This window comes from Rhinoderma darwinii (genome assembly GCF_050947455.1).
Source record: "Rhinoderma darwinii isolate aRhiDar2 chromosome 5 unlocalized genomic scaffold, aRhiDar2.hap1 SUPER_5_unloc_48, whole genome shotgun sequence".
Taxonomy (NCBI): domain Eukaryota; kingdom Metazoa; phylum Chordata; class Amphibia; order Anura; family Rhinodermatidae; genus Rhinoderma; species Rhinoderma darwinii.
In genome coordinates this window covers 357,397-427,647 of record NW_027461807.1, presented here as the reverse complement: position 1 = coordinate 427,647, position 70,251 = coordinate 357,397, and the positions used below count along the sequence as shown (strand labels likewise).

Genomic DNA, 70,251 nt, shown 5'->3' with positions numbered 1-70,251 from the left:
AGTGTTTATCTGCATGGCAGGAGGGCATTTGGGCGTTGCCAGGAAGGCGTTTTTATGTAGATTCCTCCTCTTTCAGCACTGCATTGTGGTGCAAGCAAAAGAAGCAAATCCTGTCTGGCTTCCTCTCCGGCCTTTATTCACCTCCCGCTTAGTAGCTGTAAATGTGTGTGAGCCTGCAGGGCCCCATGGAATTGCCTAGGAGTAGGCTGAATCAATCGCTGCAAGGGGTGAACAGCAGTATTAGGCAGGCTCGGTCAACGGCCGGCCCATTCGGGTTATCGCTTCTCGGCCTTTTGGCTCAGATCAGGTTTATTGCCTGGTCTGGGCCGGGGGTTCGGTCTTTCGTGGAGTCCTATCCGACGTTTTTGGGAGCGATCATCGTGCCGTTGGGCATTCCATTTCAAGATGGCAGCTGTGCGTAACACTATCCGTTTCGTGGTGAATGAGCAGAGGAGAGACGAAGTTGATACTGGACATATCATTGAGAACATCCTTCTGGACCTGGCTGGAGTTAAGTTGGTAGAGGTATTCTGTATCCAAGCTTTCAGCAATATTGCTACATATGATGTATCCTTTTTTGAGGCCGCCTACTGTTTAAACGTTTTTCAGTTGCTAAAGGAAAAACACATGCATGAGGCATTAACATCCATTGAAGTGCAACCTCTTTTTTCTACAGTGGAGAAATGTATAACAATTCATATGTATAACCCATTTTTGGATAGAAGGCTGGTCAGGGCTTTTTTAGCTCATTACTGTACCCATGTTAGAGGTAGTGTGGAGCAGAAGAACCTATGGGGAGTCTTTAATGGTGATATCAAGTACTGGGTCAGGCTGAAACCTGACTCCAGCTGTATTGGAGGAGTGATGAATCCTCCTGCTAATTTTTCCATTGGTGGGAATAAGGGATATCTGTACTACCAAGATATGCCATGCTTTTGTAGATCATGTTTTTCCTACGGGCATACCAAAGATGCATGCAAAGGCAAAGTTTGCAGAAATTGCAAGGAAACAGGACATGAGGCTAGTGCATGTATTTCCCCATCCAGGTGTGATATTTGTGGTTTGCCTGGTCATACCTGTAGGAAATGTCCAAAGGTGTTTCCTTTCTTAGGACAAGAGAGAAGAACATGGGGCAGACAGGTGAGAACAACAAGTTCCCTTGCTGCCTCTTCTGAGGTAATTTCAGAGCCAGCTGGCAATGTTTCTGTGGCTGCTTCTCAGGACCCTGGGAAAGCTGGATTAGGAGAGGTTCTAACCTCACATACTGACAGCATGGAGTTGGGTGTGGTCCCTCCTGCAGAGCCAACTGTTGATGAGACACCTGGGGTTATACCTATGGAAGGTAAAGACACAGCGCCACCTAGTGGGTGTGCATACCCTGATAACGGTGCAAGTATGCAAATTTTGTCCTTTTCTAGCCCAGAGTCAAAAATGGACGATTCAGCAAAAGTGGAGTGGTCAATATCGGAGGAGGACGAGAAGGAGGCCAGGATGCCTAGTGCCACTAGTGCGGAAATCTTCCATAAAGTTGTCTCAAAAAGGGGGAAGTCTGGAAAGGCGGTGAAGAGACTTAAGATAGGCTTATTGGAAGATTCTGCTCATGCAAATCCTTTTTCTTTGCTGGATAGTGACTCCAGTTCTAGCCCTAAGTCATCTGAGGTGGCCTCAGAAGTACCCAGCTCTCCTGGGGAAGGTTTCCTCAGTGAAGTCAATGTGGCAAATTTGGAAAGAGCGATGTATTTCCCTGGGACGTGATATGTTCTGGTTTTTTCCATGGCTTTCCATTGCACTAACAATACTATGCCCGCATGTCTTTGAGATTAAAAATTGTCTCACAAAATGTACGGGTGTTCTCCTCTGCTCACAAGCGTGCTGCAGTCCTGGACTTTTTGGCCTCTAAGGGCAGTGACATTGTTTGCGTACAAGAATGTGGTTTGTCAAAAATGCCTAGGAAAGAAGAATGGAAGTTTGGGGAAGCAATTTGGTCTTTTTCTTCCACAAATAGGAATGATGGAATTGGTATTCTTTTTAAAAATAATGAGTTTGTCATCAAACAGACTCAAATTATACAGGAAGGAAGATGTGTCTGTGTGTTACTATCCTATAAGGGGTGGCAGTTTAGGCTTATCAATATCTATGGCCATGCTGTGAAAACTGATAGGTTGGCACTTTTTGATTCTTTAAAATTTTTTCTTCATGGTAAAGTTCCTGTAATTATTGTTGGTGACATTAACTGTATCCTGGAGAAGCAGGCCCGAGCTGGGTCCACAGAGTCTAATGTGGATGTCACTGGAGTTTTGTGGAATAAAATTTTGCAGGACTTTGCTTTGCAGGACGCTGTCACCAGGAAACCAGGTCCATTTACTTACCATGCCGATGACGGAAGAACAGATTCTCGTCTGGACTTTTTCTTTTTTTCTATTTCAGCAATGAAATGTGTAGATTATGCGCAGGAGAGAGTGTGGTTTTCAGATCACGAGTGTTTGTTGGGGGTTTTTGTTATAAATAATTTCTTTTATGGTAGAGGGGTATGGAAGATGAATGTTAGTTTTCTGAGTGATGAAAGGGTGAAAACTAGGTTTGGGAAAAAATATGGGTTTTGGGTTAGGAAGAAAAGTTCTTTCTCTAATGTGTGTGAATGGTGGGTATGGGTGAAAAAAAAGATTGGTGGTTTCTTTAGACAGATAGGGTATAGAAGAGCGAGAAGGAAAAGATTAGAATATTCACGCTTTAATATGCGGATGACGTTCCTTCAACAATGTAAAAATTTGGGTATGGATGTAAGACACGATTTGGAAAAAACAAAAAAAGATATTAAGGAGTGGTTCCGAGAGAAAGGGAAAGAAATAATATTTAGATCTAAGGTGGAGGTTAGAGATAATCACGAGAAGTGCACTAGATTTTTCTTTAAAAAAATGTGTGGTGGGAAAAGTGGAATGAATGTGTTATTGGATAAGGATGATAAAGAGGTGTTTGGTAAGGATGTGATTGATGTGGTGTCTGATTTTTATAAACAACTGTATGATTTGAAGAAGTGTGATCTGGGTGATGATGAGGAGTTTTTGGATATTGTGGGTAATTTTGTTCCTGAAAGTGAATATGAGTCTTTGCTTGGTGAGATTATGGATGGTGAAGTAAAGGATGTGGTGGGAAGTATGGCTAAAAATAAGTCTCCAGGGATCGATGGAATACCAGCTGAGTTCTATGGGAAATATTGGGATATAATTGGGAAGGATGTTATAGATGTTATGAGAGTGTTGTTTTCTGGGATGAATATGTGTGATGTGATGAAGAAGGGTATGGTAGTTTTGTTGCATAAAAAAGGAGATAAGAGACGGTTAGAAAACTGGCGACCAATTACTTTGCTTAATACGGATTATAAAATTTTTGCCAAGCTGATTGCGAATCGTATGAGGAATGTTATTGGGTGTGTGATTGATGAGGATCAGGTATGTGCGGTACCGAAAAGGAAATTGCATGAGAATGTGGCGTTGGTGCGGGACATGCTTGAGGATTGTAAGGGTCGGAATAAGAAGGTGATTGTGTGTGCGTTAGATTTTGAGAAAGCGTTTGATCGTGTGGCGCATGTGTTTTTGTTCAAAGTGTTAGAGAGAATGGGTTTTCCGGTTCAGTTTGTGAGTTTGTTGAAGAAATTATACGCGAATGCAAAGAGTTGTGTGCAGGTGAATGGGTTTTTTTCAGAATCATTTAGTATTATGTCTGGTGTGCGACAGGGTTGTCCGTTGTCTCCCATCCTTTTTATTTGTGCGATTGAACCATTGTTGCAAATGATTAGAAATGATAAGGTTGTGAAAGGTTTGGTGGTGCCCGGGTGTGATGGAAAGCGTGTGAAAGCTTTGGGATATATGGATGATATTTGTGTATTGTGTGATTCAGTGTATGATATGTCCAGAGTGAAGTTGATTGTAAATATGTTTTGTATTGCGTCTGCTTTTAAAATAAATTGGGGTAAGAGCAAATTTAAATTTTTCTTCAGTAATGAACGGGTGAGTGATCCTGATATGGAACAGGTGAATGGTGTGAAAATTTTGGGTATTGTGTTTGATGATGAGTTGAAAGGGAGAGAAAGTTGGGATGAGTTAGGTGGTAGGATTGTGAGAAAGTTGGAAATGTGGAGAATGAGGGATCTTTCTTTTTCGGGGAAGGTTTTAATTGTCAAAAGCATTATTCTACCTATGATTTTATATGTTGCTTTGGTTTTTCCTCCTGCTGTTGCTATGTTAAAAAAAGTGAATAGAGTTTTGTTCCTTTTTTTATGGGGGAGCGGGATTGAGAAGGCAAGGAGAGAAATTCTAATGAAAAGCAGACGTAATGGAGGCTTGGATTTCCCAAATTTGGAGATTTTCATTGGAATTAATTGTGTACGTTTTTTTGTTGAGCTTTTATTTAAAGAATCCAAGGCTTCTAGAATGTCGAAGTATTTAGCTGGAACGGTGATTCAGCGTTTAAGGTGGGAAAAACGGAATTTATGTAAACCAATTGCTTTTCAGTGCACAGGGTGGTATTTGTATGTAGAAAAATTTATCAAAAAATTCCAGCTAGAGGATGTAAGAATGGAGAGATTTCTGAGTGAAAAGAATGTTGTGAGAAGTATGTGTATGAATAATGTGATGTGTTCTGTAAATGGTTTGAATTCGAAGGAGTCTAAGTCTGTGTGGAAGAAGATTGTTACGTATGATGTGTCAAATAAGCAGAAAGATTTGTTATGGATGTCGGTACATGGAGTGTTGCCTGTAAGGAGTGTTCAGAAAAGAAGAGGTTTGGTTGCATCTGAAAGGTGTCCGAGAGAAGGTTGTGGGGATGATGAGGATGTGAGTCATGTGTTTTGGTCGTGTAAGCATGCAAAGGATGTTTGGAAAAAGTTGAGTGGGTTGTGTGAAGAATTGACTGGTTTGAAGGTTTTGACGTATGAAATTGTCTTGTTTGGTTTGTGTAGTTTGGGTAGTGAAAAGGATAGAGTGTTGTGGATTTTTCTGACTTGTGTGAAAGAAGTATTGTGGAATACGAGGAATTTGAATGTGTATAAAAGAGAAGTATTTGAGATGGAGGATGTGGTTAGTATGGTATTGGCTAAATTGTATTTTTATTATAAATGGGATCTAGAAAGAGGTATGGATGCGGAAGGGATATGGCGAATGTTGAAATGGAGGTATTTAGTTTGAGGAATTTGTTTGATTTATCTTGTATTTGATGGAAAAATAAAATAATGAACCAGAGTGATGAGATTTTTTGAAAAATAGAGAGGTGGTTTGAACAACTACAGTTCTCGGTTTTATTCAAAAAAACCTGAATGGTTTAATAAAAAAAAAAAAAAAAAAAAAAAAAAAAAAAAATCTGTTCTTATCAGTTTAATATCTGATACGTCCCCTATCTGGGGACCATATATTAAATGGATTTTTAGAACAGGGAGATGGAAATAGAGCTTGCTCTGTCCACTCCACGCATTGACCTGGTATTGCAGTATTTCCAGGACTGGTGCACCCTTCCCTTATGTGTTGACTAAAATCAGATTCCAAAAGTGCTATTTGTGTTTGCTATTGTTTTTGTCTTTCTGATGGGATCTCCCCTTTTAATCCCATTATTTCAACACCTGTTGGACAATGCATTTGTACAGTCATGTGTGATAATGAGCTAATTTATTAAATGCAATTAATTAATACATTGCCACCTCTTGTTGTGTGTGTGTCTTCTGTGTTTCTGTGTTTCCGGCATTTCACATTGGAACAGCTCATTCACCTTCCTTGTCTTCTCTCCGCCCTCCCTCCTAGGTAAGTTAAAGAGCTGCACCTGAGCCAGCCACTGATTGATGCAGCACCACAGTCAAATAGTGGAGTGGAGTGGAGTAGGGGAACAGCAAACAGCCATTAAAGCAGCCAGCCGCCTACCCGCCACAATGGACCTACCTGTGTACACTAGATGGATGTGATGGAATGTACTGTCGTCCCTACATTTCAAGAAGAAGTAAGAATTGCAGTTGCAACAAACCCTTGCTTGCCTACAAAGAGAGCAGCAATTTGGATTTGTTACTTTGTTACCTGGAAGAATAACAAACTGTGCAAGGATGGAGGTTGTAGGAGCAAGGAGAACAAGTTGTCTGTAAAGTTGGTGGATGCCTATTTTCCATTTTGCAGTCCCTTGTCTCCCTCTTGTGGCCTCCTGGAGGCAACTAGCTGTGCAAAAAAAAGACAGCCTGGCGGCCGGCTGTTGCAGTGTTGCCCTCTCAGGCAACACTGAGTGACTGACTGAGCCGCACCGTCTTATATAAAGTTCAGACGGAACTTTGCACGTGTCATAGTGGAGCCCTCAGGATTCCAGAGCCAGCTTTCTGACATCATAATGGGGCCTCAGAGATAAAAGCCTGGGCCCAGGCAGTGTTGGTCAGTGCTGCTCAGCAGGCAGCACTGGACTGGACTGGATTACAGCTGATACAAGGTGTGAAGGAACAAGGGGTGGCTGTGGGCATGCACTTGCTGCCGCTGCCAGTGTTTATCTGCATGGCAGGAGGGCATTTGGGCGTTGCCAGGAAGGCGTTTTTATGTAGATTCCTCCTCTTTCAGCACTGCATTGTGGTGCAAGCAAAAGAAGCAAATCCTGTCTGGCTTCCTCTCCGGCCTTTATTCACCTCCCGCTTAGTAGCTGTAAATGTGTGTGAGCCTGCAGGGCCCCATGGAATTGCCTAGGAGTAGGCTGAATCAATCGCTGCAAGGGGTGAACAGCAGTATTAGGCAGGCTCGGTCAACGGCCGGCCCATTCGGGTTATCGCTTCTCGGCCTTTTGGCTAAGACCAAGTGTATTTATACAGGAGGTTTTTAGTCAGAAGGTGCTCAGGTACCCTCTCTCTCGGCCTCGGGGGATCGTCCAGGTTCGCCTGGACTTCACCCCCGTGCTGCTATTTGGGAGAGAGGCTTAGTCCTGAGCAACGAGTTGCGATCCCCCCCCAGCCCTTTGGTACGTCTCAGGACCCCATAGGGCGCAGCTTTTTGCTGTGCGGTTCGGCCTGGCCACGGAAATGGCAGGCGAGCCTGATGCGGTGCCGGTGTATGCCCGGCTAAGGAACTCTGCCCGATTTATCGTGGCAGAGGGTGGAGGCGGTCCACGTGGCGTAAAGTTCTTGGTCCACAAGATCTTGGAAGAACTACTGGCGGTCCACAAGAATGAGATTTTGGCTATCCAGGACTACCCGAAACGAGGAATTTTCGATGTCACCTTTATGGGAGAAGGAATCCTCCGTGATGCCATGGACCGAGCTGAGAGGAGAAAAGGTGAACTCGTGGTAGCGGGAGTCCAGGTAGTAGAACATGCCTTCGAAATTACGAAACTCGTGGTGATTAAAATGTACTCCCCATATGTGAAGGATATGGAAGTGGCAGCATTCTTAGCTGCCTACTTCAAGAATGTCAAACTGTTGGGGAGAGTTATGAACGAGTGTGGAGTGTGGACCGTCAAGTGGAAGTTCTTAGTAACATTGATAAAGGACCCCTCCACCCAAGAAACGAGATTACCACCGGCTCGTTTTAAAATTGGAAATGTGAATGGCGACCTCTATTTTTCAGGGATGCCAAACTTCTGCAGGGCCTGCGGTACCTATGGACATACCAGTTTTAACTGCGATGTCACCTGTAGAAACTGTGGAAGCAAAGAGCACAATATGAGAGAGTGCACACAAGAGAAAAAATGTAATTTTTGCCAAAAAACTGGTCATCTGTACTATTCTTGTCCCCATAGGTACCGAGGCGAAGAAAATGAGCAACCCGAGGCGCCCCCACGTGCTCCACCAGCAGACCAGTCCCACCCCCTGGGAGAGGAGCATGCCGGGGCAGCGAAGGAGCAGCGAGGCACCTGGGCTTCAGTGGTGCGAAGTAATGGAGCCAAAGCGGGTGCCTCGCGGCCAGCAACCTCTGAGGAAAGGATGGAGCCCAATGCCAAAGAAAAAAGGCAATCTAAGAGGAAGGCGGAAAAGGAGCAGGCCACCGATGATACTGGGGCATCCCAGAGGGCTGGTTGTCCAGTGGGTGCCGGGCCTGCTCCTGTACCTGGGTCTCAGGAGTCTGACTCCGAGCAGGAGAACTGGGTAGCGGTGGGTCCCCGAAAAAAGGGAAAACAGGAGCGTGCTGGTAGGAGGGAATCAGGGGAGGAGCAGATGGACACAACCGTGAAAAAAAGTGAGGCTCCTCCTAGGACCACCTCCTCGCCTGACCTGGTGAGGAGGGTGGGCACTGTTCCCTCCCAGATACCGGACACCCCGCCATGTGCGCAACCTCCCCCTCTAAGACGGCGTCATCAGAGCCTGGGGGGAGAGGCGGGGCCCTTGGGGGACCCACCCGAAATGGACCTACGTGGTCACCCAGTTGAGACCCAGGTGACGCTAGGCGAGATTGGGCTCCCCTTGTATGAGATAAGAGTTGCTGGCACGGCCCTCAGTGAAGGTAGTTCCTCTCCCTTTTCGTCCCTCTTTGCAGGCGATTCGGACGAGGGTGGGGATATGAGCGCAAACGAGAGTTCTGGTAATGCTGGTGGAGGAAATGTCTGATTTTAAGTTCCACGAATATTTATTATTTTAAAATCAAGACGTTATTTTAATCTCCACAATGTCAGAAGTAAAGGGAATCTCCCTCAACGTGAGGGGCGCCAAGTCCAAAGTTAGAAGGGTTGCTCTCTTCAGCTTTTTAGCTGGCCTGGCAGCCTCTGTTTTTTTCCTGCAGGAGTGCGGCATTCCCCATACGATGAAGTACCATAAATACCAAGAGGATTGGAAGTATGGTCCATCAGTCTGGTCTGGATCTAACGAGTCCAGATCAGCAGGGGTCGCCATTCTTTTTAAGGGAAATGTTTTAATCGATTTTATCCAAGAGATTCTTCCAGGACGTATTTTATTGGTTAAGGCTTTTATTGACGGTGTGAAATGGCAGTTTTTAAATTTTTACGGCTCACCAGATAAAAATGAAAGAGCAGAAATGTTAGCGATTTTACCTCTTTTTATTAACACGACTGAGCCTTTTATCCTCGCAGGTGATTTTAATTGTATCCTGAGGGGGGAACGCCGGCTTACCAGCGCTACAAGCAGAAACTATGACAAGACCTCTGGACTGCTCAAAGATATGGTGGGTGATTTTAAATTAAAAGACGTTTATAAAGAGTGTAACAGGAGCAGTCCAGAGGAAGCCGGCGTTACCTGGAGCAACGCCACCTGTAGCTCCAGGATAGATTTTATATTTTGTAATGAGAATCTACTGCCTTTTAAATGTGAAGTTTTAACCAATATTTTTTCCGATCACAAGCTTTTATCATTTTATGTAAAGCGTGATTTTAATAACATTATTAGTAAAAAGTCCTGGAAGTTAAATGTTTCCCTTTTAGATGATCCACAGGTTTTTACAGATTTTATTGAATTTTACAAAGAGAGTAGGCGGGTGAGAGACACACGGGCTCCCATCACCGCATGGTGGGAGAAAATGAAAAGGAAAATAAAAGAATTTTTTATTAAAAAAAGCGTGGCGAAAGCTAGAGAGAAGCAAGCTTTTTTTAAAATTCTCAACACCCGCCTACAGACCCTGTACAAGATGAGAGAACACGAGATAGAGGTACAAGACGACATCGCCAACTTAAAAAAAGAGATAGCTCAGTGCCTGGAGCAGAAAGGTAAAGAAATTATATTTCGTTCTAAAGTACAGCACGTGGAAGAGAACGAGACCTGCTCCAGGTACTTTTTTAAGAAAATGAACAATAAAAAAGCTATTCTTAAAAATATTGATGGGGTGTCGGATGTACAGGGTCTTTTAAGTAAAGTTCATGAGTTTTATACTGACCTTTTTAATGTGAAAACTGTGGATCGTGATTTTATGCGTGACTCGCTGAAGGAGATTACCACTGTTTTAGACCCTGTCTCCCAGAATTTTTTATTGCAGGAACTGTCGGAGCAGGAGATTTTAGAGACAGTGAAGAGTTTTAAAGCAGGTAAAGTTCCTGGCCCGGACGGTATACCCAGCGAGTTTTATGTCAAATTTTATGATATTTTAAAAGATGATCTCCTAAACCTTTTTACCGAAGTCTTTCATTCCAAGATGCTGCCTAAGTCCTGGCGGAAGGGTGAGGTCTCCTTGCTATACAAAAAAGGTGACATCGCAGTTTTAGAGAATTGGAGACCAATAACCCTTCTGAATAGTGACTACAAAATAATGGCAAAACTATGTGCAAACCGTTTAAAAGCCATAGTACCCCACATCATACACTCTAACCAGGTGTGTGGGGTGCCAGGCCGCAGCATCTGGGATAATATTAATTTAATAAAAGATGCGATTGAAGACACAAAATCTAGAAACGGAAAATTAGCCATTTTATCCATAGATTTTCAAAAAGCTTTCGACCGAGTATCGCACTTTTATCTTTTTAAGGTTTTAGAGCGGATGGGTATACCTGAAGGTTTTTTACTATCTATTAAAGCCTTTTATAAAGATTGCACAAGCAAAATTTTAGTAAATGGTTTTAAGACACAGGACGTTCTTTTAAACTCTGGGGTGAAGCAGGGGTGTCCCTTGTCCCCACTGCTTTTCATATGTGCACTAGAGCCTCTGCTATGCGCAATACGCCGTGATAAACAAATACGTGGAGTCCCCCTGCCAGGGGGAGGCGGCATAGAGGCTAAAGCAGTGGGGTACATGGATGATGTGGCGATACTTTGTAGGGACACCCTGTCGCTTCAGAAAGCCCTAAAACAAATTGAGTTTTATTGCTGTGCTTCCGGTTTTAGAATAAATTTCAGCAAAAGTAATATTTTAAGAATAGGAAGCATGGTTTTTAGAGACGTACCCGTTCCTGTGTCAGATACTATTAAAGTTTTAGGTATCTCCTTCAGTGAGCACGACAATGGTTTTATAAGTTGGGACATGGTGGCGCAGAAGGTAAACAATAAAATTTGTATGTGGAATATGAGGAAACTCACCATGGAGGGAAAAATTTTAATCATAAAAATGGTCATTTTACCCCTTCTTTTATATACAAGCATGGTGTTCCCTCCCCCAACAGTTTTATTACAAAAAATAACAAAAGCATGTTTTACCTTCTTTTGGAGTTCCAGGATGGAGAAATTGAAACGAGAAACGGTAATAAAGTCCAAACTAAAGGGTGGCAAAGATTTTCCTGATTTTAATAGGTTTCTTTTAATTAAGTTCTTTAGTTTCTGTTTTAATTCCCTTTTTAAAGAGCACTATTGGTCTTACTTTTTACGTTTTAATACTGGGTTTTTTATGCGGAGGTTTGGTTGGTTTAACATAATTTTATCCTCACCATACGCTTTTAAATTACCAGCAAACTACGTAATTTTAGAAAAAATAGTGGCTCTCTTCAATTTAAAAGGGAAGACCGTGAATGAACTTAAGAATAGCAAAAAACTAATAAAAGACCTGAGAGAGAGCGAGACGGTCAGCAATGTGGAGAATTTTAATACACAACGATGTGCTTTTATTTTCAAAATGATTAATGTGTTTTATCTTTTTAATACACAGATGGACCTGGCCTGGAGCTGCGTTCATCAATGTCTTCCATGCCGGGCATTCCAGTACAGAAGAGGATTCGCGAGGTCTGCCGTCTGCCCGAGGGAAGGCTGCCAGGCCGAGGAGACGATAAGACATATTTTTTGGACATGTGACTTTGCAAAAGAATTTTGGAAAAAAATATTCCCTCTTTTGGTGAAGATGGCAGACCTAAAGGACTTAAACTATGAGGATATTTTATATGGACTTTTTGGATGCCCAACCGCGAATCAGAAAATAATTGCATGGAAGACGATGAATTGCGCCAAAGAAGCTCTGTGGAAGGCCAGGAACATCCTTCTTTTTAAGCACGACGTTTTATCGATTGATGATGTTTTAGGTCTTTGTTTTAGTGAAATGTATATTTATTTTTTATTAGACAAAAAAAGGAATGCCACCCTTCTAAATAAATGGTTTGTGACTGACTGGAACTCCAAATAAATAAAGATTTGCCCCATGTCCCCCTACATACATTTTATGAAAATTTGATTTTACTATTGTTACAATGTAAAAATTCTTTGTATATATTTATGTAACTAAAATGTGTTTTATTGTAAAATTGAAATTTTTATAAATAAATCATTGACACCCCCGCGAGGGGGTAGCCAACTGAAAAAAATCTGTTCTTATCAGTCCTTGTAAGGATAGATAGCTCGGAGAACCACTGGGGGCTATAAACACTAGCTTAGCGATCCAAGAGCGTTCCAGACGAAGCCGGCGACGAACTGCGGAGAAGAACCAGCGAAGACGAAGATCCAGGAGGGAGAAGCCGCCATCGGGGAAGAAGCTCCGGGAGATCGCTGCCGGGAAGAAGAAGGAGAACTGCGACAGAGACCTTCGGAGAAGAGCCGCTGCTGAAGGGGATCTTTGAAGAAGCTCGGCCGCAGAAGAAGCTCGACGAGGAACCGCTGCGGAAGAAATTTCGTGGAAGAACCTCGGCCAGCAAGGAGAAGATTTGCATAGCTCCGCCCCCTTCGGGAAAGAGCTATCGAAGATCCTCCCCAAGCGACAGGAACAGCTGGAAGAAGCCATGGCCTCAACCAGCAACCCTGCCACCCAGAAGAAGAAGGCTGATGGACCAGGTGAGCCAACCCAGGCCAGGACATCTCCTCCTGAAGCCTCCTCAAGCCTCCTCAAGCCAACAGGCCACCAGGAAGCCGAACCAGGCTGCTCCAACCCTGGAGCCCTGGATGAAGCAGACTGTGGCCCTGAAGCTGAAGGAGGTGGACGGGAGAGTGCCGGACATGACGGAAGAAGTGTTCTGCCAGAAGATGCTCCTGGACCAGGGCTTCGCTAAGCCGGAGACCATCAGCATCCAGGCCTTCATGACCGGGATGTTCTTCGTGACCTTCGCTTCGATCAACATCTGCAGAAGGTACTGGGAGATGGTGAAAGCGGCGAGGCCTGAATCCCCTTTCTCTCGCTTTGTGGGCAACTGCCCTGTCCAAAGAGAGGAAAGGCGGGTGACGGTCTCAATGCGGAACCCACACACCCCCGGCAAAGACATCACCACGCTCCTGAAGCGGTTCTGCACAGTGGTGAGGGAACCCACCCACATCCTGAACGGACTCGGCTTCTGGACTGGCAAGTGGTCGGTAATCGTCCGACTGAACAAGGATTCGAGCGCGGAAGACGGCCTCCAGCACCTGCCCCAGTCATTCTCGCTGGGCAACTCCTACGGCCTCATCTACTACCCGGACATGCCGCAGATCTGCAGGAGATGCAGCAAGAAGGGTCATTCGGTGAAGGACTGCAAGGAGGACGCCTGCAAGAACTGCCGGGTAACAGGACACGAGACCAAAGACTGCCCGAAACGGACAATGTGCAACCTCTGCGGACAAGCAGCCCACTCCTACAAGGACTGCCCGAAGAGGGATCGATCCTGGGCAACTGTAGCGGCGAAAGCTCCGGCCAGAGGGAACCCCGCCCCAGCCAGAGCTCCAGCGGCGCAGAAGACCGGGAATAAGAAGGATGGTAAGAAGACGACAGTCCCTCCCCCCCGTCTCCCGGCCCTCCCTCGCCCTACCCTTCCCACCCTCCCTCGCCCGGCCCTCCCCACCCCCCCGTCCCCAACCCCTGTCACCCCCACTGAGGCTCTCACCTTCTCCTACCCACCCATCTCAGTGGTCCTGTCACCTGCACCTCTCCCAACCCAGCCTCCCTTCTCCCCAGCTCCAGCAGCACTAACATCTTCCCCTCCAGCTGCTGGAGTCCTCTCCCTGGAGGATTTTCCCCCTCTTGTCTCCTCAGGTGCCATCCAGAGGAAGAGAAAGGTGAGGGACAGCCCAGCTGCTGAGTCCTCAAAGCGACAAGTCGTAGAAATCTGCGAAGATTCCCTTGCGCAGCAGGAGGAAATGGAGCAGATGGTGGAGGAACTCGTGTCTGAACCTGAGGTCATCGACTTCACAACAGACATCCAGGTGGCTACAATCCTGGAACAATTTTTGTCAGAGGGCCTGCTGGATCTTTCGGACCCGCCAGGAGAGGAGGATCCGCCCGACCGGACTGGTAACTAAGGTGTATCGTTTGCACTAACCTTCTTTATTCTCCCCCATGGCTGCTAAACTTAACATCTTTAGCCTCAATGTGAGGAGTGTTAGAGATAGGACTAGATGTCAGATGGTGCTAACTTTTCTTTCCAAGCAGTCGAGTGATGTATTTATGCTGCAGGAATGTACTCTCCCCTCTTCCAGGTCATACCATCATCTGGCCAGGCAGTGGACCCATGGCCCGTCCTACTGGTCTGGTGGGGGCGACTGTAAGTCTGCAGGGGTTGCCATCCTGATTAGGGGAAGCGTATTTACTGTTGACTCTGTCCAGGAGCTCGCCTGCGGCCGCTTGTTGGTCGTAGACGGTTCCTGGGCAGGAGAGCCGATTAGGCTCATCAACGTGTACGCTCCCCCTATGAAGGCTGAGCGCCTGGAACTATTCCAGACCCTGCGGACCCAGCTCGCCACCACTAGGGCAGTGGTGATGGCCGGGGACTTCAACTGCCCCATCGAAGAGGATGGACGAAGTTCCGGCACTTCAAACAAACTGGATGTCAGTTCCAAACTGCTTATCGAGATGGTAGCCGAAGCATCCTTGCAGGACGTTGTGGGCTCCATGGGGATCGGCTCTGTGAACTATTCATGGAGCCGACCCGATGGCTCACTTCGTTCTCGGATTGACTTTGTGTTCACCTCCCGGGCAGTCAAGCAGCATGGGCACTCCATGGTCCCCTGCTTCTTCTCTGACCACAGGGCCATTCTCTTCCAGGGTGCCATCGGCCACGGTTTTCCTCCCGGCCCTGGCTCCTGGAAGCTGAATTGTGCCCTGCTGGAAAGAGAGGAGGTACTGGCGGAACTTAGAGACGCCTATATTGTTTGGAGGAATGATAAAGTTTTCTTTGACAAAACCTGTGACTGGTGGGAATATGTTAAAGTTGAATTTCGTTGTTTCTTTCAGGCAAAAAGTCGCCAACAGGCGTGTGAGAGGAAGAGAGACTTCAGAGAGATGCAGCGTCAGCTGCGATCCCTGCAAGACCTCCTTCAATGCGGCTGGGACGTCAGGAAGGAGCTGGAGGAAGCCAAAAAGGGCCTGAAAAGGCACTTTGAGGAGGAATCCAAGCGAATTGTCTTTCGTTCCAAGGTGGAGAACCTGGAGAAGGGTGAGAAATGTAACTCGTTCTTTTTCAGGAAACTCCATGCCGGCCACACGCCCCTGAAGGAACTCCGAGATGAGACCGGAAACATGCATTCTGGGAAGAAGGAGGTGATGGGAGTCGTCACAGACTACTACCGAAGCCTCTACTCCCGGAAAACCACTGACCCCGAAGCCGCCGATAAATTCCTGTCAGGTATCACTAATCATCTTGATCCTGCAGGTACGGAGGCTATGGATGTACCCCTGACGGTGGAGGAACTGCTCTCTGCCGCTAAATCCTTCAGACCCGGCAGGACCCCGGGCAGTGATGGTCTCCCAGCAGAGCTCTATGTAGCGCTGGGGGACTTGATCTGTCCGGACCTGCTGGAGCTCTATGAGGAGATGGTGGTGGAGGGTAGAATGCCACCGTCCTTGAGAGAAGGCATGATCACGATCTTGTATAAGCGGAAGGGGGAGAGATGTGACCTGAAAAACTGGCGTCCCATCTCTCTCCTGAACGTGGACTACAAGATCCTCGCCAAAGTATTGACCAACAGACTGAAGGTTGTCATCGGACAGATCATCGGATCGGACCAAACCTGCGGCATTCCTGGCCGTAGGGTGGCCGACAGTCTTGCCCTGGTGAGGGACACGGTGCATTACATGCAAAGCCGCCGTACACACGCGGCCCTGGTCAGTCTGGATCAGGAGAAGGCTTTTGACCGGGTCTCTCACGAATTCATGGGTAAGGCTCTGCGTAGGCTGCGGCTTGGCAGGTTGTTCTGTTTGTATGTTAACCTGATGTATTGCGACATTTACAGCTCGGTGCTGGTGAACGGCTGGAAGACTGACCCCTTTCCTGTATCGTCGGGGGTTAGACAAGGCTGTCCTCTTTCACCTCTCCTTTTTGTTTGTGTTATAGAGCTCTTCGCAGAGGCTATCCGGCAGAATGGAGAGATCAGAGGGATCACCGCACCAGGTCCAGGACACTTCGAGGTCAAATGCTCGCTGTACATGGACGACGTGACCGTCTTCTGCGCTGACCAGAGTTCGGTGACTGCACTCGTCCAGACCTGTGAGGAGTTCGGACGCGCTTCAGGGGCAAAAGTCAACTGCGGGAAGTCGGAAGCCATGCTCTTCGGAAAGTGGTACCTGCCTTCTCCTGCCTCCTTCCCGTTTACTATCAAGCCGGACTTCATCAAAATTCTGGGAGTCTGGTTCGGTAAGGAAGGTGCAGCCCTAAAGTCGTGGGAAGAACGCTTGGCCAAAGTCAACCAAAGGATCGGACTGTGGAGCCTCAGACAACTCACTATTGAGGGCAAAGCAATGGTCCTGCGTAACGAAGTCTTGCCTGTGCTACAATACACTGCACAGGCATGGCCCCCTCTTGCCACCGTCTCGAGGGCCATTACCAGGACTGTGTTTCGCTTCATCTGGGGCTCGAAAATGGACAGAGTAAAGCGGACTGTTATGTACAAGGAGCCCCGCAAAGGTGGGAAGGGTATACCCGACATTCCCACTCTGCTGCGGATCGCTTTTGTATGTGACTGTGTTCGTAGGACTCTGAGGACAGCAAACGGCTCTGCGGGCAAGGCCATGTCCCGCTACTTCCTCCTTCCCCTCTGGCGAGGTTTTGGCTGGGACAAGTGGGACAGCTCCTTCCCTTACAACTGGCACGCTCCCTGGTTCTACGGAGATGTCGTCCGGTTTGTGAGGGAGCATCAACTGGAGGGTCTCAAGCCCGACTTGTGGAAACCTAAGACGATCCACAAGCACATCAGAGCAAAGGACTCACTGGAGTCTGTTCCAGGGCTTCATGCCGACACGTTGGAGACTGTTTGGACTAACGTGTCATCTGGCAGGTTGACCAACGGGCACAAGGACATTTCATGGATGGCCATCCAGGGAGGACTGCCTCTTAGGTCATTCATGCACGCCCGCAACCTGTGCAAGACCCGGTACTGCCCCAGGTGCCCCTTCACGGAGGAAACATCTTTGCACATTTTCTGGCAGTGCCCCTTTGCACAGGGTCTGTTGAAAGCCTTGGAACATGAACTCAAGGACTCAGTACCCAGGAACAGACTGTCGTACCGCTCGGTACTTTATGGACTATTTCCTGGGAATACCACGGATGGAGCAATCCAGGAAGCCTGGCGCCTTATGAACTGCTTTAAGGACGCTATATGGTTTGCCAGGAACCGTCTGATTTTGCGGAGAGAGAGTGTGTCCGTCCAGGACTGCCGCAGGCTGATCCACAGCCTGCTCAGAGACTATTCCACCTGGGACAGCCCGGACGTCGATGAGGAAGAGGACTGATACTCCCCTTCCCCCCACTCTCCCTTCTTGTGTGTTGTCTTTCAATAAAGCTTCGGGCCTGTGATTTCCCCCTTCCCTATCCCCTCCTACCCACTCCCCTATCCCATCACTTGTCTGTAATGCTTTGTTGTTTGGCGTTAGTGAATGCAAGAATGTTAGTGTAGCATGTGGTGTAATGTATAGCATAGGCTAGCCTGTACTGTGTATTATACTGTCATGTTATGTTTGACGACTGTTATTATTTATTATTTGCTGCTTCATGGCTTGCGCTGCGTCGCAGTAATGTTTGTATGATGACGATTGATTGTCAATAAAGCAATTTTCAATCAAAAAATCTGTTCTTATCAGTTTAATATCTGATACGTCCCCTATCTGGGGACCATATATTAAATGGATTTTTAGAACAGGGAGATGGAAATAGAGCTTGCTCTGTCCACTCCACGCATTGACCTGGTATTGCAGTATTTCCAGGACTGGTGCACCCTTCCCTTATGTGTTGACTAAAATCAGATTCCAAAAGTGCTATTTGTGTTTGCTATTGTTTTTGTCTTTCTGATGGGATCTCCCCTTTTAATCCCATTATTTCAACACCTGTTGGACAATGCATTTGTACAGTCATGTGTGATAATGAGCTAATTTATTAAATGCAATTAATTAATACATTGCCACCTCTTGTTGTGTGTGTGTCTTCTGTGTTTCTGTGTTTCCGGCATTTCACATTGGAACAGCTCATTCACCTTCCTTGTCTTCTCTCCGCCCTCCCTCCTAGGTAAGTTAAAGAGCTGCACCTGAGCCAGCCACTGATTGATGCAGCACCACAGTCAAATAGTGGAGTGGAGTGGAGTAGGGGAACAGCAAACAGCCATTAAAGCAGCCAGCCGCCTACCCGCCACAATGGACCTACCTGTGTACACTAGATGGATGTGATGGAATGTACTGTCGTCCCTACATTTCAAGAAGAAGTAAGAATTGCAGTTGCAACAAACCCTTGCTTGCCTACAAAGAGAGCAGCAATTTGGATTTGTTACTTTGTTACCTGGAAGAATAACAAACTGTGCAAGGATGGAGGTTGTAGGAGCAAGGAGAACAAGTTGTCTGTAAAGTTGGTGGATGCCTATTTTCCATTTTGCAGTCCCTTGTCTCCCTCTTGTGGCCTCCTGGAGGCAACTAGCTGTGCAAAAAAAAGACAGCCTGGCGGCCGGCTGTTGCAGTGTTGCCCTCTCAGGCAACACTGAGTGACTGACTGAGCCGCACCGTCTTATATAAAGTTCAGACGGAACTTTGCACGTGTCATAGTGGAGCCCTCAGGATTCCAGAGCCAGCTTTCTGACATCATAATGGGGCCTCAGAGATAAAAGCCTGGGCCCAGGCAGTGTTGGTCAGTGCTGCTCAGCAGGCAGCACTGGACTGGACTGGATTACAGCTGATACAAGGTGTGAAGGAACAAGGGGTGGCTGTGGGCATGCACTTGCTGCCGCTGCCAGTGTTTATCTGCATGGCAGGAGGGCATTTGGGCGTTGCCAGGAAGGCGTTTTTATGTAGATTCCTCCTCTTTCAGCACTGCATTGTGGTGCAAGCAAAAGAAGCAAATCCTGTCTGGCTTCCTCTCCGGCCTTTATTCACCTCCCGCTTAGTAGCTGTAAATGTGTGTGAGCCTGCAGGGCCCCATGGAATTGCCTAGGAGTAGGCTGAATCAATCGCTGCAAGGGGTGAACAGCAGTATTAGGCAGGCTCGGTCAACGGCCGGCCCATTCGGGTTATCGCTTCTCGGCCTTTTGGCTAAGCTCAAGTGGCTAACCAGAGGCGTCCAGTGCTGAACTCTCGGCCCTGCAGCATCGCCCTTTGGGGCTTAAGCTGCTTGTTGCTATAGGGAGACAGCCAGTGGCAGGAAGGCGATCGACATGGGCGTTATTGTACGTCACGCTAAGGCCGGGGAAACCCGGGTCAAGTACGGCATTCGGATCGAAGTTGATGTTGGATCAGAGAAGACCCTGGACCTACGACACCTGGTGAACAACATCTTGTTTGGAATTTTGAAAGTGGAGCGGAAGAAAATCCTTTGTCTTCAGGAGCATAAGGTTGGTCATTTTACCTTGATATTGACGGATTTACCTGCCTGCCATACTTTCCATTACAATTTGATGCAAAATGTGAACAATCCTGAGCTTGGAGGACTTACTTTTATCCTGCTGTATGATGAAGGAGAAGTCTTCCTGGTTGTTTTTCTCTACAATGCACATGTACCTTTGCAAGATATCACGGCATTCCTGTCTAGACATTGTGCATATGTTAAGTTTGAGAATAAAATCTTGAACACTGAAATGATCTGGAATGGGAAATACAAATTTCGGGTCCGGTTTCGGCAAGATATTGAGGAACCAGGAGGCTTCCATTTCCCTCCATCGAACTTCTCCATTGGAAGAGACAGGGGATATCTGTTTTTTCCCAGGTGTCCTCCCTTCTGCAGGAATTGTAAAGTTTTTGGCCACACAAGGGAAGGATGTCAAAATTCAGGGAAGTGTTCCAGATGTAACCAGGAGGGTCACAAAGCAAAAGAATGTGTCAACCGCATTGTTTGTAATCTCTGCGAGGTGGAAGGGCATACATTCAAAGACTGCCCTCTGCGGAAGAAGTCATATGCAGAGGCAGCCAGGAGCCAAGTGGCTGAGATGATAGCGAGAACTGGACGGTTGGGCGAGGAGGTACCCGCTGACTATCTGGCTTCTTTAAGCACATCTCCAGTAGAAGTACGTGTGGAGGAAGGGGCAGGCATGGAGGTAGCCCCGGTCGAGGAGGATCTTCCTCACCCATCCGATGCCCAGACTGGGCTACAGGGTGAGGGAGAAATTGAGGGCGACGTCCCCGTGACTCCTCCTGTTTCTTGGAGTCTGGATGAAGTGTTTCTGGAAGGAGTTGGAGGTCAAGGGGATTTTACCACTGTAGGCACCCGACCTGCAGACGAAATTCTGGATATGGGGGCTAAGAGAGCCAGGCTGGCCGCGTCACCCCCTGTAACCCCTGGAAGGGAGGAGGAATACCCCTCATCAGTGATTTCGTTTGATGAGCCTTTTCTAGAAGATCAAGGGACCAGTTTCTTCACATTAGGTTGCCAGCCTCCAGAAGGCAAAGGCTGAAGTGCAAATGGACAACCTGCGGTTATCTGGCTATGAAAATTAAAATATGGCATCCAAACCTACATTTGATGTCGTATCCTTAAATGTACGACTGATTCAATCTAAGCCCAGGAGGGCTGCAGTTCTGGATTTTTTAAAAAATTTAGGAGCTGATGTATATTGTTTGCAAGAATGCGGTATTAGGGAACCTGTGCCAGAACAGGAATGGCCATATGGCCAATGTATATGGTCTGGTTCTTCTATAAATAAAAATGATGGGGTAGGAATATTGCTAGGGAATAGGAATTTAAAATTAGAAAGTTATATTGTGGTGGAAGTGGGGAGGTGTATTTTGGCAGAGATAAATGTCAGAGGGTGGAGGGTAAGGGTAATTAATATATATGGAGCAACAAAAAAAGAAGAGAGGTTAGAGCTCCTAGAGAAGTTGTCCTTTTTTTTGCCAGGGAGAATTCCTACGATTTGGGTTGGGGACTTTAACTGTGTGACGGAAGGGGAAAAAATGGATGTATCTGGTAAAAAGTTGTACCAATTAATCAAAGATTTTTCTTTTATAGATGCTGCTGAGGTTCATTTGGGAAAGCCACCACCCGACACTTATAGGTCTGATAGAGGAGGGGTAACATCAAGGATAGATCGGGTGCTTTTCTCAAAAAATGTGGGGTGCATGAGTTTGCGGCAGCGCGATGTGACCTTTTCTGACCATGTGTGTATGTGTGCAACTTTTGAAGGGGATGTTCGTTTAGTGCGTGGTGCAGGGGTATGGAAGTTAAATGTAAGTTTATTAGAGGATGAAAGAATTGTGAAGGCTTTTATATATGCGTATAAAGGATGGAAATCGCGGCAGGAATCTTTTGGGAATGTGTTGGAGTGGTGGGATTGGATGAAGAATGAATGTAAAAGATTCTTTAAAAAATGGGGCTATAAAAAAGCAGCTATGCTAAGAAACCAATATAATGAGTTGAATGTTAGAATAGAATGGTTGAGAAAACTTGGCGAGCTTGGTGTGGATGTCAGTGATTTGATGAGGGACGCAAGGAATGAAAGTAGGCTTTTATTAGAGGAAAAAGGGAAAAAAATTATATATAGATCAAAAGTTGAGAACTTAGACAAAGATGAAAAATGTACAAGATTTTTTTTCAAAAAAATATGTGGTAAAAAGGATGATATGGATGAATTATTGAATGATAGGGGTGAGTGTGTTTCTGGAAAGGATGTGATGAGTGAAGTTGAAGGTTTTTATACCCAGTTGTATGGAGAGAAGTGGTATGATAAGGATTTGATGAATGAGGTTTTGAATGGGTTGGAAAATAAACTTGGAGAGGAAGATCGTGAGTCTCTGTGTGGTGATATTACCATGGATGAAGTGAGAAATGTGGTGATGAGTGCAAGTAAAAATAAAACACCTGGGAAGGATGGGATCCCAATTGAATTATATGTGAGGATGTGGGATATAATTGGTGGGGATTTGCTTGAGGTATGCCAGTATATGTGGAAGCATGGTGTGTTGAGCAAATCTATGAAAGAAGGTGTGGTTGTGCTGATATATAAAAAAGGTGAGAAGAAAAATTTGGCAAATTGGAGGCCAATTACTTTGTTGGATTCTGACTATAAGTGTTTTAGTAAAGTATTGGCCAATAGGATGCGTGAGGTTGTTGCTGAAGTGGTGAATGAAGATCAAGTGTGTGCAGTGCCTGGTAGAAGTATGACTGATAATTTGTTGTTACTAAGGGATATGATTGGGGACTGTATGGATAGAAAGCAGAAATGTATGGTCCTATCTGTGGATTTTGAAAAGGCATTTGATAGGGTGTCGCATGAGTTTATGTTTAGTGTGCTGTGTAAAATGGGTTTTCCGAGAAAGTTTGTGTATGCAGTGAAAGGTTTGTATGGGAACGTAACAAGTGAGTTTCTCGTAAATGGGTTTCTGAGTGGAAAAGTGGGGATAAGGTCAGGTGTCAGGCAGGGTTGTCCTATGTCCCCTGTCCTGTTCATTAGTGTGATTGAAGTGTTGTTGTGTATGGTTAGAAGGGAAAAATTTATGAGGGGGTTATTAATTCCTGGGAGTAATGGTAAGTTTCTGAAAGTATTGGGTTATATGGACGATGTGGTGATTGTTAGTGAAAGAGAGGCGGAGATAAATAGAGCGAGATTGTTGTTGAGTTTGTTTTGTAGTGCGTCTGCGTTTAAAGTGAATTGGGGTAAATGTAGCTTTAAGTGTTTTGGTGATAGGAGTGTGAGAATGGATGGGGTTAATTGTGAGATGGGTGCTATTAAATAATTGGGTGTGCAATTTAATGAGGATTTGAGAGGGAATGAAAGTTGGGATGAATGTGGTATGAGAATAGAACGAAAACTGAACTTTTGGAGACTGAGAAGTTTGACACTGACGGGAAAAATTTTGATAGTTAAATCTGTTGTGTTACCAATTTTACTTTTTTGTGCAGTTGTTTTCCCTTTTGCTACTCACAAAATTAAGAAGACGGAAAAGATGATTTTTACATTTTTTTGGGGGAGTAGAATGGAAAAATTGAAGAGAGAGTATGTGTATAAGATGTGTGTGAATGGTGGTTTGGATTTTCCAAATGTTGAGGTATTTTTGGCTTTGAATTATATCAAAGTGGTGTCTGTGTTAGTGCAGAGGAATAATAAGACTGGTTTCATGATTAGATACTTGGCTGGTTGGATGTTGTATGGTCTGAATTGGGTAAAGAGAGATGCAAGTGTGCCTGTGGCTTTCAAGTGTCCAGTGTGGTATATGAGGATTGAGGTTTTTGTGAGGAAAAATGACTTGCTTGCTGTGCCAATGAGTGAGTTTAAAAATAAGAATGCGGTGATGAAGAGAATACGTGCGAATGAAATTCCATGTGAAATTGCAGGTTTGAGGTCTAATGAAGTGCAGAGTGTATGGAGTAAATTGAAGGTGAGTGGTATGTCAAACAGACAGCGTGATATTGTATGGATGTCGCTGCATAATATCCTACCTGTTAGGCAAGTGCAGAGAAGAAGGGATCTTATTAGGTCTGAGGTTTGCCCGAGGAATGGATGTGGAGCAAGTGAGAGTGTGAGACATATGTTGTGGGATTGTGACTATTCGTATGAAGTATGGAAAGGGGTGGGTGGTTTGTGTAAAGAACTAGCGGGGGTAAAATTTGTTAATTGGAAAGTAGCAATGTTTGGAATGGGTGCAAGTAGTCGTATGAAAGATAGAATTATGTGGTTAATTATGGCATGTGTGATGGAAAGTTTGTGGGATGTGAGAAACTTGTTAGTGTTTAAAAGGAAATTAGTGCCTGTAAATGAGTGTATTAGGATGATTTTGTCTAGACTTTACGTCATGTATTTGTGGGATAGACAGCGTGGTGGTGGCCTAGATTCAGAGGGGATATGGAAGTTCAAAAAATGGAAATTCCTGATACGATGTAGGTAATATTGTTCTGTTTTTTTTGTGATTGTTTATGTAAATTGAAGAAAAAATAAAGAACAAACCAGAATGATGATAAGTTTGAAGCAACGTGGATTTGATTTTCAAGTTTTGAGAAACATTATAAGTTGCTTATAACTAACTGAAATGGTTTTAAAAAAAAAAAAAAAAAAAATCTGTTCTTATCAGTTTAATATCTGATACGTCCCCTATCTGGGGACCATATATTAAATGGATTTTTAGAACAGGGAGATGGAAATAGAGCTTGCTCTGTCCACTCCACGCATTGACCTGGTATTGCAGTATTTCCAGGACTGGTGCACCCTTCCCTTATGTGTTGACTAAAATCAGATTCCAAAAGTGCTATTTGTGTTTGCTATTGTTTTTGTCTTTCTGATGGGATCTCCCCTTTTAATCCCATTATTTCAACACCTGTTGGACAATGCATTTGTACAGTCATGTGTGATAATGAGCTAATTTATTAAATGCAATTAATTAATACATTGCCACCTCTTGTTGTGTGTGTGTCTTCTGTGTTTCTGTGTTTCCGGCATTTCACATTGGAACAGCTCATTCACCTTCCTTGTCTTCTCTCCGCCCTCCCTCCTAGGTAAGTTAAAGAGCTGCACCTGAGCCAGCCACTGATTGATGCAGCACCACAGTCAAATAGTGGAGTGGAGTGGAGTAGGGGAACAGCAAACAGCCATTAAAGCAGCCAGCCGCCTACCCGCCACAATGGACCTACCTGTGTACACTAGATGGATGTGATGGAATGTACTGTCGTCCCTACATTTCAAGAAGAAGTAAGAATTGCAGTTGCAACAAACCCTTGCTTGCCTACAAAGAGAGCAGCAATTTGGATTTGTTACTTTGTTACCTGGAAGAATAACAAACTGTGCAAGGATGGAGGTTGTAGGAGCAAGGAGAACAAGTTGTCTGTAAAGTTGGTGGATGCCTATTTTCCATTTTGCAGTCCCTTGTCTCCCTCTTGTGGCCTCCTGGAGGCAACTAGCTGTGCAAAAAAAAGACAGCCTGGCGGCCGGCTGTTGCAGTGTTGCCCTCTCAGGCAACACTGAGTGACTGACTGAGCCGCACCGTCTTATATAAAGTTCAGACGGAACTTTGCACGTGTCATAGTGGAGCCCTCAGGATTCCAGAGCCAGCTTTCTGACATCATAATGGGGCCTCAGAGATAAAAGCCTGGGCCCAGGCAGTGTTGGTCAGTGCTGCTCAGCAGGCAGCACTGGACTGGACTGGATTACAGCTGATACAAGGTGTGAAGGAACAAGGGGTGGCTGTGGGCATGCACTTGCTGCCGCTGCCAGTGTTTATCTGCATGGCAGGAGGGCATTTGGGCGTTGCCAGGAAGGCGTTTTTATGTAGATTCCTCCTCTTTCAGCACTGCATTGTGGTGCAAGCAAAAGAAGCAAATCCTGTCTGGCTTCCTCTCCGGCCTTTATTCACCTCCCGCTTAGTAGCTGTAAATGTGTGTGAGCCTGCAGGGCCCCATGGAATTGCCTAGGAGTAGGCTGAATCAATCGCTGCAAGGGGTGAACAGCAGTATTAGGCAGGCTCGGTCAACGGCCGGCCCATTCGGGTTATCGCTTCTCGGCCTTTTGGCTGCGACCAAGTGTATTCGTACAGGAGGTTTCAGTCAGAAGGTGCCTGGGGTACCCGGCTACTTGGCCTGGGGGGATCGTCACTGGTTTATCGCCTTGACTTCACCCCCCTGCAGCTATTGGGTAGTCGGACTAGTCCTCAGGCAACGGGAAGGGATCGCTAGGCGGACAGCTTGCGCTGGACGGCCTAGAAGGGCGGAAAAACTTGTTGGGACAAGCAGGAATGCCGTTCACCTATGGGTTTGTAACTGGGGAGACCCAGTTACGCCAAACCATCCGGATCGAGGTCGGAGAGGAACATCGCCAGCGGAAGAACCTGAAATTCATAGTAGGGGAAATCCTGCTTGGCTCCTTCGGCCTCAGACGGGAAAATATCCTGTGTCTGAATGACCAGGAAGGCCGCGGTCGGTATACCATCTCCTTCTGCACCGCGGCCTGCTGCGATACGATCTGTGCAGCCCTGTCTGGTTCCGACCAGACAGATGAGCGCCTAGATGGGCTTCATTTTTCTCTCCTCTACGGAGAAGAGTCTATTCCACTGGTCGTGGTAATGCATAGCCCCTTTGTCCCCGCCAAGGACATTGACACATTCCTAGGGCGCTATTGCAAGGAAATTCACTTCTCGCATGAAGTAAAAAATGCTGAGGGATTTTGGAACGGAAAGAGAAAGTACTTTGTCAAGTTCTTTCAAGACCCCAATGGCATACGTGGCTTTGTGCACCCTCCAGCGAATTTTGCCATTGGGAAGAACCGGGGATACCTGTTTTACCCCCAGATGCCCCGGTTTTGCTGGAACTGCCAAAAATATGGGCACACAAAAGAGTCATGCAGTGAAAACCGTGTTGTTCGCTGTAACAAATGTGGAGGCCTGGGGCACGTGGCCGCCAAGTGCAGTTCCAGAGCAACATGTAACCTGTGCGGGGAGGCAGGTCACATGTATAAAGACTGTCCTAAAAGAACGCAGTCATTGAGGGGTGGGCCTAGGCCTGGTCCATCCCGTCCAGGGCCAGGGCAGCAGTCCACAACAGGTGCGGACTCTGCTGGTAATGCCCCGGAAACGGCACCCGCCGAAGGGCCAGGACCAAGACCCTCCAAGTCACGAGTGGAGGGTGGTCCTGGGGATTCCAAAGGGCCGGAGCAGGGCTGTTCTGGTTCTGCGATGAAGGCCCCGAGCTCCATACCTGAGTCGGTTGGTAGGAAATCTCGCCGGTCCTCGGTGCCGTCAAAGGAGGACTGGGCAGAGGTGGTGGCTGGTGATGATCCAATTAAGGGATCTAGAAGGAGGGGCTCCACGCTGGACCTCCCTGCCACCAGCTGCCTCCGACCGACTGAGAAGCCCGAGTCTGACCCTCTTATTACGCCAACAGGGGGTCGGGCATTGACGGCTTCAGGTGCAGTAGGCAAGATGACGAGAGAGAAGGAGGGGACCTCACAGGCTCCTGAGCGCCCTGAGCAGATGAGTGACCCGGAGATACCTGCAGCCGTACCGGAGGTAGCAGCGGCCGGAGTTCGCGATGGTGATGACAACAGCCAGGAGTCGGAGGTGACATCCAGTGACGGGGAGGAGGAATCAAGGATGGACCTGACGAGTACGGGGAAAAGGCTAAGAGAAGAAGATGTGCCCACCATAAAGAGGAAGACAATATGCCGCAGCTCGGATGAGAGTGAGTTCAGGGGAAGAGTCGGGTCGATTCATATATCTGGCTCTGACCCTGGGAAAATCCTGGAGTTTGCATCCCCTGATACAGGGGAGTCTGGCTCCCAATTTATATCGGAGTCGGATTCCTCGGAGGTGGACACTGACGCCTAACAATAACTATGCCTTGTATTCCTCTGAAAGTTGCCTCGCTAAATGTGAGGTCCCTAAAGAGCCCTGTTCGCAGGGCTGCTTTATTCTCTTTTCTACAGACTATGGACTTTGATTTTTGCCTACTGCAGGAGTGTGGAATCCCTAACAGCATGGACTATATGGACTTGAAAAAAGACTGGAAGCTGGGCCCTTCGGTGTGGTCGGGTGCTAATGACTGTCGTTCTTCAGGTGTGGGATTGCTCTGCCGTGGCCATTCTATTTCGATACAAACCGTCACTGAGATTATGCCTGGCAGAGCTATTTTAACCCACCTGCACATTAATGGACTTTTAATACGTATTTTAAATGTCTATGCCCCTCCTGATAAACAGGAGCGGGCAGAGCTTTTTAATATTTTACCACTGTTTTGTGTTGGGTCTACCCCCCTGCTGGTAGGAGGTGATTTTAACTGCACAAGAGAAGGAGAAGGCCGGCAGGGTGGGGATGCAAATAGAAAAGACCGCACTACCTACCTGCTCAAAAATTTTATTGAAGATTTTAAATTGCGCGATTGCTGGAGGGAACTCTTGCCAGGAGACGCAGGTGCCACATGGTCTAATGGAAGAGTGAGCTCCAGAATCGATTTTATTTTTGCTTCCCATGATTTTATCTCTCAAAAATGTATGATTTTAACAAATATATTTTCAGACCATAAGCTCCTTAGTGTGTCCCTGGAGCTGGAGGGAGAGCAAAAAGTGAGTAAGGGCCTCTGGAGGTTAAACACCACGCTCCTAGAGGACCCTGAAAACAAAAGTGAGTTTGTGCGGACCTACCAGTGCTGGCAATCACAGAAAAAGCCCCACGAGACCATGCTGCACTGGTGGGAGGGCATTAAACCCAGAATTAAATTATTTTTTATCCGAGCAGGTAGGAAGAAAGCTAGAGAAAAGAAACAGTGGTTTTATGTTCTTAATAAGCGTTTGCATGTGCTTTTTAAACTAAAGGATGTTGGGTTTGAGGTGGATTCGGATATTTTAAATTTAAAAGCTGAAATAAAAAAATGTTTAGATGATAAAGGCAAACAAATCATTTTTAACTCCCATGTAAAACACCTTGAAGAAGATGAGAAGTGCTCCCGATTCTTTTTTAAAAAGGTAAATGGTAGGCGAGATGCTATTTTGAACCTAGAAGGGGAGACTTCTATGGGAGGAATGTTGAATGCAGCTTTTAACTTTTACCAACTCCTTTTTAGTAAAAAAGCTATTGATAAATCCTTTTTAAATCATGCTCTTAACTCCCTTGATTTTAAGTTAGATATTTTAGACCAGGAGGTTTTATCCCGAGATCTTAATTTAGAGGAACTTTTATCTGTTTTTAAAAGTTTTTCAGCGGGAAAGGCCCCTGGGGAGGATGGGTTGCCTATTGAATTTTATCTAACTTTTTGGGATGTTTTAAAAGAGGATATGATTTTACTGTACAAAGAGGTTTTTATCACTGAAGAGCTGCCCCCTTCCTGGAGAAGGGGGATCGTGTCTTTAATTTTTAAAAAAGGTGAAAAGGACCAACTGAAAAATTGGCGTCCCATTACACTTTTAAATGTAGACTACAAGATTTTAGCCAAATTGATAGCGGTCCGTTTTAAACCTTTTATCAGTAAGCTAATCCACCCAAACCAGGTCTGTGGGGTACCTGGTAGATCTATCACTGAGTCCCTTAATATTTTAAGAGATGTTATTTGGTATTTTAAAGATCGAGGCCAAAATCTTGCTATTTTATCACTAGACTTTGAAAAGGCCTTTGATAGAGTGTCCCATGAGTTCCTTTTTATGGTTCTTAAAAAGATGGCGGTGCCTGATTTTATGATAAGTCGTGTTATGCTTTTATATCGGTCCTGTTTTAGTGAAATTTCTGTAAATGGATTTTTAACTAAAGGTGTTCCTCTTTTATCTGGAGTCAAGCAAGGGTGCCCATTGTCTCCCCTACTATTTATATGCGCAATGGAGCCCCTGTTAGCTATGCTCAGAAGTGACAAAGTAGTCAGAGGCGCCCCGATACCTGGTGGGAGGGGTAACCAAATAAAGGTATTGGGCTACATGGATGACGTAACAATTTTATGCCCTGATTCAACATCCATGAGGAGGGCGCTGAGGAACACCACCTTTTTCTGCGAGGCTTCTGGTTTTAAACTAAACATTGATAAATGTGATTGTTTTAATATAGGAGGCTGGGATTCCTCCCTGACCCCAGGAGTCAGAATGCAGAAGGACCAGATTAAAATTTTAGGCATTGTTTTTAATCAGGCGAACAATGGGACCTCTAACTGGGACTCAGTGATAGCAAAAATAGAGAAGAAGGTTTTAATGTGGAATCTTAGGAGCCTCACGATGGAGGGGAAAATTTTAATTATAAAAATGGTTTTAATCCCAATAATGCTTTATGTTGCCATGGTTTTCCCTCCGTCCATTTTATATATTAAAAAGCTAACACGCATTTGTTTTATGTTTCTGTGGGGCTCCAAGATGGAAAAATTAAAACGTGATGTTATGTATAAATGTAAGGACAATGGCGGGAGAGATGTTCCTAACCTTTTTACATTTTTTTATATCAAATATTTCTGCTTCTGTTTTAAAATGTTTAAATCCGATGGCATTTTTAGCTGCTTTTTAAAATATGCAGCGGGCATGGTTTTTAAGCGTTGGTCTCGTATCTCCCTAAATTCTCCTGTGCTTCTGTGTCCCCCAAAACACTATGTGGTGCTGGAGAAGACTGTCAGGCTCCTGAGCCTCCATGAGTTGGAGCCTGATATATTGGGGGACCAGAGGAAGGTGTCAGTGGCGTGTAGACACAGAGAAGAAATGGTGGCAGTTTCCAATCTCTCACAGGCAAGGTCCAAGCAAGTGTGGCGGAATGTTTTTGGGAAATACCTTGCAAATGTGCATAAGGACCTTGCCTGGGCGATCGTGCACCAGTGCCTCCCTACACGTGAGTTCCAACACAGGCGAGGACTGGTGGCGAGAGCCAAGTGCCCGAGAGATATGTGCAGAAATGATGAGACGGTAATGCACTTATTCTGGAACTGCCACTATGCACAGGAGATTTGGAGGAAGGCTGGCCTTTTATTAAAATGGATTTGCGGTCTTAACGATTTTAAATACGAGTACGTTTTTTATGGCCTTTTTACCTGCCCATCATTCAGACAGCAGATGATCTGCTGGATGATTATTAATTGTTTTAAAAATGCCATCTGGAAGGTTAGGAACATTCTTCTTTTTAAACGTGATTTTATTGATATTAAAGATTGTGTTAAAATCGCGTTGAGTGAATTATATGTATATTATCTAAGAGACAAAAAACATCTCGGAGCAAAAGAGGCGGCATCCATGTGGTGTCTGTCTCTATGGAACACAATTATTATGTAAATTATCCATGTATTTATAATTGTGATTTTATTGCTTGTTTTATGATGTTTTATCCTGCCATTGTCATACTTTTAAAGAAACCTTCTTCTCGTTGAAAATATATTGCCTTTATCGTTTTAATGAAATGTATTAAAAATAAACATTTTTAGTACCGAATTTTATGCTATAAAAAGGTTTTTTAATGAAATGTATTAAAAACGTTTTATTACTAATCTTATTGGACAATTGAATGTATAAACAAATTTATTATTACGGAATTTTATTTAACAGCATTTTATTACTGAATTTTATTTTGTAAAAATTGCATTCTATGTATGTGAATATTTGTCAATAAAATTTTGTTGAAACCTTTATCTGTTCTTATCAGTTTAATATCTGATACGTCCCCTATCTGGGGACCATATATTAAATGGATTTTTAGAACAGGGAGATGGAAATAGAGCTTGCTCTGTCCACTCCACGCATTGACCTGGTATTGCAGTATTTCCAGGACTGGTGCACCCTTCCCTTATGTGTTGACTAAAATCAGATTCCAAAAGTGCTATTTGTGTTTGCTATTGTTTTTGTCTTTCTGATGGGATCTCCCCTTTTAATCCCATTATTTCAACACCTGTTGGACAATGCATTTGTACAGTCATGTGTGATAATGAGCTAATTTATTAAATGCAATTAATTAATACATTGCCACCTCTTGTTGTGTGTGTGTCTTCTGTGTTTCTGTGTTTCCGGCATTTCACATTGGAACAGCTCATTCACCTTCCTTGTCTTCTCTCCGCCCTCCCTCCTAGGTAAGTTAAAGAGCTGCACCTGAGCCAGCCACTGATTGATGCAGCACCACAGTCAAATAGTGGAGTGGAGTGGAGTAGGGGAACAGCAAACAGCCATTAAAGCAGCCAGCCGCCTACCCGCCACAATGGACCTACCTGTGTACACTAGATGGATGTGATGGAATGTACTGTCGTCCCTACATTTCAAGAAGAAGTAAGAATTGCAGTTGCAACAAACCCTTGCTTGCCTACAAAGAGAGCAGCAATTTGGATTTGTTACTTTGTTACCTGGAAGAATAACAAACTGTGCAAGGATGGAGGTTGTAGGAGCAAGGAGAACAAGTTGTCTGTAAAGTTGGTGGATGCCTATTTTCCATTTTGCAGTCCCTTGTCTCCCTCTTGTGGCCTCCTGGAGGCAACTAGCTGTGCAAAAAAAAGACAGCCTGGCGGCCGGCTGTTGCAGTGTTGCCCTCTCAGGCAACACTGAGTGACTGACTGAGCCGCACCGTCTTATATAAAGTTCAGACGGAACTTTGCACGTGTCATAGTGGAGCCCTCAGGATTCCAGAGCCAGCTTTCTGACATCATAATGGGGCCTCAGAGATAAAAGCCTGGGCCCAGGCAGTGTTGGTCAGTGCTGCTCAGCAGGCAGCACTGGACTGGACTGGATTACAGCTGATACAAGGTGTGAAGGAACAAGGGGTGGCTGTGGGCATGCACTTGCTGCCGCTGCCAGTGTTTATCTGCATGGCAGGAGGGCATTTGGGCGTTGCCAGGAAGGCGTTTTTATGTAGATTCCTCCTCTTTCAGCACTGCATTGTGGTGCAAGCAAAAGAAGCAAATCCTGTCTGGCTTCCTCTCCGGCCTTTATTCACCTCCCGCTTAGTAGCTGTAAATGTGTGTGAGCCTGCAGGGCCCCATGGAATTGCCTAGGAGTAGGCTGAATCAATCGCTGCAAGGGGTGAACAGCAGTATTAGGCAGGCTCGGTCAACGGCCGGCCCATTCGGGTTATCGCTTCTCGGCCTTTTGGCTAAGCTCAAGTGGCTTGTCAGAGGGTCTCCTAGCCTGTCATACCCTTGGCCTTAGAGCATTGGCAGTTTACTGTCTGAAGTTCTATGCTGCTATAAGGGGAAGACCACGGAGAACAAGAAGGCGATCGACTGAGTTCCCAGACAGGGATACAGATAATATGGCTTCTTATGGCCGAATCCGATTCCTTGAGCGTGGACAAAATTTTGTGAAGAACGGCATCCGAATTGATATTGGAGAAAATTATCGGGAGGAGTTCGGATTGAAACATCTGGCTACAGAGATCCTGTTTGGACTTCTTCTGGTGGAAAAGAATGACATTCTCTGCCTACAACATCCGGCAAAAGACTATTACATCCTGGTCTTGGAGACAACAGCTGCCTGCCAGAACTTCTACCAGACTCTGAAATTGAAAGAGGGGAGTCCAGAGCTGGAGGGACTTAAATTCACGTTGCTCTACTCCTATGGTGAAGCGTATGTGACTGTCTTCATGTACAATCCGTATGTCACCATGGACAATATTGCTCGGTTCCTGCTGCGGTATTGTACGGACATTAAAAATGGCCAGAAGGTGATGGACGAAGTTGGCCTATGGACAGGCAAATACAAATTTTTGGTGAAGTTTGGAGCAGACCCAGATGGGATTGGGGGAGTTCACCACCCGCCTTCCAATTTCACCATTGGCCGTGACAGAGGCTATCTTTTCTACAACAATATGCCCTCCTATTGTAGGAAATGTAGGAAGTTTGGGCACAAGCCAGATGGATGTAAAGCAGAGGCGGCTGACACACGCTTCTGCAGTCACTGTGGGAAGCTTGGCCACAATAGAGACGAGTGTCAGGAGGAGATCACATGTAATCTGTGTGGTGGGAAGAGACACACATTCAAAGATTGCCCAGATAGGGTAAAGACTTGGGCGCAGGTTGCAGCGTCAGCTCAACAACAACCTGGACTGACTATTCTATCCAAGGAGCCTGCTGCTGGGCCATCTGTTGCTGGCCTCATACGGAAGGTGGCCCCAGTATCAGAGGGAAAAAAGAACCTATCCATTATCCTGAGTCCTTCCGTAATGGTGGCCGGTCCTGTAGCAGTTACAGAGTCCGATGTCCCATCCGAGGCCGAGGGTCTGTCATCTAGCGGTTCTCGTGTGACTGATGTCCGCTCTCCCAGTCTTCCTGATGGCCAAGAGGATGACTGGGGTGAAGTGATGGAGCTGGAGGAGAAAAGAAAAAGGAAAAAGGTTGAGTCGGCTGAGTCAAGTAGTGTCAAGTCGAAAAAGGCTATGAAGGCAAAATTAAAAGACGTACAGCCAGTGCTGGCAATGGAGACACCGCAGCCAGTATCGGCAATTGAAATGTCCCAACCTATCCAGCCCACCATGGATATCCAGGAGTTCGCAACTCCAAGCCTGGGGGATATACTTCCTGAACTTTCTGATTCTGATGGGTCATCATGAAGTCTGAATGATGTCCTGTCTGAAGTTGCTCTCGCTGAATGTGAGGAGTGTGAGGAGCTCTGCCAGAAGGGCTGCCTTTTTTTCGTTTTTGAGCACATTGAACTTTGATATTGTTTTTCTGCAAGAATGTGATATAGATCACAGTATGGACTATAAAGAGCTGAGAGACAGTTGGCCTCACGGACAATCGGTTTGGTCAGGCGAAAATTCAAATAAGTCAACAGGAGTAGGCGTTTTATTGAAAGGGCAGAATTGCCGAATTATTTCCTTTGTTGAACTTATCCCCGGGAGGGCGCTTTTAGTTATTGTTGACTATAATGGGAGTGAAGTGAAACTCCTCAATGTGTATGCCTCACCTGATACTAATGAAAGGTCAGAATTGATTGAAGATATCCAGCCATTTATTGCCGGCTCAACATCGCTTGTAGTAGCAGGTGATCTCAACTGTGCACTCGAAAGTGAAGATCGAACTGGAGGTGCTGCAAGAAGAGTAGATAAAACCGTACAACAGTGGAAAAATTTCATTTGCGATTTTGAATTGTCTGATGTATGGAGGAGTCTGAAGAGGTCTGAACCAGGTTATACCTGGGAGAACGTTACAGTCAAGTCCAGACTGGATTATGTACTCACATCCAAAAATATGAAGCCAGTGGATATTAAGATTGAAGACAATATCTTCTCTGACCATAAAATGCTCAGTGCAACTATTCATATCCCTGCAAATGAAAGAGGAAGAGGAGTATGGAGATTAAATACCAGCTTTCTGGAAGACAAAGTGATGCAGGAGGAATTCATTGTAGCCTATAAAAAATGGGCAACTGCTAAAGGAAAATTTCCATCAATCCTAGAATGGTGGGACAATACTAAAGAGAAGATCAAGAACTTCTTCTTAGATTATGGGATTAAAAGAGCCAGAGAGAAGAAAAGGTGGTACAAGAGACTCAACACAAAATTACAGACTTACCTGAGTTTGAAGAGCGCTGGTGTTGATATCGCTGACCTGGTGGGAAAAATTAAGAAAGAAATTAAAGAGGTCATCCATCAAAAAGGACAAGAAGTGATCTTTAATACTAAAGTGCAACAGTTGGAAAATAACGAGAAATGTTCACGCTTCTTTTTCAAGAAAAGTATGGAACAGAAAAATATCATGACCAATATCGCTGGTCAAACCAGCAAAGAAGGTATGCTTCAAGAGGCCAAGAAATTCTATCAGTCTCTCTTTGACAAAAAGAAGATAGATATGTCTTTTGTCTCACACGCCCTAGAAGCGCTAGAACTTAAGCTTGGCCAAGCTGAGAAAGAAGACTTATGCAAGGAACTTACCTTGGGAGAACTCCTGAGTGTAATCAAGAGTTTCGCAAGAGGGAAGGCTCCAGGATCAGATGGTCTATCAGTGGAGTTCTATTCAACATTCTGGAACACTCTGAAGGAAGACCTGCTGGAGATCTTCAAAGCAGCAATGAAGAGCGAGCTGTTACCTGAGTCATGGAGGAGAGGAATAGTTACTTTGCTGTTCAAGAAAGGAGACAAGACCAGTCTTGAAAATTGGAGGCCAATAACCCTCCTCAATGTCGATTACAAGGTGTTATCCAAAATCTTGGTTAATAGAATTAAGAAACACATCGACAAGGTCATCCACCAAGACCAAGTTTGTGGGGTACCGGGTAGAAGTATTGCAGATAACCTAAATACCATCAGGGACTGCATCTGGTACTCCAAAGACAGAAAGCAAGATTTGGCCGTGTTGTCACTGGACTTTCAGAAGGCCTATGACCGAGTCTCGCACGAGTTCCTGTGGCTTGTGCTGAAGAAAATGAATTTTCCTGAGACAGTGATCAAACAAGTCGCATTACTGTACAAAGAATCCTATAGCCAAGTTACCATTAATGGCTTCTTGTCTGGAAAAGTGGATCTGATGTCTGGGGTAAAACAAGGATGCCCCCTGTCGCCCATCCTCTTCATCTGTGTCCTCGAACCCCTGCTCACGCTGTTGAGGAAAGATAAGATCATTAGAGGGGTGCCGATTCCAGGAGGAGGTGGGCAGTCAGTGAAAGTAAGTGCCTATATGGACGATGTCAATATTCTATGCTCCAATAAACAATCTGTGAGGAGGGCGCTACTGCTAACAGACTTCTTCTGTCAAGCATCAGGATTCAGATTGAATAAGAATAAGTGTGACTGCTTCACACTGAAGGAATGGAGGGATTTCGACTTACCTGAGGTCAATACCCAGTGCGACAGAATCAAAATTCTTGGTGTCATATTCACGCCCCAGAATGATGGAAAAGAAAGCTGGGAGCTGATAAGTGAAAAGGTGAAGAAGAAGATTGAGTTTTGGAAACTCAGACAGCTAACAATTGAAGGGAAGAACTTGGTCATCAAGGCACTAGTACTACCTCTGCTGTTGTACTTGAGCCAGGTTTTTCTACCAAGCGAAAATCGTCTTAAGGAACTCCAAAGGATATGTTTCCATTTCATCTGGAATTCAAAAATGGAGAAAGTTAGACGAGAGATAATGTACAAGCAGAAGAAGAATGGAGGAAAGGAGATTATCTTCTTTAAACGCTTTCTATATCTGCAGTATTTCTCCTTGTGTTTCAAGAACATCAAGACGAATAAAACCTGGGCCTATTTTCTAAGGTATGCTGCTGGACACGTGTTCAGAAAGAGAAAGTGGATAGAGCTGCCCCTTACAAAGCCTACCTTGCTGCTACCACCTGTGCAGTATGTATGTTTGGAAAGAACCATCCGTGTCTACCAACTGGAAGGTATGGAACAGGAACATCTTAAGAATGCCAGAAAGCTGAGAATGTTGCTGGACAGTCACCAAGAGACAACAAATGTGAGTAACTTCACTACATCAAAGTCTATGGAGCTATGGAGAAACACCAATGCTCCTTACCTATCCAATGTTCTTAAAGACTTGTCTTGGATGATTCTACACGAAAGTCTCCCTACCAGGGCATTTCAGTATAGAAGAGGGCTCGTCTCCACTCCAAGATGCCCAAGAGCTGGGTGTCCTGGAGAAGAAAGCGTCATGCACTTAATGTGGAACTGTGACTATGCTCAGAAGGTATGGAAAACTGTTGGCATCCTACTGAAATTTACCTGTGAATTAAGGTTCCTGAACCATGAAGTGGTGCTGTATGGAGACTTCAAGCATCCTGTGGGAGAGAAGAAGAGAGTGTTGTGGATTATCTTGAACTGTTTAAAAAATGCCCTATGGAAGGTGCGCAACATCTTACTGTTCAGAAGAGACACCATTTCCGAGAAAGACTGTATAAAGCTGGCCCTAAGTGAAATTTACGTCTTCTATTTGTTGGACAGGAAGAGAGTGGGTCCAAAAGCCTCAAGCTGGTGGAATTTAAGAAGTTGGAACGTCCTGTTGGAAGATGTTTGAACTGAAGCTTTTTTCTGTTTCGCAGATTTTATAAGAAATAGCTGAATAAGAACTAAAAAAATTAAAATGTAAAAATCTGTTCTTATCAGTCCTTGTAAGGATAGATAGCTCGGAGAACCACTGGGGGCTATAAACACTAGCTTAGCGATCCAAGAGCGTTCCAGACGAAGCCGGCGACGAACTGCGGAGAAGAACCAGCGAAGACGACGATCCAGAAGGGAGAAGCCGCCATCGGGGAAGAAGCTCCGGGAGATCGCTGCCGGGAAGAAGAAGGAGAACTGCGACAGAGACCTTCGGAGAAGAGCCGCTGCTGAAGGGGATCTTTGAAGAAGCTCGGCCGCAGAAGAAGCTCGACGAGGAACCGCTGCGGAAGAAATTTCGTGGAAGAACCTCGGCCAGCAAGGAGAAGATTTGCATAGCTCCGCCCCCTTCGGGAAAGAGCTATCGAAGGTCCTCCCCAAGCGACAGGAACAGCTGGAAGAAGCCATGGCCTCAACCAGCAACCCTGCCACCCAGAAGAAGAAGGCTGATGGACCAGGTGAGCCGGCCCAGGCCAGGACATCTCCTCCTGAAGCCTCCTCAAGCCAACAGGCCACCAGGAAGCCGAACCAGGCTGCTCCAACCCTGGAGCCCTGGATGAAGCAGACGGTGGCCCTGAAGCTGAAGGAGGTGGACGGGAGAGTGCCGGACATGACGGAAGAAGTGTTCTGCCAGAAGATGCTCCTGGACCAGGGCTTCGCTAAGCCGGAGACCATCAGCATCCAGGCCTTCATGACCGGGATGTTCTTCGTGACCTTCGCTTCGATCAACATCTGCAGAAGGTACTGGGAGATGGTGAAAGCGGCGAGGCCTGAATCCCCTTTCTCTCGCTTTGTGGGCAACTGCCCTGTCCAAAGAGAGGAAAGGCGGGTGACGGTCTCAATGCGGAACCCACACACCCCCGGCAAAGACATCACCACGCTCCTGAAGCGGTTCTGCACAGTGGTGAGGGAACCCACCCACATCCTGAACGGACTCGGCTTCTGGACTGGCAAGTGGTCGGTAATCGTCCGACTGAACAAGGATTCGAGCGCGGAAGACGGCCTCCAGCACCTGCCCCAGTCATTCTCGCTGGGCAACTCCTACGGCCTCATCTACTACCCGGACATGCCGCAGATCTGCAGGAGATGCAGCAAGAAGGGTCATTCGGTGAAGGACTGCAAGGAGGACGCCTGCAAGAACTGCCGGGTAACAGGACACGAGACCAAAGACTGCCCGAAACGGACAATGTGCAACCTCTGCGGACAAGCAGCCCACTCCTACAAGGACTGCCCGAAGAGGGATCGATCCTGGGCAACTGTAGCGGCGAAAGCTCCGGCCAGAGGGAACCCCGCCCCAGCCAGAGCTCCAGCGGCGCAGAAGACCGGGAATAAGAAGGATGGTAAGAAGACGACAGTCCCTCCCCCCCGTCTCCCGGCCCTCCCTCGCCCTACCCTTCCCACCCTCCCTCGCCCGGCCCTCCCCACCCCCCCGTCCCCAACCCCTGTCACCCCCACTGAGGCTCTCACCTTCTCCTACCCACCCATCTCAGTGGTCCTGTCACCTGCACCTCTCCCAACCCAGCCTCCCTTCTCCCCAGCTCCAGCAGCACTAACATCTTCCCCTCCAGCTGCTGGAGTCCTCTCCCTGGAGGATTTTCCCCCTCTTGTCTCCTCAGGTGCCATCCAGAGGAAGAGAAAGGTGAGGGACAGCCCAGCTGCTGAGTCCTCAAAGCGACAAGTCGTAGAAATCTGCGAAGATTCCCTTGCGCAGCAGGAGGAAATGGAGCAGATGGTGGAGGAACTCGTGTCTGAACCTGAGGTCATCGACTTCACAACAGACATCCAGGTGGCTACAATCCTGGAACAATTTTTGTCAGAGGGCCTGCTGGATCTTTCGGACCCGCCAGGAGAGGAGGATCCGCCCGACCGGACTGGTAACTAAGGTGTATCGTTTGCACTGACCTTCTTTATTCTCCCCCATGGCTGCTAAACTTAACATCTTTAGCCTCAATGTGAGGAGTGTTAGAGATAGGACTAGATGTCAGATGGTGCTAACTTTTCTTTCCAAGCAGTCGAGTGATGTATTTATGCTGCAGGAATGTACTCTCCCCTCTTCCAGGTCATACCATCATCTGGCCAGGCAGTGGACCCATGGCCCGTCCTACTGGTCTGGTGGGGGCGACTGTAAGTCTGCAGGGGTTGCCATCCTGATTAGGGGAGGCGTATTTACTGTTGACTCTGTCCAGGAGCTCGCCTGCGGCCGCTTGTTGGTCGTAGACGGTTCCTGGGCAGGAGAGCCGATTAGGCTCATCAACGTGTACGCTCCCCCTATGAAGGCTGAGCGCCTGGAACTATTCCAGACCCTGCGGACCCAGCTCGCCACCACTAGGGCAGTGGTGATGGCCGGGGACTTCAACTGCCCCATCGAAGAGGATGGACGAAGTTCCGGCACTTCAATCAAACTGGATGTCAGTTCCAAACTGCTTATCGAGATGGTAACCGAAGCATCCTTGCAGGACGTTGTGGGCTCCATGGGGATCGGCTCTGTGAACTATTCATGGAGCCGACCCGATGGCTCACTTCGTTCTCGGATTGACTTTGTGTTCACCTCCCGGGCAGTCAAGCAGCATGGGCACTCCATGGTCCCCTGCTTCTTCTCCGACCACAGGGCCATTCTCTTCCAGGGTGCCATCGGCCACGGTTTTCCTCCCGGCCCTGGCTCCTGGAAGCTGAATTGTGCCCTGCTGGAAAGAGAGGAGGTACTGGCGGAACTTAGAGACGCCTATATTGTTTGGAGGAATGATAAAGTTTTCTTTGACAAAACCTGTGACTGGTGGGAATATGTTAAAGTTGAATTTCGTTGTTTCTTTCAGGCAAAAAGTCGTCAACAGGCGTGTGAGAGGAAGAGAGACTTCAGAGAGATGCAGCGTCAGCTGCGATCCCTGCAAGACCTCCTTCAATGCGGCTGGGACGTCAGGAAGGAGCTGGAGGAAGCCAAAAAGGGCCTGAAAAGGCACTTTGAGGAGGAATCCAAGCGAATTGTCTTTCGTTCCAAGGTGGAGAACCTGGAGAAGGGTGAGAAATGTAACTCGTTCTTTTTCAGGAAACTCCATGCCGGCCACACGCCCCTGAAGGAACTTCGAGATGAGACCGGAAACATGCATTCTGGGAAGAAGGAGGTGATGGGAGTCGTCACAGACTACTACCGAAGCCTCTACTCCCGGAAAACCACTGACCCCGAAGCCGCCGATAAATTCCTGTCAGGTATCACTAATCATCTTGATCCTGCAGGTACGGAGGCTATGGATGTACCCCTGACGGTGGAGGAACTGCTCTCTGCCGCTAAATCCTTCAGACCCGGCAGGACCCCGGGCAGTGATGGTCTCCCAGCAGAGCTCTATGTAGCGCTGGGGGACTTGATCTGTCCGGACCTGCTGGAGCTCTATGAGGAGATGGTGGTGGAGGGTAGAATGCCACCGTCCTTGAGAGAAGGCATGATCACGATCTTGTATAAGCGGAAGGGGGAGAGATGTGACCTGAAAAACTGGCGTCCCATCTCTCTCCTGAACGTGGACTACAAGATCCTCGCCAAAGTATTGGCCAACAGACTGAAGGTTGTCATCGGACAGATCATCGGATCGGACCAAACCTGCGGCATTCCTGGCCGTAGGGTGGCCGACAGTCTTGCCCTGGTGAGGGACACGGTGCATTACATGCAAAGCCGCCGTACACACGCGGCCCTGGTCAGTCTGGATCAGGAGAAGGCTTTTGACCGGGTCTCTCACGAATTCATGGGTAAGGCTCTGCGTAGGCTGCGGCTTGGCAGGTTGTTCTGTTTGTATGTTAACCTGATGTATTGCGACATTTACAGCTCGGTGCTGGTGAACGGCTGGAAGACTGACCCCTTTCCTGTATCGTCGGGGGTTAGACAAGGCTGTCCTCTTTCACCTCTCCTTTTTGTTTGTGTTATAGAGCTCTTCGCAGAGGCTATCCGGCAGAATGGAGAGATCAGAGGGATCACCGCACCAGGTCCAGGACACTTCGAGGTCAAATGCTCGCTGTACATGGACGACGTGACCGTCTTCTGCGCTGACCAGAGTTCGGTGACTGCACTCGTCCAGACCTGTGAGGAGTTCGGACGCGCTTCAGGGGCAAAAGTCAACTGCGGGAAGTCGGAAGCCATGCTCTTCGGAAAGTGGTATCTGCCTTCTCCTGCCTCCTTCCCGTTTACTATCAAGCTGGACTTCATCAAAATTCTGGGAGTCTGGTTCGGTAAGGAAGGTGCAGCCCTAAAGTCGTGGGAAGAACGCTTGGCCAAAGTCAACCAAAGGATCGGACTGTGGAGCCTCAGACAACTCACTATTGAGGGCAAAGCAATGGTCCTGCGTAACGAAGTCTTGCCTGTGCTACAATACACTGCACAGGCATGGCCCCCTCTTGCCACCGTCTCGAGGGCCATTACCAGGACTGTGTTTCGCTTCATCTGGGGCTCGAAAATGGACAGAGTAAAGCGGACTGTTATGTACAAGGAGCCCCGCAAAGGTGGGAAGGGTATACCCGACATTCCCACTCTGCTGCGGATCGCTTTTGTATGTGACTGTGTTCGTAGGACTCTGAGGACAGCAAACGGCTCTGCGGGCAAGGCCATGTCCCGCTACTTCCTCCTTCCCCTCTGGCGAGGTTTTGGCTGGGACAAGTGGGACAGCTCCTTCCCTTACAACTGGCACGCTCCCTGGTTCTACGGAGATGTCGTCCGGTTTGTGAGGGAGCATCAACTGGAGGGTCTTAAGCCCGACTTGTGGAAACCTAAGACGATCCACAAACACATCAGAGCAAAGGACTCACTGGAGTCTGTTCCAGGGCTTCATGCCGACACTTTGGAGACTGTTTGGACTAACGTGTCATCTGGCAGGTTGACCAACGGGCACAAGGACATTTCATGGATGGCCATCCAGGGAGGACTGCCTCTTAGGTCATTCATGCATGCCCGCAACCTGTGCAAGACCCGGTACTGCCCCAGGTGCCCCTTCACGGAGGAAACATCTTTGCACATTTTCTGGCAGTGCCCCTTTGCACAGGGTCTGTTGAAAGCCTTGGAACATGAACTCAAGGACTCAGTACCCAGGAACAGACTGTCGTACCGCTCGGTACTTTATGGACTATTTCCTGGGAATACCACGGATGGAGCAATCCAGGAAGCCTGGCGCCTTATGAACTGCTTTAAGGACGCTATATGGTTTGCCAGGAACCGTCTGATTTTGCGGAGAGAGAGTGTGTCCGTCCAGGACTGCCGCAGGCTGATCCACAGCCTGCTCAGAGACTATTCCATCTGGGACAGCCCGGACGTCGATGAGGAAGAGGACTGATACTCCCCTTCCCCCCACTCTCCCTTCTTGTGTGTTGTCTTTCAATAAAGCTTCGGGCCTGTGATTTCCCCCTTCCCTATCCCCTCCTACCCACTCCCCTATCCCATCACTTGTCTGTAATGCTTTGTTGTTTGGCATTAGTGAATGCAAGAATGTTAGTGTAGCATGTGGTGTAATGTATAGCATAGGCTAGCCTGTACTGTGTATTATACTGTCATGTTATGTTTGACGACTGTTATTATTTATTATTTGCTGCTTCATGGCTTGCGCTGCGTCGCAGTAATGTTTGTATGATGACGATTGATTGTCAATAAAGCATTTTTCAATCAAAAAATCTGTTCTTATCAGTCCTTGTAAGGATAGATAGCTCGGAGAACCACTGGGGGCTATAAACACTAGCTTAGCGATCCAAGAGCGTTCCAGACGAAGCCGGCGACGAACTGCGGAGAAGAACCAGCGAAGACGACGATCCAGAAGGGAGAAGCCGCCATCGGGGAAGAAGCTCCGGGAGATCGCTGCCGGGAAGAAGAAGGAGAACTTCGGAGAAGAGCCGCTGCTGAAGGGGATCTTTGAAGAAGCTCGGCCGCAGAAGAAGCTCGACGAGGAACCGCTGCGGAAGAAATTTCGTGGAAGAACCTCGGCCAGCAAGGAGAAGATTTGCATAGCTCCGCCCCCTTCGGGAAAGAGCTATCGAAGATCCTCCCCAAGCGACAGGAACAGCTGGAAGAAGCCATGGCCTCAACCAGCAACCCTGCCACCCAGAAGAAGAAGGCTGATGGACCAGGTGAGCCGGCCCAGGCCAGGACATCTCCTCCTGAAGCCTCCTCAGGCGAACAGGCCACCAGGAAGCCGAACCAGGCTGCTCCAACCCTGGAGCCCTGGATGAAGCAGACGGTGGCCCTGAAGCTGAAGGAGGTGGACGGGAGAGTGCCGGACATGACGGAAGAAGTGTTCTGCCAGAAGATGCTCCTGGACCAGGGCTTCGCTAAGCCGGAGACCATCAGCATCCAGGCCTTCATGACCGGGATGTTCTTCGTGACCTTCGCTTCGATCAACATCTGCAGAAGGTACTGGGAGATGGTGAAAGCGGCGAGGCCTGAATCCCCTTTCTCTCGCTTTGTGGGCAACTGCCCTGTCCAAAGAGAGGAAAGGCGGGTGACGGTCTCAATGCGGAACCCACACACCCCCGGCAAAGACATCACCACGCTCCTGAAGCGGTTCTGCACAGTGGTGAGGGAACCCACCCACATCCTGAACGGACTCGGCTTCTGGACTGGCAAGTGGTCGGTAATCGTCCGACTGAACAAGGATTCGAGCGCGGAAGACGGCCTCCAGCACCTGCCCCAGTCATTCTCGCTGGGCAACTCCTACGGCCTCATCTATTACCCGGACATGCCGCAGATCTGCAGGAGATGCAGCAAGAAGGGTCATTCGGTGAAGGACTGCAAGGAGGACGCCTGCAAGAACTGCCGGGTAACAGGACACGAGACCAAAGACTGCCCGAAACGGACAATGTGCAACCTCTGCGGACAAGCAGCCCACTCTTACAAGGACTGCCCGAAGAGGGATCGATCCTGGGCAACTGTAGCAGCAAAAGCTCCAGCCAGAGGGAACCCCGCCCCAGCCAGAGCTCCAGCGGCACAGAAGACCGGGAAAAAGAAGGATGGTAAGAAGACGACAGTCCCTCCCCCCCCTCTCCCGGCCCTCCCTCGCCCTACCCTTCCCACCCTCCCTCGCCCGGCCCTCCCCACCCCCCTGTCCCCAACCCCTGTCACCCCCACTGAGGCTCTCACCTTCTCCTACCCACCCATCTCAGTGGTCCTGTCACCTGCACCTCTCCCAACCCAGCCTCCCTTCTCCCCAGCTCCAGCAGCACTAACATCTTCCCCTCCAGCTGCTGGAGTCCTCTCCCTGGAGGATTTTCCCCCTCTTGTCTCCTCAGGTGCCATCCAGAGGAAGAGAAAGGTGAGGGACAGCCCAGCTGCTGAGTCCTCAAAGCGACAAGTCGTGGAAATCTGCGAAGATTCCCTTGCGCAGCAGGAGGAAATGGAGCAGATGGTGGAGGAACTCGTGTCTGAACCTGAGGTCATCGACTTCACAACAGACATCCAGGTGGCTACAATCCTGGAACAATTTTTGTCAGAGGGCCTGCTGGATCTTCCGGACCCGCCAGGCTCCAGAGAGGAGGATCCGCCCGACCGGACTGGTAACTAAGGTGTATCGTTTGCACTAACCTTCTTTATTCTCCCCCATGGCTGCTAAACTTAACATCTTTAGCCTCAATGTGAGGAGTGTTAGAGATAGGACTAGATGTCAGATGGTGCTAACTTTTCTTTCCAAGCAGTCGAGTGATGTATTTATGCTGCAGGAATGTACTCTCCCCTCTTCCAGGTCATACCATCATCTGGCCAGGCAGTGGACCCATGGCCCGTCCTACTGGTCTGGTGGGGGCGACTGTAAGTCTGCAGGGGTTGCCATCCTGATTAGGGGAAGCGTATTTACTGTTGACTCTGTCCAGGAGCTCGTCTGCGGCCGCTTGTTGGTCGTAGACGGTTCCTGGGCGGGAGAGCCGATTAGGCTCATCAACGTGTACGCTCCCCCTATGAAGGCTGAGCGCCTGGAACTATTCCAGACCCTGCGGCCCCAGCTCGCCACCACTAGGGCAGTGGTGATGGCCGGGGACTTCAACTGCCCCATCGAAGAGGATGGACGAAGTTCCGGCACTTCAATCAAGCTGGATGTCAGTTCCAAACTGCTTATCGAGATGGTAACCGAAGCATCCTTGCAGGACGTGGTGGGCTCCATGGGGATCGGCTCTGTGAACTATTCATGGAGCCGACCCGATGGCTCACTTCGTTCTCGGATTGACTTTGTGTTCACCTCCCGGGCAGTCAAGCAGCATGGGCACTCCATGGTCCCCTGCTTCTTCTCTGACCACAGGGCCATTCTCTTCCAGGGTGCCATCGGCCACGGTTTTCCTCCCGGCCCTGGCTCCTGGAAGCTGAATTGTGCCCTGCTGGAAAGAGAGGAGGTACTGGCGGAACTTAGAGACGCCTATATTGTTTGGAGGAATGATAAAGTTTTCTTTGACAAAACCTGTGACTGGTGGGAATATGTTAAAGTTGAATTTCGTTGTTTCTTTCAGGCAAAAAGTCGTCAACAGGCGTGTGAGAGGAAGAGAGACTTCAGAGAGATGCAGCGTCAGCTGCGATCCCTGCAAGACCTCCTTCAATGCGGCTGGGACGTCAGGAAGGAGCTGGAGGAAGCCAAAAAGGGCCTGAAAAGGCACTTTGAGGAGGAATCCAAGCGAATTGTCTTTCGTTCCAAGGTGGAGAACCTGGAGAAGGGTGAGAAATGTAACTCGTTCTTTTTCAGGAAACTCCATGCCGGCCACACGCCCCTGAAGGAACTCCGAGATGAGACCGGAAACATGCATTCTGGGAAGAAGGAGGTGATGGGAGTCGTCACAGACTACTACCGAAGCCTCTACTCCCGGAAAACCACTGACCCCGAAGCCGCCGATAAATTCCTGTCAGGTATCACTAATCATCTTGATCCTGCAGGTACGGAGGCTATGGATGTACCCCTGACGGTGGAGGAACTGCTCTCTGCCGCTAAATCCTTCAGACCCGGTAGGACCCCGGGCAGTGATGGTCTCCCAGCAGAGCTCTATGTAGCGCTGGTGGACTTGATCTGTCCGGACCTGCTGGAGCTCTATGAGGAGATGGTGGTGGAGGGTAGAATGCCACCGTCCTTGAGAGAAGGCATGATCACGATCTTGTATAAGCGGAAGGGGGAGAGATGTGACCTGAAAAACTGGCGTCCCATCTCTCTCCTGAACGTGGACTACAAGATCCTCGCCAAAGTATTGACCAACAGACTGAAGGTTGTCATCGGACAGATCATCGGATCGGACCAAACCTGCGGCATTCCTGGCCGTAGGGTGGCCGACAGTCTTGCCCTGGTGAGGGACACGGTGCATTACATGCAAAGCCGCCGTACACACGCGGCCCTGGTCAGTCTGGATCAGGAGAAGGCTTTTGACCGGGTCTCTCACGAATTCATGGGTAAGGCTCTGCGTAGGCTGCGGCTTGGCAGGTTGTTCTGTTTGTATGTTAACCTGATGTATTGCGACATTTACAGCTCGGTGCTGGTGAACGGCTGGAAGACTGACCCCTTTCCTGTATCGTCGGGGGTTAGACAAGGCTGTCCTCTTTCACCTCTCCTTTTTGTTTGTGTTATAGAGCTCTTCGCAGAGGCTATCCGGCAGAATGGAGAGATCAGAGGGATCACCGCACCAGGTCCAGGACACTTCGAGGTCAAATGCTCGCTGTACATGGACGACGTGACCGTCTTCTGCGCTGACCAGAGTTCGGTGACTGCACTCGTCCAGACCTGTGAGGAGTTCGGACGCGCTTCAGGGGCAAAAGTCAACTGCGGGAAGTCGGAAGCCATGCTCTTCGGAAAGTGGTACCTGCCTTCTCCTGCCTCCTTCCCGTTTACTATCAAGCCGGACTTCATCAAAATTCTGGGAGTCTGGTTCGGTAAGGAAGGTGCAGCCCTAAAGTCGTGGGAAGAACGCTTGGCCAAAGTCAACCAAAGGATCGGACTGTGGAGCCTCAGACAACTCACTATTGAGGGCAAAGCAATGGTCCTGCGTAACGAAGTCTTGCCTGTGCTACAATACACTGCACAGGCATGGCCCCCTCTTGCCACCGTCTCGAGGGCCATTACCAGGACTGTGTTTCGCTTCATCTGGGGCTCGAAAATGGACAGAGTAAAGCGGACTGTTATGTACAAGGAGCCCCGCAAAGGTGGGAAGGGTATACCCGACATTCCCACTCTGCTGCGGATCGCTTTTGTATGTGACTGTGTTCGTAGGACTCTGAGGACAGCAAACGGCTCTGCGGGCAAGGCCATGTCCCGCTACTTCCTCCTTCCCCTCTGGCGAGGTTTTGGCTGGGACAAGTGGGACAGCTCCTTCCCTTACAACTGGCACGCTCCCTGGTTCTACGGAGATGTTGTCCGGTTTGTGAGGGAGCATCAACTGGAGGGTCTTAAGCCCGACTTGTGGAAACCTAAGACGATCCACAAGCACATCAGAGCAAAGGACTCACTGGAGTTTGTTCCAGGGCTTCATGCCGACACGTTGGAGACTGTTTGGACTAACGTGTCATCTGGCAGGTTGACCAACGGGCACAAGGACATTTCATGGATGGCCATCCAGGGAGGACTGCCTCTTAGGTCATTCATGCATGCCCGCAACCTGTGCAAGACCCGGTACTGCCCCAGGTGCCCCTTCACGGAGGAAACATCTTTGCACATTTTCTGGCAGTGCCCCTTTGCACAGGGTCTGTTGAAAGCCTTGGAACATGAACTCAAGGACTCAGTACCCAGGAACAGACTGTCGTACCGCTCGGTACTTTATGGACTATTTCCTGGGAATACCACGGATGGAGCAATCCAGGAAGCCTGGCGCCTTATGAACTGCTTTAAGGACGCTATATGGTTTGCCAGGAACCGTCTGATTTTGCGGAGAGAGAGTGTGTCCGTCCAGGACTGCCGCAGGCTGATCCACAGCCTGCTCAGAGACTATTCCACCTGGGACAGCCCGGACGTCGATGAGGAAGAGGACTGATACTCCCCTTCCCCCCACTCTCCCTTCTTGTGTGTTGTCTTTCAATAAAGCTTCGGGCCTGTGATTTCCCCCTTCCCTATCCCCTCCTACCCACTCCCCTATCCCATCACTTGTCTGTAATGCTTTGTTGTTTGGCTTTAGTGAATGCAAGAATGTTAGTGTAGCATGTGGTGTAATGTATAGCATAGGCTAGCCTGTACTGTGTATTATACTGTCATGTTATGTTTGACGACTGTTATTATTTATTATTTGCTGCTTCATGGCTTGCGCTGCGTCGCAGTAATGTTTGTATGATGACGATTGATTGTCAATAAAGCAATTTTCAATCAAAAAAATCTGTTCTTATCAGTCCTTGTAAGGATAGATAGCTCGGAGAACCACTGGGGGCTATAAACACTAGCTTAGCGATCCAAGAGCGTTCCAGACGAAGCCGGCGACGAACTGCGGAGAAGAACCACCGAAGACGAAGATCCAGAAGGGAGAAGCCGCCATCGGGGAAGAAGCTCCGGGAGATCGCTGCCGGGAAGAAGGAGAACTGCGACAGAGACCTTCGGAGAAGAGCCGCTGCTGAAGGGGATCTTTGAAGAAGCTCGGCCGCAGAAGAAGCTCGACGAGGAACCGCTGCGGAAGAAATTTCGTGGAAGAACCTCGGCCAGCAAGGAGAAGATTTGCATAGCTCCGCCCCCTTCGGGAAAGAGCTATCGAAGATCCTCCCCAAGCGACAGGAACAGCTGGAAGAAGCCATGGCCTCAACCAGCAACCCTGCCACCCAGAAGAAGAAGGCTGATGGACCAGGTGAGCCGGTCCAGGCCAGGACATCTCCTCCTGAAGCCTCCTCAAGCCAACAGGCCACCAGGAAGCCGAACCAGGCTGCTCCAACCCTGGAGCCCTGGATGAAGCAGACGGTGGCCCTGAAGCTGAAGGAGGTGGACGGGAGAGTGCCGGACATGACGGAAGAAGTGTTCTGCCAGAAGATGCTCCTGGACCAGGGCTTCGCTAAGCCGGAGACCATCAGCATCCAGGCCTTCATGACCGGGATGTTCTTCGTGACCTTCGCTTCGATCAACATCTGCAGAAGGTACTGGGAGATGGTGAAAGCGGCGAGGCCTGAATCCCCTTTCTCTCGCTTTGTGGGCAACTGCCCTGTCCAAAGAGAGGAAAGGCGGGTGACGGTCTCAATGCGGAACCCACACACCCCCGGCAAAGACATCACCACGCTCCTGAAGCGGTTCTGCACAGTGGTGAGGGAACCCACCCACATCCTGAACGGACTCGGCTTCTGGACTGGCAAGTGGTCGGTAATCGTCCGACTCAACAAGGAATCAAGCGCGGAAGACGGCCTCCAGCACCTGCCCCAGTCATTCTCGCTGGGCAACTCCTACGGCCTCATCTACTACCCGGACATGCCGCAGATCTGCAGGAGATGCAGCAAGAAGGGTCATTCGATGAAGGACTGCAAGGAGGACGCCTGCAAGAACTGCCGGGTAACAGGACACGAGACCAAAGACTGCCCGAAACGGACAATGTGCAACCTCTGCGGACAAGCAGCCCACTCTTACAAGGACTGCCCGAAGAGGGATCGATCCTGGGCAACTGTAGCAGCGAAAGCTCCAGCCAGAGGGAACCCCGCCCCAGCCAGAGCTCCAGCGGCACAGAAGACCGGGAAAAAGAAGGATGGTAAGAAGACGACAGTCCCTCCCCCCCCTCTCCCGGCCCTCCCTCGCCCTACCCTTCCCACCCTCCCTCGCCCGGCCCTCCCCACCCCCCCGTCCCCAACCCCTGTCACCCCCACTGAGGCTCTCACCTTCTCCTACCCACCCATCTCAGTGGTCCTGTCACCTGCACCTCTCCCAACCCAGCCTCCCTTCTCCCCAGCTCCAGCAGCACTAACATCTTCCCCTCCAGCTGCTGGAGTCCTCTCCCTGGAGGATTTTCCCCCTCTTGTCTCCTCAGGTGCCATCCAGAGGAAGAGAAAGGTGAGGGATAGCCCAGCTGCTGAGTCCTCAAAGCGACAAGTCGTGGAAATCTGCGAAGATTCCCTTGCGCAGCAGGAGGAAATGGAGCAGATGGTGGAGGAACTCGTGTCTGAACCTGAGGTCATCGACTTCACAACAGACATCCAGGTGGCTACAATCCTGGAACAATTTTTGTCAGAGGGCCTGCTGGATCTTTCGGACCCGCCAGGCGAGGAGGACCCGCCCGACCGGACTGGTAACTAAGGTGTATCGTTTGCACTAACCTTCTTTATTCTCCCCCATGGCTGCTGAACTTAACATCTTTAGCCTCAATGTGAGGAGTGTTAGAGATAGGACTAGATGTCAGATGGTGCTAACTTTTCTTTCCAAGCAGTCGAGTGATATATTTATGCTGCAGGAATGTACTCTCCCCTCTTCCAGGTCATATCATCACCTGGCCAGGCAGTGGACCCATGGCCCGTCCTACTGGTCTGGTGGGGGCGACTGTAAGTCTGCGGGGGTTGCCATCCTGATTAGGGGAGGCGTATTTACTGTTGACTCTGTCCAGGAGCTCGTCTGCGGCCGCTTGTTGGTCGTAGACGGTTCCTGGGCAGGAGAGCCGATTAGGCTCATCAACGTGTACGCCCCCCCTATGAAGGCTGAGCGCCTGGAACTATTCCAGACCCTGCGGACCCAGCTCGCCACCACTGGGGCAGTGGTGATGGCCGGGGACTTCAACTGCCCCATCGAAGAGGATGGACGAAGTTCCGGCACTTCAATCAAGCTGGATGTCAGTTCCAAACTGCTTATCGAGATGGTAACCGAAGCATCCTTGCAGGACGTTGTGGGCTCCATGGGGATCGGCTCTGTGAACTATTCATGGAGCCGACCCGATGGCTCACTTCGTTCTCGGATTGACTTTGCGTTCACCTCCCGGGCAGTCAAGCAGCATGGGCACTCCATGGTCCCCTGCTTCTTCTCTGACCACAGGGCCATTCTCTTCCAGGGTGCCATCGGCCACGGTTTTCCTCCCGGCCCTGGCTCCTGGAAGCTGAATTGTGCCCTGCTGGAAAGAGAGGAGGTACTGGCGGAACTTAGAGACGCCTATATTGTTTGGAGGAATGATAAAGTTTTCTTTGACAAAACCTGTGACTGGTGGGAATATGTTAAAGTTGAATTTCGTTGTTTCTTTCAGGCAAAAAGTCGCCAACAGGCGTGTGAGAGGAAGAGAGACTTCAGAGAGATGCAGCGTCAGCTGCGATCCCTGCAAGACCTCCTTCAATGCGGCTGGGACGTCAGGAAGGAGCTGGAGGAAGCCAAAAAGGGCCTGAAAAGGCACTTTGAGGAGGAATCCAAGCGAATTGTCTTTCGTTCCAAGGTGGAGAACCTGGAGAAGGGTGAGAAATGTAACTCGTTCTTTTTCAGGAAACTCCATGCCGGCCACACGCCCCTGAAGGAACTCCGAGATGAGACCGGAAACATGCATTCTGGGAAGAAGGAGGTGATGGGAGTCGTCACAGACTACTACCGAAGCCTCTACTCCCGGAAAACCACTGACCCCGAAGCCGCCGATAAATTCCTGTCAGGTATCACTAATCATCTTGATCCTGCAGGTACGGAGGCTATGGATGTACCCCTGACGGTGGAGGAACTGCTCTCTGCCGCTAAATCCTTCAGACCCGGCAGGACCCCGGGCAGTGATGGTCTCCCAGCAGAGCTCTATGTAGCGCTGGGGGACTTGATCTGTCCGGACCTGCTGGAGCTCTATGAGGAGATGGTGGTGGAGGGTAGAATGCCACCGTCCTTGAGAGAAGGCATGATCACGATCTTGTATAAGCGGAAGGGGGAGAGATGTGACCTGAAAAACTGGCGTCCCATCTCTCTCCTGAACGTGGACTACAAGATCCTCGCCAAAGTATTGGCCAACAGACTGAAGGTTGTCATCGGACAGATCATCGGATCGGACCAAACCTGCGGCATTCCTGGCCGTAGGGTGGCCGACAGTCTTGCCCTGGTGAGGGACACGGTGCATTACATGCAAAGCCGCCGTACACACGCGGCCCTGGTCAGTCTGGATCAGGAGAAGGCTTTTGACCGGGTCTCTCACGAATTCATGGGTAAGGCTCTGCGTAGGCTGCGGCTTGGCAGGTTGTTCTGTTTGTATGTTAACCTGATGTATTGTGACATTTACAGCTCGGTGCTGGTGAACGGCTGGAAGACTGACCCCTTTCCTGTATCGTCGGGGGTTAGACAAGGCTGTCCTCTTTCACCTCTCCTTTTTGTTTGTGTTATAGAGCTCTTCGCAGAGGCTATCCGGCAGAATGGAGAGATCAGAGGGATCACCGCACCAGGTCCAGGACACTTCGAGGTCAAATGCTCGCTGTACATGGACGACGTGACCGTCTTCTGCGCTGACCAGAGTTCGGTGACTGCACTCGTCCAGACCTGTGAGGAGTTCGGACGCGCTTCAGGGGCAAAAGTCAACTGCGGGAAGTCGGAAGCCATGCTCTTCGGAAAGTGGTACCTGCCTTCTCCTGCCTCCTTCCCGTTTACTATCAAGCCGGACTTCATCAAAATTCTGGGAGTCTGGTTCGGAAAGGAAGGTGCAGCCCTAAAGTCGTGGGAAGAACGCTTGGCCAAAGTCAACCAAAGGATCGGACTGTGGAGCCTCAGACAACTCACTATCGAGGGCAAAGCAATGGTCCTGCGTAACGAAGTCTTGCCTGTGCTACAATACACTGCACAGGCATGGCCCCCTCTTGCCACCGTCTCGAGGGCCATTACCAGGACTGTGTTTCGCTTCATCTGGGGCTCGAAAATGGACAGAGTAAAGCGGACTGTTATGTACAAGGAGCCCCGCAAAGGTGGGAAGGGTATACCCGACATTCCCACTCTGCTGCGGATCGCTTTTGCATGTGACTGTGTTCGTAGGACTCTGAGGACAGCAAACGGCTCTGCGGGCAAGGCCATGTCCCGCTACTTCCTCCTTCCCCTCTGGCGAGGTTTTGGCTGGGACAAGTGGGACAGCTCCTTCCCTTACAACTGGCACGCTCCCTGGTTCTACGGAGATGTCGTCCGGTTTGTGAGGGAGCATCAACTGGAGGGTCTTAAGCCCGACTTGTGGAAACCTAAGACGATCCACAAGCACATCAGAGCAAAGGACTCACTGGAGTCTGTTCCAGGGCTTCATGCCGACACGTTGGAGACTGTTTGGACTAACGTGTCATCTGGCAGGTTGACCAACGGGCACAAGGACATTTCATGGATGGCCATCCAGGGAGGACTGCCTCTTAGGTCATTCATGCATGCCCGCAACCTGTGCAAGACCCGGTACTGCCCCAGGTGCCCCTTCACGGAGGAAACATCTTTGCACATTTTCTGGCAGTGCCCCTTTGCACAGGGTCTGTTGAAAGCCTTGGAACATGAACTCAAGGACTCAGTACCCAGGAACAGACTGTCGTACCGCTCGGTACTTTATGGACTATTTCCTGGGAATACCACGGATGGAGCAATCCAGGAAGCCTGGCGCCTTATGAACTGCTTTAAGGACGCTATATGGTTTGCCAGGAACCGTCTGATTTTGCGGAGAGAGAGTGTGTCCGTCCAGGACTGCCGCAGGCTGATCCACAGCCTGCTCAGAGACTATTCCACCTGGGACAGCCCGGACGTCGATGAGGAAGAGGACTGATACTCCCCTTCCCCCCACTCTCCCTTCTTGTGTGTTGTCTTTCAATAAAGCTTCGGGCCTGTGATTTCCCCCTTCCCTATCCCCTCCTACCCACTCCCCTATCCCATCACTTGTCTGTAATGCTTTGTTGTTTGGCTTTAGTGAATGCAAGAATGTTAGTGTAGCATGTGGTGTAATGTATAGCATAGGCTAGCCTGTACTGTGTATTATACTGTCATGTTATGTTTGACGACTGTTATTATTTATTATTTGCTGCTTCATGGCTTGCGCTGCGTCGCAGTAATGTTTGTATGATGACGATTGATTGTCAATAAAGCAATTTTCAATCAAAAATCTGTTCTTATCAGTTTAATATCTGATACGTCCCCTATCTGGGGACCATATATTAAATGGATTTTTAGAACAGGGAGATGGAAATAGAGCTTGCTCTGTCCACTCCACGCATTGACCTGGTATTGCAGTATTTCCAGGACCGGTGCACCCTTCCCTTATGTGTTGACTAAAATCAGATTCCAAAAGTGCTATTTGTGTTTGCTATTGTTTTTGTCTTTCTGATGGGATCTCCCCTTTTAATCCCATTATTTCAACACCTGTTGGACAATGCATTTGTACAGTCATGTGTGATAATGAGCTAATTTATTAAATGCAATTAATTAATACATTGCCACCTCTTGTTGTGTGTGTGTGTGTGTGTGTCTTCTGTGTTTCTGTGTTTCCGGCATTTCACATTGGAACAGCTCATTCACCTTCCTTGTCTTCTCTCCGCCCTCCCTTCTAGGTAAGTTAACGAGCTGCACCTGAGCCAGCCACTGATTGATTGATTGATGCAGCACCACAGTCAAATAGTGGAGTGGAGTAGGGGAACAGCAAACAGCCAATAAAGCAGCCCGCCCGCTCGCCTGCCTGCCCGCCACAATGGACCTACCTGTGTACACTAGATGGATGTGATGGAATGTACTGCCGTCCCTACATTTCCAAGAAGAAGTAAGAATTGCAGTTGCAACAAACCCTTGCTTGCCTACAAAGAGAGCAGCAATTTGGATTTGTTACTATGTTACCTAGAAGAATAACAAACTGTGCAAGGATGGAGGTTGTAGGAGCAAGGAGAACAAGTTGTCTGTAAAGTTGGTGGATGCCTATTTTCCATTTTGCAGTCCCTTGTCTCCCTCTTGTGGCCTCCTGGAGGCAAATAAATGTGCAAAAAAAAGACAGCCTGGCGGCCGGCTGTTGCAGTGTTGCCCTCTCAGGCAACACTGAGTGACTGACTGAGCCTCACCGTCTTATATAAAGTTCAGACGGAACTTTGCACGTGTCATAGTGGAGCCCTCAGGATTCCAGAGCCAGCTTTCTGACATCATAATGGGGCCTCAGAGATAAAAGCCTGGGCCCAGGCAGTGTTGGTCAGTGCTGCTCAGCAGGCAGCACCGGACTGGACTGGATTAAAGCTGATACAAGGTGTGAAGGAACAAGGGGTGGCTGTGGGCATGCACTTGCTGCCGCTGCCAGTGTTTATCTGCATGGCAGCAGGGCATTTGGGCGTTGCCAGGAAGGCGTTTTTATGTAGATTCCTCCTCTTTCAGCACTGCATTGTGGTGCAAGCAAAAGAAGCAAATCCTGTCTGGCTTCCTCTCCGGCCTTTATTCACCTCCCGCTTAGTAGCTGTAAATGTGTGTGAGCCTGCAGGGCCCCATGGAATTGCCTAGAAGTAGGCTGAATCGCTGCAAGGGGTGAACAGCAGTATGGGACAGGCTCGGGCAACGGCCGGCCCATTTGGGTTATCGCTTCTCGGCCTTTTGGCTAAGATCAAGTGTAGTACCTGCTCAAGCTGAGGTTAGTAATCATCCCTGCCGGTGGTACGTGGGCCATCGTAGGGGGATGACAGAACGCCGAGGTGAGGGCAGGGAACCACAACGGTCATCGCTCTGGTGTACGCATTTGGTTTAAAGGTACCATTTGTAGGTGACCAGGCGACCGCCGGATCGAGGTCATTAGGCCGGGTAGTTTGGAAGCCCGAGTTGCTATGTGCCCCAGGGCTGGTGACCCTGGGGTGCCCTAACTCACTGGGGGTGGGATCCCACTGAGTGAAGGCACACTTGCACGCACTCTCTTTCACGCTATATGAGCACACACCTTTATTCTCCCGGCCTTCTGGCTGGGAGATGAGGAATTTTTTATACCTGGCGGATGTCCAGGCTGTATCACAGCGCACATCCACTTATTTAATTTTGTTTTTCACTGTGTGTTTGTCACGTTTGTCACAAGGATTTTGGGATGCGGTGCCCTTTTGGGACCCTCCTGAGGTCTAGGGGGAAAATGTGTGGCCTTCTGGTTCCTTTTTTCCCCTGCAACCCGGCCTCCCTTCTTCGGAGGGGAGGTGCAACTAGGATGCAGGCTCCTAGGTGGACACTGGGGTGGCAGCCCAGGTAGAAGCCTAGGAGTGTGTTTGGGTCTCCCTAAGCTTCGGCGAGGGGGGACCATCGATCCTTGATCCTCTAGGCCTATGGTTTGGAGGGTCAGGGAATGGTTATGCGGGGCCTCTCTCTTTTAAGAGAAGGGCTGCGATAGACCGCATCCTTGTGCACTTTTTGTGTGGCACCTCTGCACTTTTTATGCACTTGGGTGATAGAAAGCACGACTCGGGCTTTAAAAAAAAAAATCTGTTCTTATCAGTCCTTGTAAGGATAGATAGCTCGGAGAACCACTGGGGGCTATAAACACTAGCTTAGCGATCCAAGAGCGTTCCAGACGAAGCCGGCGACGAACTGCGGAGAAGAACCAGCGAAGACGACGATCCAGAAGGGAGAAGCCGCCATCGGGGAAGAAGCTCCGGGAGATCGCTGCCGGGAAGAAGAAGGAGAACTTCGGAGAAGAGCCGCTGCTGAAGGGGATCTTCGAAGAAGCTCGGCCGCAGAAGAAGAAGCTCGACGAGGAACCGCTGCGGAAGAAATTTCGTGGAAGAACCTCGGCCAGCAAGGAGAAGATTTGCATAGCTCCGCCCCCTTCGGGAAAGAGCTATCGAAGATCCTCCCCAAGCGACAGGAACAGCTGGAAGAAGCCATGGCCTCAACCAGCAACCCTGCCACCCAGAAGAAGAAGGCTGATGGACCAGGTGAGCCGGTCCAGGCCAGGACATCTCCTCCTGAAGCCTCCTCAAGCCAACAGGCCACCAGGAAGCCGAACCAGGCTGCTCCAACCCTGGAGCCCTGGATGAAGCAGACGGTGGCCCTGAAGCTGAAGGAGGTGGACGGGAGAGTGCCGGACATGACGGAAGAAGTGTTCTGCCAGAAGATGCTCCTGGACCAGGGCTTCGCTAAGCCGGAGACCATCAGCATCCAGGCCTTCATGACCGGGATGTTCTTCGTGACCTTCGCTTCGATCAACATCTGCAGAAGGTACTGGGAGATGGTGAAAGCGGCGAGGCCTGAATCCCCTTTCTCTCGCTTTGTGGGCAACTGCCCTGTCCAAAGAGAGGAAAGGCGGGTGACGGTCTCAATGCGGAACCCACACACCCCCGGCAAAGACATCACCACGCTCCTGAAGCGGTTCTGCACAGTGGTGAGGGAACCCACCCACATCCTGAACGGACTCGGCTTCTGGACTGGCAAGTGGTCGGTAATCGTCCGACTCAACAAGGATTCGAGCGCGGAAGACGGCCTCCAGCACCTGCCCCAGTCATTCTCGCTGGGCAACTCCTACGGCCTCATCTATTACCCGGACATGCCGCAGATCTGCAGGAGATGCAGCAAGAAGGGTCATTCGGTGAAGGACTGCAAGGAGGACGCCTGCAAGAACTGCCGGGTAACAGGACACGAGACCAAAGACTGCCCGAAACGGACAATGTGCAACCTCTGCGGACAAGCAGCCCACTCTTACAAGGACTGCCCGAAGAGGGATCGATCCTGGGCAACTGTAGCAGCGAAAGCTCCAGCCAGAGGGAACCCCGCCCCAGCCAGAGCTCCAGCGGCACAGAAGACCGGGAAAAAGAAGGATGGTAAGAAGACGACAGTCCCTCCCCCCCCTCTCCCGGCCCTCCCTCGCCCTACCCTTCCCACCCTCCCTCGCCCGGCCCTCCCCACCCCCCCGTCCCCAACCCCTGTCACCCCCACTGAGGCTCTCACCTTCTCCTACCCACCCATCTCAGTGGTCCTGTCACCTGCACCTCTCCCAACCCAGCCTCCCTTCTCCCCAGCTCCAGCAGCACTAACATCTTCCCCTCCAGCTGCTGGAGTCCTCTCCCTGGAGGATTTTCCCCCTCTTGTCTCCTCAGGTGCCATCCAGAGGAAGAGAAAGGTGAGGGACAGCCCAGCTGCTGAGTCCTCAAAGCGACAAGTCGTGGAAATCTGCGAAGATTCCCTTGCGCAGCAGGAGGAAATGGAGCAGATGGTGGAGGAACTCGTGTCTGAACCTGAGGTCATCGACTTCACAACAGACATCCAGGTGGCTACAATCCTGGAACAATTTTTGTCAGAGGGCCTGCTGGATCTTCCGGACCCGCCAGGCTCCAGAGAGGAGGATCCGCCCGACCGGACTGGTAACTAAGGTGTATCGTTTGCACTAACCTTCTTTATTCTCCCCCATGGCTGCTAAACTTAACATCTTTGGCCTCAATGTGAGGAGTGTTAGAGATAGGACTAGATGTCAGATGGTGCTAACTTTTCTTTCCAAGCAGTCGAGTGATGTATTTATGCTGCAGGAATGTACTCTCCCCTCTTCCAGGTCATACCATCATCTGGCCAGGCAGTGGACCCATGGCCCGTCCTACTGGTCTGGTGGGGGCGACTGTAAGTCTGCAGGGGTTGCCATCCTGATTAGGGGAAGCGTATTTACTGTTGACTCTGTCCAGGAGCTCGTCTGCGGCCGCTTGTTGGTCGTAGACGGTTCCTGGGCGGGAGAGCCGATTAGGCTCATCAACGTGTACGCTCCCCCTATGAAGGCTGAGCGCCTGGAACTATTCCAGACCCTGCGGACCCAGCTCGCCACCACTAGGGCAGTGGTGATGGCCGGGGACTTCAACTGCCCCATCGAAGAGGATGGACGAAGTTCCGGCACTTCAATCAAGCTGGATGTCAGTTCCAAACTGCTTATCGAGATGGTAACCGAAGCATCCTTGCAGGACGTTGTGGGCTCCATGGGGATCGGCTCTGTGAACTATTCATGGAGCCGACCCGATGGCTCACTTCGTTCTCGGATTGACTTTGTGTTCACCTCCCGGGCAGTCAAGCAGCATGGGCACTCCATGGTCCCCTGCTTCTTCTCTGACCACAGGGCCATTCTCTTCCAGGGTGCCATCGGCCACGGTTTTCCTCCCGGCCCTGGCTCCTGGAAGCTGAATTGTGCCCTGCTGGAAAGAGAAGAGGTACTGGCGGAACTTAGAGACGCCTATATTGTTTGGAGGAATGATAAAGTTTTCTTTGACAAAACCTGTGACTGGTGGGAATATGTTAAAGTTGAATTTCGTTGTTTCTTTCAGGCAAAAAGTCGTCAACAGGCGTGTGAGAGGAAGAGAGACTTCAGAGAGATGCAGCGTCAGCTGCGATCCCTGCAAGACCTCCTTCAATGCGGCTGGGACGTCAGGAAGGAGCTGGAGGAAGCCAAAAAGGGCCTGAAAAGGCACTTTGAGGAGGAATCCAAGCGAATTGTCTTTCGTTCCAAGGTGGAGAACCTGGAGAAGGGTGAGAAATGTAACTCGTTCTTTTTCAGGAAACTCCATGCCGGCCACACGCCCCTGAAGGAACTCCGAGATGAGACCGGAAACATGCATTCTGGGAAGAAGGAGGTGATGGGAGTCGTCACAGACTACTACCGAAGCCTCTACTCCCGGAAAACCACTGACCCCGAAGCCGCCGATAAATTCCTGTCAGGTATCACTAATCATCTTGATCCTGCAGGTACGGAGGCTATGGATGTACCCCTGACGGTGGAGGAACTGCTCTCTGCCGCTAAATCCTTCAGACCCGGCAGGACCCCGGGCAGTGATGGTCTCCCAGCAGAGCTCTATGTAGCGCTGGGGGACTTGATCTGTCCGGACCTGCTGGAGCTCTATGAGGAGATGGTGGTGGAGGGTAGAATGCCACCGTCCTTGAGAGAAGGCATGATCACGATCTTGTATAAACGGAAGGGGGAGAGATGTGACCTGAAAAACTGGCGTCCCATCTCTCTCCTGAACGTGGACTACAAGATCCTCGCCAAAGTATTGACCAACAGACTGAAGGTTGTCATCGGACAGATCATCGGATCGGACCAAACCTGCGGCATTCCTGGCCGTAGGGTGGCCGACAGTCTTGCCCTGGTGAGGGACACGGTGCATTACATGCAAAGCCGCCGTACACACGCGGCCCTGGTCAGTCTGGATCAGGAGAAGGCTTTTGACCGGGTCTCTCACGAATTCATGGGTAAGGCTCTGCGTAGGCTGCGGCTTGGCAGGTTGTTCTGTTTGTATGTTAACCTGATGTATTGCGACATTTACAGCTCGGTGCTGGTGAACGGCTGGAAGACTGACCCCTTTCCTGTATCGTCGGGGGTTAGACAAGGCTGTCCTCTTTCACCTCTCCTTTTTGTTTGTGTTATAGAGCTCTTCGCAGAGGCTATCCGGCAGAATGGAGAGATCAGAGGGATCACCGCACCAGGTCCAGGACACTTCGAGGTCAAATGCTCGCTGTACATGGACGACGTGACCGTCTTCTGCGCTGACCAGAGTTCGGTGACTGCACTCGTCCAGACCTGTGAGGAGTTCGGACGCGCTTCAGGGGCAAAAGTCAACTGCGGGAAGTCGGAAGCCATGCTCTTCGGAAAGTGGTACCTGCCTTCTCCTGCCTCCTTCCCGTTTACTATCAAGCCGGACTTCATCAAAATTCTGGGAGTCTGGTTCGGTAAGGAAGGTGCAGCCCTAAAGTCGTGGGAAGAACGCTTGGCCAAAGTCAACCAAAGGATCGGACTGTGGAGCCTCAGACAACTCACTATTGAGGGCAAAGCAATGGTCCTGCGTAACGAAGTCTTGCCTGTGCTACAATACACTGCACAGGCATGGCCCCCTCTTGCAACGGTCTCGAGGGCCATTACCAGGACTGTGTTTCGCTTCATCTGGGGCTCGAAAATGGACAGAGTAAAGCGGACTGTTATGTACAAGGAGCCCCGCAAAGGTGGGAAGGGTATACCCGACATCCCCACTCTGCTGCGGATCGCTTTTGTATGTGACTGTGTTCGTAGGACTCTGAGGACAGCAAACGGCTCTGCGGGCAAGGCCATGTCCCGCTACTTCCTCCTTCCCCTCTGGCGAGGTTTTGGCTGGGATAAGTGGGACAGCTCCTTCCCTTACAACTGGCACGCTCCCTGGTTCTACGGAGATGTCGTCCGGTTTGTGAGGGAGCATCAACTGGAGGGTCTTAAGCCCGACTTGTGGAAACCTAAGACGATCCACAAGCACATCAGAGCAAAGGACTCACTGGAGTTTGTTCCAGGGCTTCATGCCGACACGTTGGAGACTGTTTGGACTAACGTGTCATCTGGCAGGTTGACCAACGGGCACAAGGACATTTCATGGATGGCCATCCAGGGAGGACTGCCTCTTAGGTCATTCATGCATGCCCGCAACCTGTGCAAGACCCGGTACTGCCCCAGGTGCCCCTTCACGGAGGAAACATCTTTGCACATTTTCTGGCAGTGCCCCTTTGCACAGGGTCTGTTGAAAGCCTTGGAACACGAACTCAAGGACTCAGTTCCCAGGAACAGACTGTCGTACCGCTCGGTACTTTATGGACTATTTCCTGGGAATACCACGGATGGAGCAATTCAGGAAGCCTGGCGCCTTATGAACTGTTTTAAGGACGCTATATGGTTCGCCAGGAATCGTCTGATTTTGCGGAGAGAGAGTGTGTCCGTCCAGGACTGCCGCAGGCTGATCCACAGCCTGCTCAGAGACTATTCCACCTGGGACAGCCCGGACGTCGATGAGGAAGAGGACTGATACTCCCCTTCCCCCCACTCTCCCTTCTTGTGTGTTGTCTTTCAATAAAGCTTCGGGCCTGTGATTTCCCCCTTCCCTATCCCCTCCTACCCACTCCCCTATCCCATCACTTGTCTGTAATGCTTTGTTGTTTGGCGTTAGTGAATGCAAGAATGTTAGTGTAGCATGTGGTGTAATGTATAGCATAGGCTAGCCTGTACTGTGTATTATACTGCCATGTTATGTTTGACGACTGTTATTATTTATTATTTGCTGCTTCATGGCTTGCGCTGCGTCGCAGTAATGTTTGTATGATGACGATTGATTGTCAATAAAGCAATTTTCAATCAAAAAAACTTTAGGGTATTGCCTTGTTTCTTGGTCAGGAGGTGCCCTGGTACCCTTTTCCTTGGCCTGGGGGGATCGTCTCTTTTACAAGAGACTTCACCCCTCTGCTGCTATTGGGGAGGAGGATTAGTCCAGGGCAACGAGGAGCGATCACCCACCTGACACCTCGGTGTTGAAGGTTTATCCTGAAAACCATCAGAATGGAGGCCATACCGGAATATATGAAGACCAGGAATGCTGTTCGTTTTACGGTGACGGAACTGGAAAGGACCAAGAAAGACCTGCGTTTTCTGAGCGAAGATTTGTTGCTGGGACTGTTTCGGCTGAGCAAGGAGGACATACTGGCTGTAATGGACTACCCACGGAGAGGTGTTTATGACGTCACGTTCATCAATGAAGAAACGTATTTGAAGTTTTTGGGAATCATGTTGAAGTCACGTGAAGATCCTAAGTTGGGAGGTGTGGTGATGGTACCACACTTTCCTGTGTGGCAGCGACTTGTGACCGTCAAGATGTACTCGCCATATGTTGAAGAGGAGGATATTAGTATATTCCTAGGAAAGTATTGCGAGAAAGTTGTGGAGAAAGGCAAAGTTCTGAATGAATTTGGCTTTTGGACCGGGAAATGGAGATTTTTTTGTTCAATGAAACTGGACAGAACTTCAGGAAAAATGGTAACCCCACCAGCTCGCTTTAAAATTGGAAACACGACTGGAGATTTGTTCTTTTCTGGGATGGACATTTTTTGCAGGAACTGTAAGAAATATGGGCACAATACAGCAGAATGTCAAAAGACTGTCTGTACGAAATGTTTGCAGGAAGGCCATAGCTACCAAGACTGCAAAGAGGAAAAGATTTGTAACATGTGTGGAGAGGCTGGGCATGTCTTCAGGATATGTCCAAAGAGACATAGAAGAGGAGTGCAACAAGAGAGTGGAACGAGTATGGAGAAAAGTAAATCGAATGTTGAAGAGGTTGCTTCAGTAACGGAAAAAATGGAGAATAGTGGAGGAGAAAGTGTTAAAGATATAGATATGGGGAAAGAAAAAATGGCTGAAAAAAGAAAAATTGAGAAAGCTAAAATATCTAAAGAAGAAAGTGAAGAAAGAAAGAGGATAATGAGAGAGGTTATGATTTTACGGGAGAAGGCGGATATAGAGGATTTGCGTGAAAGAATAGAATCGCATTTGTCAAAACATTTTTTCCGCTTTATGGAAAGATTTAGCATACCACCTTGGTTGGTGGAAGAGGTTAAAAGCGAATGGGATGGTGAAACCCTGAAGCAGGAACAATTAGAAATGCTTGTTATTTTTGCGATGAAAAAAGGCTTGGTGCCATGATTTAAATGGCAACAGGTATGGATGTATTTGTGTAATGTATATGTATGTTCAATAAATATATTAAAAGAGGAAAATTAAAAAAAAATAAAAAATAAATAAATAATAAAAATTTTGAAAAAAAAAAAAAAAAAAACAACAATACATTTTTCATTATGATGATCCAAGTCTTAAGATTTGAAAAAAAAAAAAAAAAAAAACAAAAAAAAAAAAAAAAAAAAAAAAAAAACCTGCTCAAGCTGAGGTTAGTAATCATCCCTGCCGGTGGTACGTGGGCCATCGTAGGGGGATGACAGAACGCCGAGGTGAGGGCAGGGAACCACAACGGTCATCGCTCTGGTGTACGCATTTGGTTTAAAGGTACCATTTGTAGGTGACCAGGCGACCGCCGGATCGAGGTCAGGAGGTCGGGTAGTTTGAAAGCCCGAGTTGCTATGTGCCCCAGGGCTGGTGACCCTGGGGTGCCCTAACTCACTGGGGGTGGGATCCCACTGAGTGAAGGCACACTTGCACGCACTCTTCTTTCACACTTTTAAGCACACACCTTTATTCTCCCGGCCTTCTGGCTGGGAGATGAGGAATTTTTATATACCTGGCGGATGTCCAGGCTGTATCACAGCGCACATCCACTTATTTAATTTTGTTTTTCACTGTGTGTTTGTCACGTTTGTCACAAGGATTTTGGGATGCGGTGCCCTTTTGGGACCCTCCTGAGGTCTAGGGGGAAAATGTGTGGCCTTCTGGTTCCTTTTTCCCCTGCAACCCGGCCTCCCTTCTTCGGAGGGGAGGTGCAACTAGGATGCAGGCTCCTAGGTGGACACTGGGGTGGCAGCCCAGGTAGAAGCCTAGGAGTGTGTTTGGGTCTCCCTAAGCTTCGGCGAGGGGGGACCATCGATCCTTGATCCTCTAGGCCTATGGTTTGGAGGGTCAGGGAATGGTTATGCGGGGCCTCTCTCTTTTAAGAGAAGGGCTGCGATAGACCGCATCCTTGTGCACTTTTTGTGTGGCACCTCTGCACTTTTTATGCACTTGGGTGACAGAAAGCACGGCTCGGGCTTTCAATAAAAAAAAATCTGTTCTTATCAGTTTAATATCTGATACGTCCCCTATCTGGGGACCATATATTAAATGGATTTTTAGAACAGGGAGATGGAAATAGAGCTTGCTCTGTCCACTCCACGCATTGACCTGGTATTGCAGTATTTCCAGGACCGGTGCACCCTTCCCTTATGTGTTGACTAAAATCAGATTCCAAAAGTGCTATTTGTGTTTGCTATTGTTTTTGTCTTTCTGATGGGATCTCCCCTTTTAATCCCATTATTTCAACACCTGTTGGACAATGCATTTGTACAGTCATGTGTGATAATGAGCTAATTTATTAAATGCAATTAATTAATACATTGCCACCTCTTGTTGTGTGTGTGTGTGTGTCTTCTGTGTTTCTGTGTTTCCGGCATTTCACATTGGAACAGCTCATTCACCTTCCTTGTCTTCTCTCCGCCCTCCCTTCTAGGTAAGTTAACGAGCTGCACCTGAGCCAGCCACTGATTGATTGATTGATGCAGCACCACAGTCAAATAGTGGAGTGGAGTAGGGGAACAGCAAACAGCCAATAAAGCAGCCCGCCCGCTCGCCTGCCTGCCCGCCACAATGGACCTACCTGTGTACACTAGATGGATGTGATGGAATGTACTGCCGTCCCTACATTTCCAAGAAGAAGTAAGAATTGCAGTTGCAACAAACCCTTGCTTGCCTACAAAGAGAGCAGCAATTTGGATTTGTTACTATGTTACCTAGAAGAATAACAAACTGTGCAAGGATGGAGGTTGTAGGAGCAAGGAGAACAAGTTGTCTGTAAAGTTGGTGGATGCCTATTTTCCATTTTGCAGTCCCTTGTCTCCCTCTTGTGGCCTCCTGGAGGCAAATAAATGTGCAAAAAAAAGACAGCCTGGCGGCCGGCTGTTGCAGTGTTGCCCTCTCAGGCAACACTGAGTGACTGACTGAGCCTCACCGTCTTATATAAAGTTCAGACGGAACTTTGCACGTGTCATAGTGGAGCCCTCAGGATTCCAGAGCCAGCTTTCTGACATCATAATGGGGCCTCAGAGATAAAAGCCTGGGCCCAGGCAGTGTTGGTCAGTGCTGCTCAGCAGGCAGCACCGGACTGGACTGGATTAAAGCTGATACAAGGTGTGAAGGAACAAGGGGTGGCTGTGGGCATGCACTTGCTGCCGCTGCCAGTGTTTATCTGCATGGCAGCAGGGCATTTGGGCGTTGCCAGGAAGGCGTTTTTATGTAGATTCCTCCTCTTTCAGCACTGCATTGTGGTGCAAGCAAAAGAAGCAAATCCTGTCTGGCTTCCTCTCCGGCCTTTATTCACCTCCCGCTTAGTAGCTGTAAATGTGTGTGAGCCTGCAGGGCCCCATGGAATTGCCTAGAAGTAGGCTGAATCGCTGCAAGGGGTGAACAGCAGTATGGGACAGGCTCGGGCAACGGCCGGCCCATTCGGGTTATCGCTTCTCGGCCTTTTGGCTAAGCTCAAGTGGCTAACCAGAGGCGTCCAGTGCTGAACTCTCGGCCCTGCAGCATCGCCCTTTGGGGCTTAAGCTGCTTGTTGCTATAGGGAGACAGCCAGTGGCAGGAAGGCGATCGACAATGGGCGTAATTGTGCGCCATGCTAAGGCCGGGGAAACCCGGGTCAAATATGGAATTCGTATTGAAGTGGATGCTGGATTGGAGAAAACCCTGGATATGCGATATTTGGTATGCAATGTCGTTTTTGGAATTTTGAAGGTGGAACGGACGAAGATTCTCTGTCTGCAGGAGCACAAGGTTGGTCATTATACTTTGATCTTGATGGATTTACCTGCTTGCCATAATCTGCATTTCAACTTGATGGAAAATATTAATAACCCTGAGCTTGCTGGACTCTCTTTTGTTTTACTCTATGATGAAGGAGAAGTCTTCTTGGTGGTTTTTTTGTATAATGCACATGTACCACTGCAGGATATTGTGGCCTTTTTGTCCAGGCATTGTGCATATGTCAAGTATGAAAACAAAATCTTGAACTCTGAATTGCTATGGACCGGGAAATACAAATTTCGTGTCCGTTTTCGCCAAAGCATTGAGGAACCAGGAGGTTTTCATTTCCCTCCTTCAAATTTCTCCATTGGAAGAGATAGGGGATATTTGTTCTTTCCCAGGTGTCCACCATTTTGTAGAAACTGCAAGGTTTTTGGCCATACAAAAGAAGGGTGTCAGAAAACGGGCAGGTGCTCCAAGTGCAATCAGGAGGGGCATGCAGCAAAGGAATGTGTTAATCGCATTGTCTGTAACCTGTGTGAGGTGGAAGGTCACGCCTTCAAAGACTGCCCTCTGCGGAAAAAATCATATGCAGATGCAGCCAGAATCAGAGTGTCTGAGATGCCTGGGATGGCGGGGCTGATGGGATATGCAAATGAGGCAACTATTGTCCATCATGCCTCTGGAGTTGCAACTTTAGCAGAAGTACAAGTGGAGGAAGGGGCAGGTATGGAGGCAGCCCCTGTCGAGGAAGATCTCCCTCACCCAACTGATGTCCAGACTGGGCTGCAGGGTGAGGGTGAAATTGAGGATGATGTGCCTGTGAATCCTGATGTCTCTTGGTGTCTGGATGAGGTGTTCCCAGAGGAATTTGGAGAGCAAGGGGACTTCACTACAGTTACCAGACCTGCTGATGAGATTCTGGACATGGGAGCCAAGAGGGCCAGGTTGACTGCGTCACCTCCGGTTACCCCTGGAAGAGATGCTGAATATCCTTCATCAATGATATCTTTGGATCAGCCTTTTCTGGAAGAAGGTCAAGGGACTCATCTCTTTACCTTAAATTGCCCGCCTCCAGAAGGCAAAGGCTGAGATATAAATGGACAGTTTGTGGATATTTGGTTGCTAAAATCAAAGTATGGCCACCAAAACTCTATGTAATGTCGTATCCTTAAATGTGCGACAAATTAAATCTAAGCCCAGGAGGGCTGCAGTCCTTGATTTTTTAAAAAATATAGGAGCTGATATTTATGCTTTGCAGGAATGTGGAATAGCAGAACCTGTGCCTGAGCAGGAGTGGCCACATGGCCAATGTATATGGTCTGGTTCCTCTATGAATAAAAATGATGGTGTAGGAATTTTGCTAGGGAATAGGAATTTAAAGTTAGAGAGCTATACTGTGGTGGAGGTGGGGAGGTGTATTTTGGCAGAGATTAATGTCAGAGGATGGAGGGTAAGGGTAATTAATATATATGGAGCAACAAAAAAAGAAGAAAGATTAGAGCTCCTAGAGAAATTGTCTTTTTTTTTGCCAGGGAGAATTCCCACGATTTGGGTTGGGGACTTTAACTGTGTGACGGAGGGGGAAAAAATGGATGTATCTGGTAAAAAGTTGTACCAAATAATCAAAGATTTTTCTTTTATAGATGCTGCTGAGGTTCATTTGGGAAAGCCACCACCCGACACTTATAGATCTGATAGAGGAGGGGTAACATCAAGGATAGATCGGGTGCTCTTCTCAAAAAATGTGGGGTGTATAAGTTTGCAGCAGCGTGATGTGACCTTTTCTGACCATGTGTGTATGTGTGCAACCTTTGAAGGGGATGCTCGTTTAGTGCGTGGTGCAGGCGTATGGAAGCTAAATGTAAGTTTGTTAGAGGATGAAAGAATTGTGAAGGCTTTTATATATGCTTATAAAGGATGGAAATTGCGGCAGGAATTTTTTGGGAATGTGTTGGAGTGGTGGGACTGGATGAAGAATGAATGTAAAAAATTTTTTAAAAAATGGGGCTATAAAAAAGCAGCTATGCTAAGAAACCAATATAATGAGTTGAATGTTAGAATAGAATGGTTAAGAAAACTTAGCGAGCTAGGGGTGGATGTGAGTGATTTGATGAGGGACGCAAGGAGTGAAAGTAGCCGTTTACTAGAGGAAAAAGGGAAAAAAATTATATATACATCAAAAGTGGAAAACTTAGACAAAGACGAAAAATGCACACGATTCTTTTTCAAAAAAATATGTGGTAAAAAGGATGATATGGATGAATTATTGAATGATAGGGGTGAGTGTGTTTCTGGAAAGGATGTGATGAGTGAAGTTGAAGGTTTTTATACCCAGTTGTATGGAGAGAAGTGGTATGATAAGGATTTGATGAATGAGGTTTTGAATGGGTTGGAAAATAAACTTGGAGAGGAAGATCGTGAGTCTCTGTGTGGTGATATTACCATGGATGAAGTGAGAAATGTGGTGATGAGTGCAAATAAAAATAAAACACCTGGGAAGGATGGGATTCCAATTGAATTATATGTGAGGATGTGGGATATAATGGGTGGGGATTTGCTTGCGGTATGTCAGTATATGTGGAAGCATGGTGTGCTGAGCGAATCTATGAAAGAAGGTGTGGTTGTGCTGATATATAAAAAAGGTGAGAAGAAAAACTTGGCAAACTGGAGGCCAATTACTTTGTTGGCTTCTGATTATAAGTGTTTTAGTAAAGTATTGGCCAATAGGATGCGTGAGGTTGTTGGTGAAGTGGTGAATGAAGATCAAGTGTGTGCAGTGCCTGGTAGAAGTATGACTGATAATTTGTTGTTACTAAGGGATATGATTGGGGACTGTATGGATAGAAAGCAGAAATGTATGGTCCTATCTGTGGATTTTGAAAAGGCATTTGATAGGGTGTCGCATGAGTTTATGTTTAAAGTGCTGTTTAAAATGGGTTTTCCGAGAAAGTTTGTGTATGCAGTGAAAGGTTTGTATAGGAACGTAACAAGTGAGTTTCTCGTAAATGGGTTTCTGAGTGGAAAAGTGGGGATAAGGTCAGGTGTCAGGCAGGGTTGCCCTATGTCCCCTGTCCTGTTCATTAGTGTGATTGAAGTATTGTTGTGTATGGTTAGAAGGGAAAAATTTATCAGTGGGTTATTAATCCCTGGGAGTAATGGGAAATTTGTGAAAGTGTTGGGTTATATGGACGATGTGGTGATTGTTAGTGAAAGGGAGGCGGAGATAAATAGAGCGAGATTGTTGTTGAGTTTGTTTTGTAGTGCGTCTGCGTTTAAAGTGAATTGGGGTAAATGTAGCTTTAAGTGTTTTGGTGACAGGTGTGTGAGAATGGATGGGGTTAAGTGTGAGATGGGTGCTATTAAAATATTGGGTGTGCAATTTAATGAGGATCTGAGAGGGACTGAAAGTTGGGATGAATGTGGTATGAGAATAGAACGAAAGCTGAACTTTTGGAGCCTGAGAAGTTTGACACTGACGGGAAAAATTCTGATAGTTAAAGCTGTTATATTACCAATTTTACTTTTTTGTGCAGTTGTTTTCCCTTTTGCTACCCATAAAATTAAGAAGACGGAAAAGATGATTTTTACCTTTTTTTGGGGGAGTAGAATGGAAAAATTGAAGAGAGAG

The 70,251-nt window shown here is 48.3% G+C and overlaps 1 protein-coding gene, 1 long non-coding RNA gene, 5 other non-coding genes and 2 pseudogenes across 7 annotated transcripts; 8 read left to right on the top strand and 1 right to left on the bottom strand.

Moving 5' to 3' along the window:
- The first annotated feature begins 5,311 nt into the window (after nucleotides 1-5,311).
- LOC142695720 (U2 spliceosomal RNA) lies at nucleotides 5,312-5,507 on the top strand. Its single transcript, XR_012863773.1, has one exon. It is a non-coding gene; the product is annotated as a U2 spliceosomal RNA (small nuclear RNA).
- Nucleotides 5,508-17,788: 12,281 nt separating this feature from the next.
- Nucleotides 17,789-17,976, top strand: LOC142695653 (U2 spliceosomal RNA). Its single transcript, XR_012863740.1, has one exon. It is a non-coding gene; the product is annotated as a U2 spliceosomal RNA (small nuclear RNA).
- A 6,215-nt stretch (nucleotides 17,977-24,191) lies between these two features.
- On the top strand, nucleotides 24,192-24,372 carry LOC142695687 (U2 spliceosomal RNA; annotated as a pseudogene).
- Nucleotides 24,373-31,191: 6,819 nt separating this feature from the next.
- On the top strand, nucleotides 31,192-31,377 carry LOC142695655 (U2 spliceosomal RNA). The gene has a single exon (XR_012863742.1). It is a non-coding gene; the product is annotated as a U2 spliceosomal RNA (small nuclear RNA).
- Nucleotides 31,378-36,006: 4,629 nt separating this feature from the next.
- Nucleotides 36,007-37,134, bottom strand: LOC142695571 (uncharacterized). The gene is made up of 4 exons (XR_012863671.1): nucleotides 37,027-37,134; nucleotides 36,521-36,602; nucleotides 36,341-36,423; nucleotides 36,007-36,111 (listed from the first exon to the last, which is right to left on the bottom strand). It is a non-coding gene; the product is annotated as an uncharacterized LOC142695571 (long non-coding RNA).
- Nucleotides 37,135-38,295: 1,161 nt separating this feature from the next.
- Nucleotides 38,296-54,978, top strand: LOC142695572 (zinc finger CCHC domain-containing protein 3-like). The gene is made up of 2 exons (XM_075847615.1): nucleotides 38,296-38,856; nucleotides 54,970-54,978. Exons 1-2 carry the CDS (start codon nucleotides 38,296-38,298, stop codon nucleotides 54,976-54,978), a joined length of 570 nt encoding a protein of 189 aa, XP_075703730.1.
- LOC142695650 (U2 spliceosomal RNA) lies at nucleotides 54,491-54,677 on the top strand. The gene has a single exon (XR_012863737.1). It is a non-coding gene; the product is annotated as a U2 spliceosomal RNA (small nuclear RNA).
- Nucleotides 54,979-55,968: 990 nt separating the features above from the next.
- Nucleotides 55,969-56,038, top strand: LOC142695734 (U2 spliceosomal RNA; annotated as a pseudogene).
- An 8,820-nt stretch (nucleotides 56,039-64,858) lies between these two features.
- LOC142695672 (U2 spliceosomal RNA) lies at nucleotides 64,859-65,043 on the top strand. Its single transcript, XR_012863750.1, has one exon. It is a non-coding gene; the product is annotated as a U2 spliceosomal RNA (small nuclear RNA).
- Nucleotides 65,044-70,251: the final 5,208 nt, after the last annotated feature.

Excerpts from the sequence above, each read along its gene's own strand:
- LOC142695572 (XM_075847615.1), top strand. The coding sequence starts at position 38,296 with ATGACCGGGATGTTCTTCGTGACCTTCGCTTCGATCAACATCTGCAGA.